The sequence below is a fragment of the Chiloscyllium plagiosum genome, unplaced genomic scaffold (assembly GCF_037043375.1).
Source record: "Chiloscyllium plagiosum isolate Xiang-an unplaced genomic scaffold, Cpla_swu_hap1 HiC_scaffold_38, whole genome shotgun sequence".
Classification (NCBI taxonomy): Eukaryota; Metazoa; Chordata; class Chondrichthyes; order Orectolobiformes; family Hemiscylliidae; genus Chiloscyllium; species Chiloscyllium plagiosum.
Window position 1 is genome coordinate 38,696,262 of NW_028270176.1, and position 72,089 is coordinate 38,768,350.

The 72,089-nt window shown below is 46.0% G+C and overlaps 2 long non-coding RNA genes and 1 pseudogene across 2 annotated transcripts; 1 reads left to right on the forward strand and 2 right to left on the reverse strand.

The window, feature by feature from the left end:
* Nucleotides 1-8,687: 8,687 nt before the first annotated feature.
* On the reverse strand, nucleotides 8,688-15,889 carry LOC148139437 (uncharacterized). Its single transcript, XR_015753610.1, has 3 exons — nucleotides 15,793-15,889; nucleotides 13,098-13,188; nucleotides 8,688-9,830 (listed from the first exon to the last, which is right to left on the reverse strand). It is a non-coding gene; the product is annotated as an uncharacterized LOC148139437 (long non-coding RNA).
* Nucleotides 15,890-19,602: 3,713 nt separating this feature from the next.
* LOC122545808 (cyclic AMP-responsive element-binding protein 1 pseudogene) lies at nucleotides 19,603-20,254 on the forward strand (annotated as a pseudogene).
* Nucleotides 20,255-41,289: 21,035 nt separating this feature from the next.
* On the reverse strand, nucleotides 41,290-47,051 carry LOC148139438 (uncharacterized). The gene is made up of 4 exons (XR_015753669.1): nucleotides 46,628-47,051; nucleotides 45,902-46,008; nucleotides 43,110-43,192; nucleotides 41,290-41,387 (listed from the first exon to the last, which is right to left on the reverse strand). It is a non-coding gene; the product is annotated as an uncharacterized LOC148139438 (long non-coding RNA).
* Between the last annotated feature and the right edge of the window lie 25,038 nt (nucleotides 47,052-72,089).

Below are 72,089 nucleotides of genomic sequence, written 5' to 3' on the forward strand. Positions count from 1 at the left end.
CTCTCTGGGATTCCCTCTCGCACACACTCTCTGGGATTCTCTATCTCTCAAACACACTCTGGGACTCTCTGGGAGTCCCTATCACTCACACATACTCGGGGACTCACTGGGACTCTCTCACACACATTCGGGGACACTCTGGGATTCCCTATCTCTCAAACAAATCGGGGATTTCCTATCTCTCACACGCACTCGGGGACACCCTGGGATTCCCTATCTCTCACACACACTCGGGGACACCCTGGGATTCGCTATCTCTCACACACTCTCGGACGCATTCTAGGATTCCCTATCTTTCACACACACTCGGGGACTTTCTGGGATTCCCCATCTCTGACACACACTCGGGGACTCACTGGGATTCCCTATCTCTCACACACACTCGGGGATTCCCTATCTCTCACACACACTCGGGGATTACCGATCTCTCACATACACTCGGGAATTCCTTATCTCTCACACGCACTCGGGGACTCTCTGGGATTCCCTATCTCTCACACACTCGGGACTCTCTGGGATTCCCTATCTCTCACACACACTCGGGGACACCCTGGGATTCCCTATCACACACACACTCGGGGATTCCTTATCTCTCACACACTCTCGGGGACTTTCTGGGATTCTATCGCACACACTGGGGGACTCTCTGGGGTTCCCTATCTCTCACACACACTCGGGGACACCCTGGGATTCCCTACCTCTCACACACTCTTGGGGACTTTCTGGGATTCTATCACACAAACTCGTCTACTCTCTGGGATTCTATCACACACACTCGGAGGCTCTCTGGGATTCCCTATCACTCACACACACTCCGGGACTCTCTGGGATTACGTATCTCTCACACACAGTCGGGGACACCCTGGGATTCACTATCTCTCACACACACTCGGGAACTCTCTGGGATTCTCTATCTCTCATACACAGCCTTCGACTCTCTGGGATTCTATCTCACACACACTCTGGGATTCCCCATCTCTCATACACACTCGGGACTCTCTGGGATTCCCTATCTCTCACACACACTCGGGGACACCCTGGGATTCCCTATCACACACACACTCGGGGATTCCCTATCTCTCACACACTCTCGGGGACTTTCTGGGATTCTATCGCACACACTGGGGGACTCTCTGGGGTTCCCTATCTCTCACACACACTCGGGGACACCCTGGGATTCCCTACCTCTCACACACTCTTGGGGACTTTCTGGGATTCTATCACACAAACTCGTCTACTCTCTGGGATTCTATCACACACACTCGGAGGCTCTCTGGGATTCCCTATCACTCACACACACTCCGGGACTCTCTGGGATTACGTATCTCTCACACACAGTCGGGGACACCCTGGGATTCACTATCTCTCACACACACTCGGGAACTCTCTGGGATTCTCTATCTCTCATACACAGCCTTCGACTCTCTGGGATTCTATCTCACACACACTCTGGGATTCCCCATCTCTCATACACACTCGGGGACTCTCTGGGATTCCCTATCTCTCACAGACACTCGGGGACTCTATGGGATTCTCTTTCTCTCACACACACTAGTGGACTCTCTGGGATTCCTTATCTCTCACACAGACTCGGCGACTGTCTTCGCTTCCCTATCTCTCACACACACTCTGGGATTCCCTATCTCTCACACATGCTCAGGGACTCTCTGGGAGTCCCCATCTCTCACACACATTCAGTGATTCCCTTTCTCTCACAAACACTCTGGGATTCCCTATCTCTCACACACACTCGGGGACTCTCTGGGATTCCCTATCACTCACACACACTCGGGGACTCACTGGGACTCTCTCACACACATTCGGGGACACTCTGGGATTCTCTCTCTCTCAAACACACTCGGGGACACACTGGGATTCCCTATCTCTCACACACTCTCTGGGATTCCCTCTCTGTCAAACACACTCTGGGTTTCCCTATCTCTCAAACACACTCGGGGACTCTCTGGGATTCCCGATCTATCTCACACACTCGGGGATTCCCGATCTCTCACACACACTCCGGGACAGTCTGGGATTCCCTATCCCTCACACACGCACTGGGATTCCCTATCTCTCACACACACTCGGGGACTCTCTGGGATTCCCTACATCTCTCACACTCTCGGGGACTCTCTGGGATTACGTATCTCTCACACACACTCGGAGACTCTCTGGGATTCCCTATCTCTCGCACACACTCGGGGACTCTCTGGGATTCCATACCACACACTCGGGGACTCTCTGGGACTCCCTATCTCTCACACACACTCGGGGACTCTCTGGGATTCCCTTTCTCTCACACACACTCGGGGACTCTCTGGGATTCCCTACATCTCTCACACTCTCGGGGACTCTCAAGGGATTACGTATCTCTCACACACACTCGGAGACTCTCTGGGATTCCCTATCTCTCGCACACACTCGGGGACTCTCTGGGATTCCATACCACACACTCGGGGACTCTCTGGGACTCCCTATCTCTCACACACACTCGGGGACTCTCTGGGATTCCCTTTCTCTCACACACACTCGGGGACTCTCTGGGATTCTCTCTCTCTCACAAACACTCGGGGATTCCCTATCTCTCACACACACTCGGGGACACCCTGGGATTCCCAATCTCTCACACACACTCGGGGATTCCCTATCTCTCACACACACTCGAGGATTCCCTATCTCTCACACACACTCGGGGATTACCGATCTCTCACACGCACTCGGGGACTCTCTGGGATTCCCTATCTCTCACATACACTCTGGGGGACGGGGTTGGGGCAATGGCGTTGCACGGTGTTGGGGGGATGGGAATGTGGGTACGGCATGGGACCGGTTTGGGGGGGAATGGCATTCCACGGGGTGGGGGGGACGGCGTTGCACGGGGTCAGGGGAGTTGGGTTTGGGGAACGGGGTTGGGGGGAATGGCGTTGCTCGGGGTTGGGGACAGGGTTGGGGAGCAACGTTGCACGGGGTTGGCGGGACGGGGTTGGGGGGAACAGGGTTGCACGGGGTGGGGGGGGACAGGTTTGGGGGAACTGCGTTGCACGGGGTTGGGGGGGAACAGTGTTGCACGGGGTTGGGGGAACGGCATTGCATGGGATTGGGGCAACGCCATTGCACCGGGTTGGAGGGAACGGTGTTGCACGTGGTGGGGGGATGGGGTTGGGGGAATGGCGTTGCACGGTGTTTGGGGATGGGGAACGGCATTGCACGGGGTTGGGGGACGGGGTTGGGGGGATTGGCATAGCACTGGGTGGGGGAATAGCGTTGCACGTAGTGGGGGGAACGGTGTTGCAAGGGGTTGGGGACAGGGTTGGGGGACAGAGTTGGGGGAGCAGCATTGCAAGGTGTTGGCGGGACGGGGTTGGGGGGAACGGGGTTGCACGGGGTGGGGGGACAGGTTTGGGGGAACGGCGTTGCACTGGGTTGGAGGGAAACGGTGTTGCACGGGGTTGGGGGACGGGGTTGGGGGGAACGTAATTGCACGGAGTGGGGGGAACAGCGATGCACGGGGTTGGGGAACGGCATTGGGGGGTACGGCGTTGGGGGCAACGCCATTGCACGGGGTTGAGGGGGAACGGTGTTGCACAGGGTTGGGGGGACGGGGTTGGGGGCAACGGCGTTGCACGGGGTTGGGGAAAAACAGCGTTGCACAATGTTGTGGGAATGGGGATGGGGGAACGGCGTGGGATGGTTTTGGGGGGGCATGAAGTTGCACGGGGTTGGGGGAAAGGCGTTGCACGGGGTTGGGGGAAACAGCGTTGCACAATGTTGTGGGAATGGGGATGGGGGAACGGCGTGGGATGGGTTTAGGGGGACATGAAGTTGCACGGGGTTGGGGGAAAGGCGTTGCACGGAGTTGGGGGATGGGGTTGGGGGGAATGGCATTGCACGGGGTGGGGGGAAAAGCGTCGCAGAGGGTGGGGGGAACGGCATTGCACGGGGTGTGGGCTAACTGCGTTGCACGGGGAGGGGGATGGGATTGGGGGCGAACGGCGTTGGGGGAGAACAGTATTGCGCATGGTGCGGGAGAACGGCGTTGGGGACAGGGTTGGGGAGCAGCGTTGCACGGGGTTGGGGGGACAGGGTTTGGGGATCGGCGTTGCAGGAAAACAGCGTTGCACGGAGTTGGGGGAACGGGGTTGTGGGGGGAATGGCATTGCACAGGGTTGGGGGGACAGCGTTGCACAGGGTTGGGGGAACGGCGTTGCACGGGGTTGCGGGGACGGTGTTGCACAGGGTTGGGGGATGTGGTTGGAGGGAATAGCGATGCATGGGGTTGGGGGTCGGAGTTGGGGGGAACGGCATTGTGGGGGAACGGTGTTGCATGGGGTTGGGGGGAAGGGGTTGGGTGGAACGGCATTGGGCGGTACGGCATTGCACAAGGTTGGGGGAACGGTGTTGGGGGAACGCCGTTGCACAGGATTGGGGAACAGGGTTGGGGGTAACGGCGTTGCACGGGATTGGGGGGACGGGGTTGGGAGAGGAACGGCGTTGCACGGGATTGGGGGAACGGCATTGTGGGGGTACGACGTTGCACGGGGTTAGGGGGAACGGCGTTGGGGGAACGGTGTTGGGTGGAACGGCATTGGGGGTATGGCGCTGCACAAGGTTGGGGGGACGGGGTTGGGGGAACGGCGTTGCACGGGGTTGGGGGGAACGGCATTGGGGTGTACGGCGTTGCACGGGGTTGGGGGTGAACGGTGTTGCACGGGGTTGAGGGGAAACGGCATTGCACGGGGTTCGGGGAATGACTTTGGGGGGAACAGTATTACACGGGGTGGCGGGGAACGGTGTTGCACGTGGTGGGGGGAACAGCGTTGCATGGGGTTGGGGGGAACGGCGTCGCACTGGGTTGTGGGGGCGGTGTTGTACGGGGTTGGGAGACAGGGTTGGGGGAAAGGCGTTGCACGGGGTTGGAGGGAAACGGCATTGCACAGGGTTGGGGGAACGGCATTGCACGGGGTTGTGGGGACGGTGTTGCACAGGGTTGGGGGAACGGCATTGCACGGGGTTGTGGGGACGGTGTTGCACAGGGTTGGGGGGATGTGCTTGGAGGGAATGGCGATGCATGGGGTTCGGGGGTCGGGGTTGGGAGGAACGGCATTGTGGGGGTACGACGTTGCACGGGGCTAGGGGGAACGGCGTTGGCGGAACGGTATTGCACGGGGTTGGGGGAAGGGGTTGGGTGGAACGGCATTGGGGGGTACAAGGTTGGGGGGACGGGGTTGGCGGGAACGGCATTGCACAGGGTTGGGTGTGTAACGGTGTTGCACGGGGTTGGGGGCAATGGCGTTGCACGGGTTGGGGGACGGGGTTGAGGGGGAATAGGGTTGCACAGTGTTGGGGGGACGGGGTTGGGGGAACGGTGTTGCTCAGTGTTGGGGGACGGGGTTGGGGAACGGGGTTGCACAGTGTTGGGGGGACGGGGTTGGGTGGGGATGGGGTTGGGGCAACGTGTTTGGGCGTGGACAGCGTTGCACAGGGTTGGGGACGGCGTTGCACGGGGTTGGGGGAACGGGGTTGGGGGGTCATTGCATGGGGTTGGATGGGGACGGGGTTGGGGGGAACGGGGTTGTGGGGAATGGGGTTGCTCAGTGTTGGGGGGATGGGGTTGGGGAAACGGCGTTGCACGGGGTTTGGGGAACGGCGTTGCATGGGGTTGGGGGGACGGGTTTGGGCGGGGATGGCGTTGCACGGTGTTGGGCCTGTACGGGGATGGGGGAACGGGGTTGGGGGAACGGGGTTGTGGGGGAACGGCGTTGCACGGGGTTGGGGAGAACTGAGTTGCACAAGGTTGGGGGGGCGGGGTTGGGCGGGGATGGGGTTGCACGGGGTTGGGTGCGAACGTCGTTGCACGGGGTTGGGGGTACGGCGTTGGGAGGGCGGCGTTGGGGGGGGACGGTGTCAGACGTGGTTGATGGGAGCAGCGTTGGATGCGGTTGGGGGTGGGTGGGGGGACAGGAGCCCCCTGTAAATTGAGGTACATCCCACCCAACCCCTCGGAGTCCCCTGTACACACTGACACATTCCCCCTCCTCACCCCCACACCTCGGAGCCCCCTGGAAACACTGACACATTCCCCCCGCCCAGCCCTCTCGGAGCCCCCTGGAAACACTGACACAATCCCCACGCCCACCCCTCTCGGAGCCCCCTGGAAACACTGACACATTCCCCCCACCCAACCCCCTCGGAGCCCCCTGGAAACACTGACACAATCCCCACGCCCACCCCTCTCAGAGCCCCCTGGAAACACTGACACATTCCTCTGGTGTATTAATCCGTTCCTGAAAGTTTGTATAAACATCCCCACAATCACGTTAAATCAGCTTCTCTCAAGCTCCCACTCACAATGAAAGCAATAGCTCCCTCTACAAATGGGTGAAATGAACAATCCAAATGATACCCTTCCATTTCCTGCACTAAAGCAGTGACTACTCTTCAAGCTGACAATCTGGGCCTCCAATGAATCTCTCTGTTCTAGGAATTCACTGAGCAAATATTAAAGAAATATCCATTATGAACCTGACAGACCACTTTTCAGGGATTCCCAGAATGTGTATATTGGGTATCTTCAGAATTGTCCCAACTGCTGGAAGTGTTTCTCCATCGAGATCCTCTGATTCAGAGTCCGGAAGCCGGGATGTGTGGAAGGGCAGGACTGTGAGAGCTACTGTACACCACATCTGACTGTGTCAGTCACAAAAATAAAGCTCTCGGTTTCAATCCTGTCATGGTCAGTGAGAATCAGTAATGGACGTCTGATTCCCTGTCTGGGAGAAAAACTTGCTATTTTGCAGGATCAACATTTTAAATTGAATATTCCCACGTATCAGAACTGCCTCCAGAGTCAGCGATGAACAATGGACCCTAATTTACACCCAGACATCAATGAGACCAGAAAGAGTCCTTGCTGTTTCAATAGTGCAATCACAGTGCCACAGCCAAGCAAATGAGGGGATTGTTTCTCCCAAAAAAAACTTTAGCAACACAGACAGAACGATACCATTTAGCCCCAGGAGCCTGACTGCAGCTTAATAACATTCTTTGTTCTGATTAAAAGTTTGTAGGCAGCACAGATGGCACAGTGGTTAGAACTGCTGCCTCACAGCGCCAGAGACCCGGGTTCATTTCCCGCCTTAGGCGACTGGCTGGGTGGAGTTCGCACATTCTCCCTGTGTCTGCATGGGTTTCCTCTGGGTGCTTGGGTTTCTTTCCACAGACACAAAGATGTGCAGGTTAGCTGAATTGGCCATGCTGAATTGGCCGTAGTGTAAAGTGTAGGAGAATGGGTCTGGGTGGGTTGCGCTTCGACGGGTCGGTGTGGACTTGTTGGGCCGAAGGGCCTGTTTCCACACTGTAAATAACCTAATCTAATCAAATGCAAAACATTAACTCTGCTTCTCTCTCTCTACATTAGCTGCCGGTCTGTTTCAAATTTCCAGCAGCCACAGCATGTGTGTTCATTTTAGTAACATCATCGTTAACTTTTCAGAACTCACCCAGTTTCTGCAACATCTTTTGATCCACTTAGTATCACAAACATTGCAAATTATTCTCTGGAATGTAGTCAGTGATTCCGTTCTTGAGGTGGAAATGATCACAGATTCCCAGGTGTTTGAGTGAAGTCATTTCTCCTTATCTCAGTCACTCAGGCTGCTCTCCAGTCCTGAGACTGTGACCTATCAGCAGAGACAACTGCCAACATCAATCCTGCCAATCTCTTTGGACATAATATCCAATTCAATGAAAACACCTCTTATCACATGCAGTACAGGATATCTGAATCTCACCCACTTATTCAACAATCTCCAGAACCAGGAATAAGTTTGTGCCCCTCTGTTACAAACACTCTGATGGCAACGTGTGCTTCCTTCAGTGAGGAAAACAAATTTGCACCCATCTGGGTCTATCTGTCTGACTGAGGTTCCAATAAGTGAATAGATGGAAATCACATTGGAAAACCAAATCCCTTTCCAGGTGTTTAAATAACTTCATGCAGAATTTACAAAGGAAATCTGCATTATTGGGAGCATAATCTTATTAGTGACAGTCTGTTGCACACAGCAACATGATCCTCTCACAAACACAAGCTATTGTTTTATGTTGAAATTGAAATATTAAACCCAAAAGGTTATGTAAACAATCTACTGCTTGTCACTTTAATAAACGAACTTTCTGATAAGGTAATGCTCAAAGTGTTATAAAGTTGAAGGTGTGTACTCTATCTTTAAGAGGGAGCGAACACTCTTCTGAACTGTGTACTGTATATGACTAGCCAGCAAGCCAAAGTGTACTGGGAAAAGAAACAAATGTAACATTTGGCTGTGAAATATAGACCTATGTTGGTTGCTGTTTTGACAAAATTCAAATTTAACCTATCAGTTTAAATTATACCCCAAGATTCTAAAACCCAATTGAGTTTGAATTTATTGTTTTGCCAGCATCAAGCCAATGAGATGATCTGATGGGGGTGTATAAAATGTGGACATTTTAAAAATTGGTCAGAGAGTAACTGCTGTCTGGGAGAGTCAACATCTTGCTCACCAATAAATTAGGAAAGTCTCTCAATCAAAGGGTACCTTTTCATATGAAACATACTCGGAGTAAAAGAAGACAACGACGACCCAGGGAGATCCTCAGCCAGAAGCAGAAAGGCACAAAATTCACGAGTCACTGTGTGGGTTAGAAATTAAATTGATGTAATTTTAATAAGTGTCTTATTGAAATAACGTATAGTTATAGAGCTGGAGGCAGATAATATGCAGTGAAGAGAAAGGGAGAGCTTAGATTTATGAATAGTTGTTTAATATTCACTTTGAGTTAAAAATAGATTCATGCTATTTTCTTTAAATAGTGGAATGTGTGAGTTTTCTGTCACTCAGACTTTAACAGATTATGTGGGGAGGTGAACTTTTCTGGGTGTTTGGTTTAACTAACAGAGGGGGTCACCGTCATGTTGTAACAAAAGAAACACGACAAAGAACAGTACAGCACAGGAGCGGGCCCTTCAGTCCAGAATGTTGTACTGAATGTGACACCAAATTAAACTCATCCTTTCTTCCTATCTTTGTTCCATATCCTTGCATATTCACATGCTCACCCAAAAACCCCTTAAATAACCCTCTCATTTCTGCCTCCTCCACCATCCCTGGCAACATATTCCATATTCCGACCACTCTCTGTGGAAAACATATTACCCCTCACATCTCCTTTGAGCTCTCCCCCTCTCACCTTAAATGCACATTCTCTAGTAAAGATATTTCAACTCTGGGTAAAACATTTTGACCAGCAACCTTGTGCATCTCATGGTGCTGTGCTGACCGTCCCTAATTAGGTCATTCTTTACCAAATGCACATAAATCCTATCCGTAAGAATTCTGTCCAAAGCTTCCCAACCACTGAGGTGAGACTCACCAGGCTATAACTTCCTGGATTGTCCCTATTTCCCTTCTTGAAGAGAGGAACACCATAAGCTACTCACCAGTCCTCTGCGACCTTTCCAGTGGCAAGTGAGGACTCAAAAATCATGTCCAAGACCCCAAAAGTCTCCTGTCTTGCCTTTCTCAATAACCTGGGGTAGCTACCGTCGGATCCTCGGGATTAATCCACTTTAATGCTGTTCAAGAAATCTAATGCTTCTTTCTCGACCTCAAAAATACCCGAGCACATTAGCATACTCCACACAAATCTCATTATCCCCAATATCCTTTTCCTGGATGAATGCCGATGCAAAGTAATTATTTAGGATCTCGTCCACTTCCACTGACTTCAAGCACAAGTTCCTTCCTTTAGTCTTGACTGGCCCGACTTCTTTCCAAGTTATGTGGAAGCTATGGAAAGAGTGCAGAGTAGATTTACTAGGATATTGCCTGGTATGAAAGGAAGGTCTTACAAGGAAAGGCTGAGGGAATGGAGGCTGTTTTAGTTGGAAAGAAGAAGGTCGAGAGGTGACTTAATTGCCTGCAACAGTAGTAGAATTGCCGACGCAAAGGGCATTTAAATGGGCATTGGACATACATATGGGTAATATTGGAAGGGTGTAGGTTAGATAGGCATCGGATTATTTTCAAAGGTCGGTGCAACATTGAGGGCCAAAAGGCCTGTACTGCGCTGTAACGATCCATGTTCACATCCTCTTGTGGGTAATTATCTCCAGAACGATTTGGGATGCTCTTTAACCCTACTTGCGAAGGGCATGCCCTCCTTGCTCTGCTCATTCCCTGTTCAGGTTCCTTCCAGCTTTTGTTTTTTTGCGTTCCTCACATGCCATGCCCAATTCTAGCTTCCCAAACCTTGCATAGGCTTGTTTTTTCCCCTTTTTGACTAAATTCCCAGCCTCCCTTGTTATCCAGGGGGCCCTTACATGACCAGCCTTATCCGTCCTCCTTACTGGAACATGCTGGTCGTGAACTCCAATCAGCAAGCCTTTAACTATCTCCCACGTGCCCAATGTGGCATTGTCTGATGACAGCTCCTCCCAATTAACACTCCCTAGCTCCTGCCTAATACTGACATCATTTGCAATCCCACAATTTAGAAACATCCCATTTATTCGTCGCTGCCTTAAAAAAAACTTAAGTTGTGATCACTGTTTCCAAAATGGTCTCCCACTGAAAGGTCAGTCACCTGGCCAGGCTCATTCATCAATATAAGGTCCACTATGGCCCCTACCCCTCCTTTACACTACTATTTCAAGAAACCCTCTTGGATACACTTAATAAACTCTGCACCGTCTCAGCCTCTTGCTCTAAAGTAGTGCCAGCAAATGGTGGGGAAGTTAAAGACACTTTGAGAACTCTGTTGTTATTGCCTCTGCCGAGATATTCTGCCAAGATATTTGTACCTCGAGGTATCGTAGGCAGATTGAGGGTCCTATAGTATAATCCCATTAACTGCATCCTTCTTATCCACATTGCCTCAGTGGGCGAGCCCCTCCAATATGTCCTGAGTGCAGACATAACATTCACCCGATTGGTAATGCAACTCCTCCACCTCTTTTACCCTCCTCTCCATCTCATCTGAAACAATGAAACCATGGAATATTGAGCAGCCAGTCCTATCCTTCTCCGACCCAAATCTCTGGAATGGCCACAATATCGGATCTGTGCTTAACTACCTTAGCTATGTTGCGCCTTGTGTTGAAATTAACACAATCAGCCCATTCGTACAATGGTGTTCATTTCTCTGTATTTCCTTTCTGATTGACTCGTATACATCTTCCGACCTTCCTTACCCCCCACGTGCTGCCCTGCTGCTGTGATTCCCAGGACCTTACCATTCTAAGTTAAACCCTTCCCTTGTAGCAGGAGCAAGCCTCCCAGTGAGGATATCAGTTCCCCTCTAGTTTAGGTCCCAATTATTCAAGATCCTGAAACTCTCCCCCTATACCAGCTCTTCAGCCATGCATTCATCTCTGCTATCTTTCAATTCCTTGTCTCACAAGCACATGGGACTGGTGGTAACGCAATGATTACTAGCCTTAAGATCCTACTTTTCAGTCGTTCCCTACTTCCTGTGCTTACTCCTCAGGATCTCATCCCTCTTTCTACTCGTGTCGTTGGTAGCAATGTGCACCATGACCTCTGGCCTCCCATTCTCCCAATTCAGAATTTCAAGCAAATGCTCAGAGATGTCCTTGACCCAGGCACCAGGGACACAACAGTCTCAGACGCAGCCACAGTAACACCTGTCTATGCCCCCAACTAGTGCTTCTCCTCCCATTTTCGCTCCCTTGGATTTTGCCCGACCTTGGTCTACAGCAGAGTCAGTTATAGAGTCATAGAGTCCTACAGAACAGAGAGAGGCCCTAAGGGCCAGACTGATCCCTGGCAACCATAATGTCCATCCATGGCAACCCCATTACCCTGCCCATTCCTCATATCCTTCTAATCCTTTCCTATCCATGTATTTGTCCAAATGCTTTTTAAATGTTGTTAATGTACCTGCCTCAGCCACTTCCACTGACAGCTCATTCCGTATGAGAATCAGCATCTGTGTAAAAAAGTTGCTGCTAACGTTCCCTTTTATTCTTTCCCCTCTAACGTTAAACTGATGCCATGTAGTCTTCAATTCTTCAACCCTGAGAAAAAGACTGAATGCATTCACCCTATCCGTGCCTCTCATGATCATATACATTTCTATAAGATCTCCCTTATGTCTCCTGTGCTCTGAGGAAAATGTCCCAGCTTGTCCAACCTCTTCCGATAACTCAGGCCATTGAGTATTATAGACCTGGCTACCGCTGTGCTACTCCCCTGAGAAGCTATTCCCAACAATACACCAGCTCTCTCTCCCGCATCCAACCCCATCTTTGTCCCCTGTACGATCCTCAGTATCCTGCTCTTGCTCGAACCCAACCACACGGACACCCACCTACCTGATGGAACCTGGATGCTTGAACAGGACAAGATCATGGGTGTTTTTAAACGCAATGAATGGAATTCTGAAATTATATTTGGACTGAATGTAATGTAGAGCAGCGTGAAATGGAGGTGGATGACTTACGTGACTTGCTGTAAGGATACTGACAGTAGAATCTGAGGTGATTGTGAGTATATGGAGGTAGAATGTGGGAGACACGCTGGGACTGTATTGGAGTAGTCATGGTGAGAAGGAACAAATGCTGGATGGAGGGTTTCAGCAGCTGATGGCCTGACACTGAGGTGAACCATCGGAAACTGTGCAACTGGCCACCATCTATTCGGACAGAGAAACTGATCCATCGGCCTGAAACTGACTGACCATGTGGCTGTCAATGACTCCAACACAAGTGAATGGAAACATTGCTCAGAGCCTGTTTCTGTAACATTCAACACAACCAGGAAATGGAAAGTCAATAATTAGTTGAAAACAAGGCCACTGCTCTGTTAGAGTCAAAGTCATTCAATGTTCAGTCACTGAATATTCTAATCTGCAGAAAGGAATCTCCCAGAATCACAGCAGAAGGAGAAAACAAACTTGGCAGAGACAGAATGAAGCCACCGCCTGCATCACAACAGCTCAGAACAAAGAGGCTGAATTCTCAACCAACTGATAAGCAATGCAGATACTTTCAGAGTTACAGATACAGTTCGGAATTATTCAGGAAACAGACTTACCAGATACACTGGTCGGTGGTGTGTGCCAGAAATCCATGAAATAGCTTTGTGATGTGCCGTTTTTACGTTGAGAAATGATTCTTTGTTTTCGCTAAGAAGAGCAGATGCATAGTTCACTGATCATTAGATTTACAGACAAAGGAAACCTGATCAAGGACTCACAGGTCAATTACACTGTTAGTGACAGTCCATCGCACACAACAACAGCCTGTTACACAGAGAACAGAACAGATTCTAGTTTAACAGAGACACTCTCACAATGAACATCTGCTGCTTTAACAAAAATGTTACCTGTTTGAAGAAAAGGAACATATCACCAATACAGCGAGACTTTTAAACTGCCCAATGTAACTGCGGTGTTTTTACCCAATTCAGTGATCACTGTTTCTATGTATTTTGAAGCTATTTTGAGCAGGGTATGTATCGCGGGTCGGTGTGGACTTGCTGGACTAAGGGCCTGTTTCCACACTGGAGGGATACTATTCAATACAATTATCAACCTGTCCCACAGCAGGATGGGTAAGGCCCGAGGGCAGTCTGTACTGGGAAGGGATTGTGTCCCACAGCAGGATGGGTAAGGCCAGAGGGGAGTCTGTACCGGGCAGAGGTTGTGTCCCACAGCAGGATGGATAAGGCCCGAGGGGATCTGTACTGGGGAGGGGTTGTGTCCCACAGCAGGATGGGTAAGGCCCGAGGGGAGTCTGTACTGGGGAGGGGTTGTGTCCAACAGCAGGATGGGTAAGGCCCGAGGGGACTCTGTAACGGACAGGGGTTGTGTCCCACAGCAGGATGGGTAAGGCCCGAGGGGAGTCTGTAACCGGCAGGGGTTGTGCCCCACAGCAGGATGGGTAAGGCCAGTCAAGAGTCTATGCCGGGGAGGGGTTGTGTCCCACGGCAGGAAGGGTGAGGCCCGAGGGTACTCTGTACCAGGGAGGGTATGCGACCCAAAGCAGAACAGGTAAGGCTCAAGGGTAGATTGTACCGGGAAGGGGTTGAGTCCCACAGCCAGACGGTTAAGGCCCGAGGGGAGTCTGTACCTCAGAGGGGATGTGTCTCACAGCAGGATGGGTAAGGCTCGAGGGGAGTCTGTACCGGGCAGGGGTTGTGTCCCACAGCAAGACGGTTAAGGCCACAGAGTAATCTGTACTGGGGAGGGTATGCGTCCCAAAGTAGGATGGGTAAGCGTCAAGGGTAGACTGTACCAGGGAGGAGTTCGGTCCCACAGCAAGATGCGAAAGGCCTGAGGACAGTCTGTACTGGGGATGGAATGTGTTGCACAGCAGAATGGGTAAGGCCAGAGGGAAAACTGTGCCCAAGTGGGGTTGTGTCCAACAGCAGGGTGGGCAAGGCTCAAGATTAAACTTTACCAGGGAGGAGTTCAGTCCCACAGCAGGATGGGTAAAGCCTAAGGGGAGTCTGTATCAGGGAGGTGTTGTGTCCCAAAGCAGAATGGGTAAGGCCCGAAGGGAGTCTGTACCGGGGAGGAGTTCAGTCCCACAGCAGAATGGGTAATTAGATTAGATTACATTACAGTGTGGAAACAGGCCCTTCGGCCCAACAAGTCCACACCGCCCCGCCGAAGCGCAACCCACCCATACCCCTACATTTACCCCTTACCTAACACTATGGGCAATTTAGCATGGCAAATTCACCTGACCTGCACATCTTTGGACTGTGGGAGGAAACCGGAGCACCCGCAGGAAACCCACGCAGAAACGGGGAGAACGTGCAAACTCCACACAGTCAGTCGCCTGAGGCGGGAATTGAACCCGGGTCTCTGTCGCTGTGAGGCAGCTGTGCTAACCACTGTGCTACCGTGCCACCCACAAATGTCAGAGGGAAGTCTGTACCGGGGAGGGTTTGTGTCCCACAGCAGAATGGGTAAGGCCTGAGGAGTGACCGAGAGCAAAGATTTACTTCGGGAGCTGAGGAGCAACATTTTCCACAGAGGACGGTTCATATGCAGAATGGACTGCTAGTGGCACATGGGAGAAACAAGAACAATTACAACATGGAAAAGACATTTGGGCAGGAACATGAAGGGGAGAAGGTTTGAAGGGCCATGGGCCGAACGCAGGGAAATGCAACACATTAAGTTCAGGAAACCTGGTCAGCATTGATGACTTCGGCCAGAGAGTCATGCAGCACAGAAACAGATCCTAAGTCTTGGGTTATTGGGGAAGTGGACTCTCGTGACAAGGCATGTTGTCGAGACTGAAGTAAGTTACAGAGATATGGATGGTCGTCTGGACTGGAGCAGGTTCAAACGTATGAAGTGATTGGTGAGAGGGGAGGAAAGTGTCTTCAATCATTAGAATGATTGAAGACACTGATCCACATGACCAGCCATAGATACAGTGTGGGAGAGGGAACATAGAATGGAACATTCCCAGACAGCATTCCCACCCTCTCGTGGAAGGCCTGCTTTCCCCTCTTTTGTACTGATGCTCACTAAGACAGCACAGGCTTGGATTGATAACTGTGACACTCCCGATGTTGTCTTAGTACAACAAAACTTGCAGTAAAGGCGGTGACCGAACCTGGGGTGTGTCTGTATTGTGCTCCCCTTCCAGCACTATAGCTATGTCACGTCCTGTTAGCTGATGTTTGGAGCCCTCTCATTGCTCTCTGCTCTGTGCACTGTGAGTGATCTTACCTCACTGCAGGATTTATTGAAGGCTCCAGATCTCCCTACCTTGTGTCTCTCCGGCTGACAAACCATCTTCAATGAGGGATGGATGAGACACCCAGCAGCTGGGAAGTCTATTAGGTCAGGACCTTCCTGAGTACCTACAGACAGATAAACAGAGTTGGTAATTAGAATGATGCAGAGAGGGCTACACATGTCAAATGGCACTGAGCCCGACAGAAATCTGGAACATCTCAGTCTCCATCGTCTATCTGGAGTGGAGAATTCTGTTTGCTCAGGATCTGGAGTAGCTGCAAGAGCGAGGGACACTGACAGAGGCAACAATTAGATCCACACAGTGAGGGATACCACATGGAGAGTTACTAAGTAATATCACCAGAGTGCAAGATCAAACAATTGTGCAGGAAGAAAGGGTTTTGATTCTTGTTGCACTGGGATGCGCAACCTGTGAGCAGGTGAAGTGATGGCCTAGTGGCATTATTGTGAAACAATTTATGCAGAAACTCAGCAAGTGAATCTAAGGTGGGTCTTTCCTCCGATTGTCCCAGACCTCGGTAGTCCCGCCCTCCTGCGCATTGACCTTCTCAAGATGGCGGCTCTGAGGCCCGAGCTCCCTCTTCCCTCAAATAAATGGCGGCCGTGACCCTGAGCCGCTTTTCCAACAGAGACCACCATCACCTTATCCGGGCCTGGAGGGTCTTTTTCGGGTTTTTTCACCTGTTTCGGCGTCTTGTGAATTCTCTCCGCTCCTTTCTCCCAATGAGTCTCCCAAACGCCGCTCTCTGAAGCCGATCGTAGCCGCACCCGGAGAAAGCTGCTCCATGTCTCACTGTGTCCTGGTTAATGTGACACTGCGCATGCCCTTCATAGAAACCAAAATGCGCGTGCGTCGGATGTTATCAGTGAGTTTATAGAGAATATTCATATCTGCACAGAATCACGGGAGAAATATTGGACATTAACAATTGCTCTGTCGAGTTACAGGCATTGTGATGGTTCATATACAAATAGATTTCTCTGTCCAACTTAAGCATACCGGCCAGGTAAGTAAATTACCAATCGTTCTGGGAGTTTGAAAATAAGTTTGTTACTCGAGTTGTGTAAATCGATTGGAAATGTGTACATTGTCAGATTTACATCTTAACTATGTTGTCAGATTTACATCTTAACGATTTCTTTAAAACCTCACATTGTTTTATGAGAGGGAATAATGCTCCACGATGTCGTGAGAATGATCAATCCTGCAAAACAGTTTACTTTCTGACCAATCCTGAAGCGTTCACTCCCGAGAATGCATTGGTCCCGCTCCTCACTCACTCTGGTTGGAGGACCGGATGCTGCTCTGTCCTCCAGTTCCGCCGCTTCCTCCCAATTGCAGTGTTGATTGAGGCGCAACTCAGCAGACAAGCAACAGAAACATTAAGGGAGAAGGGATATTGGAGTCGATGCCTTGTGATACGGTGAAAATATCCCCAATCTTGGACCGAGAGGCCTGGGTTCAATTCACAGACGGTGCAGGTGCGTGTAAAAACAACTTTGAACAGGTTCATGAGGGAAAACAAGGGAAGTCAGGAACCGAGTAAAAACAATAGAAAACGCATACAATGTGGTGGGGCTCTCAATACTCAGATGATTTTAGTCTTTACCAAGTGTTTCAGGGTCCCAATACAGTCTGTTCCACTTTTCCTTGTGCACAGCCATATACCACGATTGTAGGATAAAATGTTGCGGTGAGATATAAAGATGCTTTTCTGGAACTCCCTCAGTTTTGGAGGTGAAAATAGGTGAGAAGGAGTAGGGTTTTGTATGGAGCTACCTGTTCCCCTCCTGTTGCAGCATCTTATTATTGCCCTGACTCTACCTTGTACATGTTTGGTAGAGATCAGTGACATTTCATAAGCCCACAATACAGGATCCGTAACTCTGTTTAAGACAGCAGAAATCTCTTTTAGCACTGTAGTCATGACATGCATGGATCTGTTGCAATGCTTCAAAGTCCATGAGGCAGCCATACTCTTTATGATAGACAAACTGAGTTTGGAACCTCCTCTGTCCTTAAGACTTTATGCACTGCTTGCTCTCTTCCATTTCCCCTTTGCACGTTCCCTTTTCAACCCACCCCTCCTGCATCACTCCACAGTTGGAGCTGTCAAGAGCAGAAGTCTGTGGAATAGCCTCCCTAACCTTCTTTATCCTCCTTTTAAGATGTATTTTAAAATCATTCTCTTTTATCAACGTTTTGATCATCCATGAAGCACCTTAGGAGATTTGCCATTGTGAAAGTTCCATACAATGCAAGTAGTTGTTGTTATTTCCATACAGGAATGATGCAGTCAAAATTCTAACAAGAAAGTCACTGATAGGCGTAGTGTATAGGCCACCAAATAGGCATAGGTAATAAACAAATTCATAACTAATGCCTGTACAAATGGTACAGCTATTATCGTGGATGATTTTAAACTAATGTAGATTGGTCAAATCAGGTCAAACCTGACCTGCTGCGCTTTTCCAGCAACATATTTTCAGCTCAAACCAACTCAGTCAAGGTAGCCTTGAGGAGTTCATTAAGTGTATTCATGATAGTTTTCTTTAACAGTATGAAATGGAACTGACAAGGGAGCAAGCTATCCAAGACCTGGCCCTGAACAATGAGGCGGGAATAATCAATGACTTCAGAATTAGGGATCCCCTGGGAAGAAGCGATCACCGTATGGTTGAATTAGAATACATATGGAGAGTGTGAGATAAAATCTAATAACTGGGTCCTGTGCTTGAACACTGGGAACTACAATAGAATGAGAGAGAATCTAGATAAAGTAGACTGGAAACAAAAATTTTATGCTGGGAAGTTGATGAGCAGTGGAAGATTTTCAAAGACATTTTACAAAAGTCTATTCCAGTGAAAAGGAAGAACTGTATGAAAAGGCATACTCGGCAATGGGTATCTGAGGAAAGTGATCAAATTAATAAGACATAGGAGTGGAAGTAAGGCTATTTGGCCCATCGTGTCCACTCCGCCATTTAATCATGGATGATGGGCATTTCAACTTCACTTACCCGCATTCTCCCCGTCGTCCTTAATTCCTTGTGACATCAAGAATTTATCAATCTCTGCCTTGAAGACATTTGGCGTCCCAACCTCCACTGCACTCCGTGGCAATGAATTCCACTCTCTGGCTGAAGAAATGTTTCTGCATTTCTGTTCTGAATTGATCCATTCTAATTCAAAGGCTGTGCCCACCGGTCCTAGTCTCCTTGCCTAACGGAAACAATTTCCTAGAGTCCACCCTTTCCAAGCCATGTATTCTCTTGTAAGTTTCTATTAGATCTCCTCTTAACCTTCTAAACGCCAATGAATATAATCCCAGGATCCTCAGCCATTCCTCGTATGTTAGACCTACTATTCCAGGGATCATCCAGTGCCAGCCTGTCCTTCCTGAGGTGTGGGGACCAAAACTGGACACAGTATTCCAAATGGGCCTAATCAGAGCATTTTAAAGTCTCAGCATCACATCGCTGTTTTTATATTCCAACCTTCTTGAGATAAATGACAACATTGCATTCGCTTTCTTAATCACGGTTTCAACCTGCATGTTTACCTTTAGAGAATCCTCGACTAGCACTCCCAGATCCCTTTGTATTTTGGCTTTATTAATTTTCTCACCGTTTAGAAAGTAGTCCATGCTTGTATTCATTTTTCCAAAGTGCAAGACCTCGCGTTTGCACACATTGAAATCCATCAGCCATTTCCTGGACCCCTCTCCCAAACTGTCTAGATCCTTCTGCAGCCTTCCCACTTCCTCAGTACTACCTGCCTGTCCACCTAACTTCGTATCATCAGCAAACTTCGTTAGAATGCCCCCAGTCCCTTCATCAAGATCATTAATATATAATGTGACTATGCAGGTAACCATGCCTGGGATCCAATCAACAACAAGTCCAGCAGTAACTTTAGTGCAATTGCTGAATGGGCAGACTGTTTAACTCCAAGGAGTTATCCAAGCAGCTCAGTCCTCAGTCATACAGTCCCCTCAATTTCAGACTGTTCAGATTTCTAATATACTTGAAAATGAGGACTCCTAGGAATCTGTGGATAGCATGACTGACTCTCAGAAATGTAGAGAAATTCTACCGAGACGGCCTTCATACAGGAAAATCCTGAATGAACTTTCTTCTGATCCCCCCAGTGTGCCAAGAAATCGATGAGGAGAAATCAGAAGAAGAGTCTGTCTCAACCATTACTACAATGACAATGCAGACACCCATCTATCAGACGAGCAGCGGACAATACATTGCTATTACACAGGGGGGAGCAATTCAGCTGGCCAACAATGGTACAGATGGAATGCAAGGACTCCAGACACTAACAATGACCAACGCAGCTATAGCCAAGGTTGGAGCAGCCATTATACAGTATGCACAGAGCCCTGATGGACAGCAAATCTTTGTGCCGGGCAGAAGTTTGATAGAAATTGTCCCATTGTATAGACACAGCATGGGTTCATGAAGGGCAGGTCATGCTTGACCAATCTTTTGAAATTCTATGAAGACATTTCAAGCAAGGTGAACAACGAGGAGCCAGTGGATGTGGTGTAGCTGGATTTCAAAAAAAAAAACATCATCAAGGTGCTGTGCAAGAGGCTGTTGCATAATATAAGGGGTGCATGGTGTAAGGGGTAGAAGATTGGTTGACTAATAGAAAGCAAAGTGTGGGGATAAATAAGTATTATTCTGGCTGGCAATCATTGACAAGTAGTGTGCCTCGGGGATCGGTGTTGGGACTGCAATTATTTACAATTGATACAGATGATTTGGAGTTGGAACCAAATGTAGGGTGTCAAAGTTTGCATGTGACACTAAGATAATTAGCGGAACAAAGTGAGTGGAGGACTGTGAAACTTTCCAGTGGAACATAGATACATTGAGTGAGTGGGTAATGGTCTGTCAAATGAAATAGAATGTTTGTAAATATAAAGTTTATACTCTTTGGTTGTAGTAACATTTAAAAAAAATACTTGAATGTTATAAAGTTGCATCATTTGCTCTTCAGAGGGACCTGAGCATCCTTCTGCATGAAGGTTGGTCACCAGGTACAACAATCAATTCAGAAAACAAATGGAATTTTGTCCTTCATTCCTGAAGGGATTGTGTTTAAAAGCAGAGGTTATTTTCCAGCTGTATTTGGGTGCTGGTGAGGCCACACCTGGAGTACTCCATGTAGTTTTTATCTCCTTCGTTGAGAAAGGATGTACTGGCACGAAAGGGGGGTGCCGAGGATGTTAACTAGGTTGACTTCGGAGTTGAGGGGGTTGGCTTAAGAGAGACTGATTAGATTGGGATTATAATCATTGGAATTCAGAAGGATGGAAACATATAAAATAATGAATGGAATGGATAAAATAGAAGTAGAGAGATGTTTCCGTTAGCAGGTGAAGCTAGGACAAGAGGGCATCACCACAATACTAGAGGCAGCAAATTTAAGACTGAATTGAGAAGGAACGTCTTGACCTCTATGGAATTCATTGCCCAGGGAAGTAGTTGATGCCTGTTCAGAAAACGTTTTTAAAGCTAGGTTAGATTTTTTAAAAAAGTAATTAATTAATAGACATGGTGAGAACGTGGGTAAATGGTTCTGTGTCCACGGAATGATCAGCCATGATCTTATTGAATGGCAGAGCAGGCTAGAAGGGCAGGACGGCCTTCTACTGTTCCTAGTTCTTCTTCTGTTATACATCCTCCCTCATTCGTGACTTGGAGGTGTTGATGTTGGATTGGGATGGATAAAATTAAAATTCACACAACACTAGGCTATTGGTCAACAGGATTATTTGGAAGCACTAGGTTTGCTGCTTCTTCATCAGGTGGTTTTGAGATGCTGTTGTCATTTTTAACTCTTATAACTCATGAACAGCAACAAAAGCCACGAAGCAATCCGCATGCTCCAGCCAACAATGGGCTCCAGGTGATTGATGTCAGCGGCCGACCAATGGAAAGGCAGGGACAGAGCTGGAGGACCTGGCGGGGCAGTTGGTCCTCCGACCAATCAGAGTGATGTAGGGGCGGGACTAGACTATACCACGTGATCATCCTCGCGGTCGTTTCGGGATGTGTGGACGGAGAGCTGTTGGTAAAGATAGAAATAAGCAGCAGGAAGCATGAGGGAAATGGTGTTGGTCTGGGTTGAGAAGGTTTATAGACATTTAGTGCACATTGGAAAATACAAATTTGAAACTTTTTTGCAGTAAACGGGAAAATGCCTCATCCAGCGATTGACTCGAGTAAGCGCCGCCATCTTTATTCGGGACAACAATTCACTGGACACGTGCAGCCGCCAGCTTTGTAGGGGGCAAAGTTCAGCGGGACGCATGTGCAGCCCTCTCTGGGAGAGAGTCATAGGGCAGGATTTACACAGAGCATATTCACACCAAGAGAAAAGGATTTTTTTTTCTGGATTTGTTTTGTCATTCATTTAAATGATTTGGATGTGAATAGAGGCAGTACAGTTAGTAAGTTTGCAGGTGACACCAAAATTGGAGGTATTGTGGACAGTGACAAAGGTTGTCTCAGAGTACAGTGGGATATTGATCGGATGGAACAATGGGCTGGGGAGTGGCAGATAGGGTTTAACTTAGATAAATGTGAGGTGCTGCATTTTAGAAAAGCAAATCAGAGCAGGACTCACACACTGAATTGTAAGATCTTGGAAAATCTTGCTGAACAAAGAGATCTTGGAATGTAGGTTCATATTTCCTTGAAAATAGAGTCGCAGTTAGATATGACAGTGAAGAAGGCATTTGGTATGCTTCCCTTTATTGGTCAGAACATTGAATAAAGGAGCTGAACAGGACATTGGTTGGGTCACTTTTGGAATATTGTGTGCAGTTCTGGTCTCCCTCCTATCAGAAGGAGGCACTGAAACTTGAAAGTTTTGAGAATTGATTTTCAAGGATGTGACCAGAGTTGGAGGATTTGAGTTGCAGGGAGAGGCATAATAGGCTGGGGTCATTTTCCCTGGAGTGTCATAGGCTGAGGTGTGATGTTATAGAGGTTTATAAAATTGTGAGGGACATGGATAGCGTAAATAGACAAGGGTTGGTGGAGCCCAGAACTAGAAGATATAGGTTTAGAGTTGGGGGGGGGGGAATTCAAAAGGAGCCTAAAGGACAACTAAAATTGTAATATTTCAAAGGCATTTGAATAGGAAGGGTTCAGAGTGATGTTGGCCAAGTGCTGGCAAATGGGAATAGATTAGGTTAGAATATCTGGTTGGCATAGATGGGTTGGACCGAAGAGTCTGTTTCTGTGCTAGACATCTCTGATTGTGGGATCATAAAAGTGAATATTGCTCTGATTCATCTCTGGGCTCCTTGATGTCCACTTGTTTGTTGTCTAGCTTTCTCAGTCTATCGTGTATATTTTTGCTATGTGTAGTATTTTACTATTACCTTCACAGACCTTTTTGTAAATGAATTTTCCACTGCTGCCTGGCTCCTGACCATATGCTCCATTATCAGGTTATTTTTTCCACAATATCTTTGACAGTCAAGAGTTCTTTTTTCCAATAAGTGAGTGGATTTTCCTTCCATTTCTGACAGTCAAATTCTGCACTATTTTCATTCCCTATAATTCATACGGAACTCTCTGAAACATGATGTGTACTTCTCCTTCCACAGACACCAGTGATCAAGGCCAAAGCTCTGTTGCCTGTTGAGAAGGTGATGTTTGATTTCCTTGTACTGCTGCAGTTGTATGGTGAAGGTGCTCCCACAACGTGGTTGGGTAGGAGACATTACAGATTATTCACTCAGAGATAGTGAAGAGTAGAAGATATCTGTACAAATCAACAAATCAACACGTTTTTAATTTCACAAAAATATTGAGAACTTTTGACGTAAGGCCACAGATGGAGAATATTATGTCCAGTGACCAAACCTTTGCGAAATAAGCAATTTTTCAGGAATGACTTAAAGGAAGAAAGCAGATCTTAGAGGGTGGGAATTCCAGACCGCGTTGCCTTGGAATGTGTAGAAACAGTCACACAGCTGAACTCAAAAATAAACATATCATTGGGAGTCTAAACTGAAATGAGTTATTGTGATGTGAAAGGGTGTATGGTGCATGAAGATTGGAATGATTACAGCCAGGAATTAAGTCAGGTGTGTGAAAGTAAATTGCTGTTGCTTATAAATGGGAGCCTTTTGATGGATCAGCAAGCTCTGGTACAAGTGAGCACTTGGGCGGTACAGTTTTCAATAATTCTGGATATTATAGGGAGGGTGATTGTGGGATGTTGGCCAGGAGTGGGTTTAGATAATGAAATCTAGAGTTAACAAAATGAATGAATGAATGAGAGTTTCAGTAAATGAGCTGAGACTGTGGTGAGGTCAGGTGATATCACTGAAGTCGAAATAATGGTCTTGGAGTGGGATTGGGCTGTCACCCTCACCTCACCTCTGGAATTCAGCTGTTTGTCAGTTTGTGAATCAAGTCTGTAACAAGATCAGGAGCTGAGTGGCCCTGGCAGAACCCAAACTGGGTGTCACAGAAGATTATTGCTGAGCAGCTGCGTGACAGCACTGTTGATGACACCTTCCATCACTTCACTGCTGAGCGAGTGTCGACTGATGGAGGGAAATTGGCTGGTTTGGCTCTGTCCTGAGTTTTTGTGTTGAACATCCCTGGGAAATGTTCCACAATGTCAGTAGGTGCCAGTGCTGGAGCAGTACTTGTCTTGGTGGGCAGCAATTTCTGGAGCACAGCCATCAGTATTATTGCCACAATGTTGGTAGGGCTGACAGCCTTTACACTACTTCTCCATTTCTTGATCTGATTTGAAATATGTTTTGAACCAATTTGATTCACATCTGTGATGTCAGGGACCAATGTAGAGGGCTCATCCAGGTGGCACTGCTGGGATGATTGCTGCAAATGCTGTTGTCTTGTCTGATGCATGGATGTGTGAGACCCCTCCATCAGTAAGGGTGGGGATATCTGTGATGCTTCCTGCAGTGAGTTGGTCCATCACCATTCCTGACTAGGTGTGGCAGAACTCAGATCTGATCCATTGGTTGTTGGATCACATAGTTCTATTTGGTGTTGCTTGCACTGTTTGGCATGCAGGTTGGGTAGCTTCACCAGGTTGGCACCACATTTTTAAGTGTGCTTGGTATTGCTCCTGGCATGCCCTGTGGAACTCTCCATTGAACTAGGGTTGATCCCCTGGCTTGATGTTAATGGTTGAGTGGGGGTTATACCAGGCCATGAGATTTCAGATTGGGCTGGAGTACAGTTCTGCTGCTGTTGTTGGCCCACAGTGAGGCGGAGGTTGCAGGGTCAAGAGGGCGGATTGTGTTGTATTTTCCAGTGCATTGGTAGATGTAATGTGGACCATCAAGTTTCATTCCTTTGTTGAGACTGTGCAGTGATTAATACAATGAGTGATTTGGTGGGAGTGTTGAGTGTTGTCAGGAATGCAACTTTTAAAATAAGGTTTTGTGATTTACACATGAAAGAAATGAAACTATCATGGTATTCAAACAGATGAAAATCTCAACAGACAATCAAGGTATTTTTCAATGGAAAATTTCAGTTACATCACACTATAAATTTTTGCTATACATTCTGTGCCTTAGAACTGTGCCCTCCACAATCACCTGATGAAGGAGCGGCACTTCGATAGCTAGTGTACTTCCAATTACACCTGGTGGACTATAACCTGGTGTTGTGTGATTCTTAGAACATTACAGCACTACTAACAGGGCTGCATGTAAACAGGCTCAGTCCAGTTAATCAATACATTCGGAAGGATTTCCTCCAAGTTTGATGACACAATATTAATTAAAACCGTCAACTTCAACCTGCAATGTTGCTGTTAACAAAAACTTCAGGCTGACACAAAGCTCCCCACCCCACTGCAATGTAGTAACTGGGCCCGGCCCAGGAACTGGAACTGGGACATTTGTGGACTGTGATCTCAGGAAGCGAGCAAACACAATTCTGACAGATTAGTCCTCAAAGGTGAGTAGCAAGTTTGAGACAAGGCAGGTGGTATGCCTTCTTGCAAGTAGCTTAATTGCATTTCTTATTTACAGTAGTGTTTTGCAAAGTATAAAGAACTGTGTTTTTTTTCATGGTTGGGGAGTTTTATCCTCGTTAATCACAATTGCTGCCTCTCGCTCCTCAAGTCAAATCATAAGATGTATAATAAAACAATAAACTGCAATATGTGGTTTCAGTAGTACTTGGCTTGTGTTGGTGTACAGTAAGCAATTTAAAAAGTTACTTATGCATTGTTGGTGACTACCCGAATGGTATTTAAATCTGCCAGGTTGCCTGAATGCATCTATTGTAAATATTTGGAATATTCCAGAACTGCCCAGTGCTTGGCAAATTCAGGGGAGACAAAAAAAATCACATTTGAGTAATTTGAAATTAAGAATCCAAGAGGACTTAACCACTGAAGTATTCAATTCAAATAGTTAAGATTAGATTACTTACAGTGTGGAAACAGGCCCTTCGGCCCAACAAGTCCACACCGACCCACCAAAGTGCACCCACCCAGACCCATTCCCCTACATATACCCCTGCACCTAACACTACGGGCAATTTAGCATGGCCAATTCACCTAACCTGCACATCTTTGGACTGTGGGAGGAAACCGGAGCACCCGGAGGAAACCCACGCAGACACGGGGAGAATGTGCAAACTCCACACAGTCAGTCGCCTGAGGCGGGAATTGATCCCAGGTCTCTGGCGCTGTGAGGCAGCAGTGCTAACCACTGTGCCACCGTGCCGCCCGCTAAATGGAGTGCTCACATTTAAAATACCTGTTATCCATAGGAATGGATGGACTGACAGAATTGGGACCAAATTCCTAGCTGGGGCATGTGAAATGTGCTTTGATAAAGTCACCTGCATTTACCAACAATAATTTGCTAAGCTCGGAAATTTAAAAAACAATACGAGCTTCATTGCTGCTCCAGTCGGGTCCCAAGCTCTGTGAAAAAAATAACAATGTTCAGGTTTATTGCATACACACTGAAACACATGTTTCTTCTACAGATCCTGCAAGTTTCCCCAATGAGCACAGTCCATCCAAATGAAGTTGCTAACTTTGGCCAACTCATTTCTTTCCGAGCCTCTATAACCTGAAGAGTGACCAGAAGCAATTACTCCACATATGTGGGAACATTACTGACGAGGATTTTTTCCTTCAGCATTGACTTCCATATATTCAGTGCCCAGAAAAGATAAAAAGCTTGTTACCTTTTATAGAGCAATGATTCAATGGAAGTAAAACGCTAACCTTTTCTTGCTTAATAATCAAGCTGCCTAAATTGTAAAAATGAACACTTCTTAATAGTTCACTAGATCATAACGAAATATTTTGTGCAAAACAAATCACATGATACATAGTTATTCAGATAACAAAACAAGTTTGTTCATTGAAGAACCCAGAGGAAAAGGTCATGAAACAATGTGAGTTTGATATACCTCAATCATCATTTCAAGTGCATTCTCTTCATAAATTCTCCTTTTCTCCTTGAAGTATTTAACGTCTTGAATAATTGAGAGAATGAAGTCACAGTTGTACAACACACAATCAGACCCTTCAGTCCAACTTGTCCATGCTGATCAGATATCCAAAATTAATCTAGTCCTATTTGCCAGCATTTGTTCCATATCCATCTTAAACCCTTTCTACTGATTATCAGTTTATTTTTCTTTATCAGCACTTGAAATACTGACATTTTTTTCTCCCAACATTGGTGAAAGAAATCATTTATTCAAGTTAGTTTTGTAATCTTTCACAAAGAAACAAGTGAGAACAACAGATAGCTGAGTGCAAAACAAAATACTGCAGCTGCGCGATATCTGGGAACACGCTAAAGGTGAGGCACTGATACTGCACAAGTTTGTCAGCACGGTTTCAATTACTGACAATAATTTAGTAATGTCTTTGCCTTCACATAGTTAAGGTAAATGTGAGATATCTGAATTTCATGAATTGGTTCCTATTGCACTTTGATCAACAAAAATATTCTTGGTTTAATCTACTCAAAGAAGAAAGTGACGACCAAAGAAGCTGGACATCAGAATCGAAAAGTGTCATGCTGGAAAAGCACAGCAAGTCAGACAGCATCCGAGAAGCAGGAGAGTTAATGTTTCGGGCATAAGCCCTTCATCAGGAAACACAGGCTTCAGAAAAATAACTGGCATAGACTTATGCCAATACATACGTAGAAGGGTCAGAACATGTTACTATCAGATTAGAGACTAATTTCAGATTTGGTACCATTCAGTGCAACATTTCAGTATGATATTTATATATGTACCTAAAAGAGAAGTTGTCTAAAATTACAAGCTCTAGAATGATTATAGGATTAAACCTGAAATAAAGCTGGTGAACAAGAATGGCAAAGTAAAGTCCCGTCAGTATCGCCTTGGGCAGTGTCAAGTAAGAATTTGAGAGCAGAGTTGCCACTTTGGTGTAATCTTCAGTCTGGCCAAATTGCAGCAAAAAGCTGTTCAATTTTATCTGCAAATTATTGAATGCAAAATCCTCCTTGCACAATAATGAGGCAGCATTTTGGGATGTCATTTTTAAAATATATTATTTTCAAAGTTACTCACAATTGAGAGTGATCATTCGGTGCTGTCTGCATAACACAGTATGAAAAGGAATTAACAGAAAAAAAACATTATAACCCAAATTTAGAGTCACAAATTCATTGATTATTGCATGGGTCCAGCATTTATAAGTAATCTATTTTTAAAAATAAATACAGATACACTTACTAACTATATTGGAGTACAATCAAGTTTCTTACTAAACAGTGACAGGATTGGACAGAGTCCGCATGGATTTCAGAGAGGGGACTCATACTTAGCAAATCTACTGAAAGAACCTACAGAGTCGAATATTAAAGTAAGAAATTGCAGGACATTTAGAAAAGTTTATCATTAAACATAGACTGGGGTTTGTGAAAGAGAAACTATATTTGACAAATTTGCGACAGTTCATTGAGGAGATAACAAGCAGGGCTGATAAAGGGTAATCCAATGATGTTCTGTGTTTGGATTTTAAAAATGCAAATGATAAGGTGCTACATAAAAGTTAATTGCACAATTTAGGAGCTCATGGTATTGGGGTAATGTATTAGCATGGATTGGGGATTCGTTAAGCACACTGGCTGTTGCTGAGTCCTCACTTGCAGTGCTGTATACAATGATAGCTCCCATATTCAATAAAGGATAAACCACATCGGAGACCATTCAAAAAAGATTCACTTAGCTGCTTCGAGGACGAAAGGGTTGACCTATCAAGAATAGATAAGCAGGGGTGATCTTACGGAAACAAGATTCTGAGGAGCTTGAAAGGGTAGATGTTGACTAGATCTAGCACTAGTGAAGTCTCAAATCAGGGGACATTACATAAGGGAACATTCATTTTAGAAAAAGTAAAGATTTTTTTCTCTCAGTGAATGGCTAGAATTTTCTCGCCCAAACAATTGTGAAAGTTAAATGTGGGAGGGGAATGGTTGGGTTACTGTTCAGAGGGTTGTTCTGGGTTGTTGGGCTGAAGGGCCTGTTTCCACACATTAGGGAATCTATGATTCTATCTCAAATTATTCTAAAAGAGGGCAGATAGATTTTTGAAATATTGAGCAGTTGAGGGCTATGCGGATCAAGCATAAAAGAGGTGTTGAGGTCTAGGTTGGCCAAGCCATGATCTGATAGAATGAGGGAACAAGCTGAAGGCGATGAATGCATTACTCCTTGAGGCTCTATTTCATGTTTTTTGTTGTTTCCAAAGAAGAGCGTGATAGAATGTGCTAAAGATCTCAGATGTTGTGAAAAAGTGGTGTTTATGTACTGGTTCAGATGGTATTGATTCATCAATCACACCTATACAGTCATGAGTAGGAAGGCAATTCCCTCCATGAATAAAGGAAATCTACTGCAGAGCTCACACAAAGGGGATCCTTCCCCTCAGTAAACTCTCCCATCACATGACCCAACATATCAGCGAAAGCAGGACGCACTGCGCATGTTCTCGCCAACAAAGGGACTCCGGGTGATTGATGTCAGCACCGGACCAATGAAAGGACGGTGGGCGGAGCTGGATGACCTAGCGGGATGTTGGTCCTCCAGGAGAAAGTGAGGTCTGCAGATGCTGGAGATCAAAGTTGAAACTTTATTGCTGGAACAGCACAGCAGGTCAGGCAGCATCCAGGGAACAGGAGATTCGACGTTTCGGGCACAGGCCCTTCTTCAGGAATGAGCAGAGAGTGTTCAGCAGGAGAAGATAAAAGGTAGGGAGAAGGGACTTGGAGGAGGGGCGTTGGAAATGTGATATGTGGAAAGAGGTCAAGGTGAGGGTGATAGGTCGGAGTAGGATGGAGGCGGATAGGTCAAGAAGAAGACTGCAGGTCAGGAAGGCGGTGCCGGGCTGGAGGGATTCGGCTGAGACAAGGTGGGGCGAGGGGGGTGAATAAACTGGTGAAGTCCAAGTTCATCCCCTGTGGTTGGAGGGTTCCCAGTCGGAAGATAAGACGCTCTTCCTCCGACCGTCGCTTTGTTGTGGTTTGGCGGTGGATGAGTCCAATGACCTGCATATCCTCGGTGGAGTGGGAGGGGGGTTGAAATGCTGTGCTACAGGGTGGTTGGGTTGGTTCGTCCGGGTGGCCCAGAGGTGCTCTCTGAATCGCTCCGCAAGTAGGCGGCCTGTCTCCCAAATATAGAGGAGGCCACACCGGCTGCAGCGGATGCAGCCAAATATAGAGGAGGCCACACCGGCTGCAGCGGATGCAGCCAATATAGAGGAGGCCACACCAGCTGCAGCGGAATCAAATTCAATAATTTTAGATGCTGAACTCTCCCACGTCCTAGCGTCCTAGCCCCCCTACCCCACACACCAGGCCTTGTTATTACATAGCCTGCTATTACACACTGTGATTAGCCACTAACAGTCCCCATAAACAGCTATTCACCCTCCCCCAGCCAGATCGATATACACTCCTTTGTCCAATTTCTCCTCTCTCTCTCTTTGGGCTCTATTTCCAATCATTTACTCTTTAACCTATACCTTCTGCATATAAACCAACATTTTTTCCTCAGTCACATCAGTTCTGAGGAAGGTTCATAGGATCAGAAATGTTAACTCTGACTTGTCTTCACAGATGCTGCCAGACCTGCTGAGCTTTTCCAGCACTTTCTGGTTGTTGTTTATCATTTCCATCATCCACAATTTTTTCTGGTTTTTATTTAGCGGGAGCTTGTAATTCATGTCAAGCAGCCTACACCGTGTGTTTATAAACCGCCCCAGTACCCACAAACTCCATTTTTCTCCCAGTCTATGCAACTCCCATCACACTCACTGAGTCCCCCCTCACAGTGACACTGCGCCTGCACAGCTCATGGTCACGTGTTGGCCTGCTGGCCACACCCCTCATTCACTTCTATTGGCTGGAGGATCACGCCAACTCTCCTATTGGTCTGCAGCTGCTGTCAATCACCTGGGCCCCATTGTGTCATGTTGGTGGGATCCTCCCATAAGTGTTGGAGGCTGAAGGGTGACCTCATTGAGTTTTATAAAACCATGAGGCGCATGAATGGGATAAATAGACAGGTCCAGAACGAGAGGGCATAGGTTTAAGTTGACAGGGAAAATATTTAAAAGGGACCTAAGGGGCAACTTCTGTCAATCAGAGGTTGCTACATGCATGGAATTTTCGGTCAGGACAAGTGGTGGAGCCTGGTACAATTACACCATCTGAAACGCATCTGAATGGGTATATGAATAGGAAGGGGAGAGAGGGATATATACCAAGTGCTGGCAAATAGGACTTGATTAGGTTAAGAATCTGGTCAGCATGGACGAGTTTGACCGAAGGGTCTGTTTCTGTGCAGTACATCTCCATGGCTCGATGGCTCTGCCCTGGGATGAGCTTCATCATTCACAGTGAATGGGGCATTATCACAGAGCATAGGCGCTGGGGGCTATTCAGCCCATTTGGGCTGTACTCTCTCCCTCTGCAGATGCTGCAAATCTGTCCCAACTCCCCTCCCATCTGTCCATAGCCCTCCAAATCTTTCCTTAAAAAGTTGAATTCCCAATTTGTTTTGACAGTAACTGTTGAATCTGCATTCAGCTGTTGTTCAAACTGTTCCAGATGCTCAGAACTGACTCAGTAAAATAATCTTCTCATTTTTACCTTGCATTATTTGCCAGTTACAGAATGTAGTTACTAAAAATTGTGACAAACTTTCTACTTTCCCCCTCTGTCAACTAAATATCCTGGAGACAAATCTGCTCCTGGTTGAAATCACGACAGGGGGAGGTTGAATAGGCTGGGGCTGTTTTCCCTGGAGTGTCGGAGGCTGAGGGGTGACCTCACAGAGGTACATAAAATCATGAGCGGCATGGATAAGATAAATAAGATAAATAGACAAAGTCTCCTCCCTGGAGTGGGGGCTTCCAGAACTAGAGGGCATAGGTTTAGGGTGGGAGGGGAAAGATATAAAAGAGTCCTGACGGGCAACGTTTACACACAGAGGGTGGTACGTGTATGGAATGAGTGGCCAGAGGAAGCGGTGGAGGCTAGTACAATTGCAACATTTAAAAGGCATCTAGATACTTATATGAATTGGAAAGATTTGGAGGGATATGGGCCGGGTGCTGGAAGGTGGGATAGATTGGGCTGGAATATCTGGTTGGCATGGATGGGTTGGACCGAAGGGTCTGTTTCTGTGCTGTATATCTCTGTGATGAATGACCTTTCAGCCATTTTTTTTAATCCAAACAGCTAGTTCTCCCCGTATTTTATGATGTTGAACTTGCTAACCAGTCTGTTGTTATGTGGAACATCGTGTCTTCCTGAAGTTCAAGTTAATGATGTCCATGCACAAAGCCATGCTGATTCTCCCCAATTATTTGCCTTTCCAATTACATGCAAATCCTGTCCATGAGAATCCCTTCCAACAACTTGCCTGCCACTAACCTCAGGCTCACCGGTCTATAATTTGCTGGCTTTACCTTACCACCTTTCTCAAATAATGGCACACATCTTCCAGCACCTCACCTGTGGTTATTGATGACACAAATATCTCAGGGAGGGGCCCAACAATCACTTCCCTAGCTTCCCACAAATTTCTGGGATACATCTGATCAGGTCCCAGGGATTTATCCACCTTTATCCATTTTAAGACATTCAGAGTATCCTCCTCTGTAACATGGACACTTGCCAAGTTATCACTATTTATTTGTGCAAATTCTCTAGCTTCCATATTGTTTTTCAGTAAAAACCAATGTGTAATATTCATATAGAATCTTTCCAACCTCCTGCTGTTCCATAGTCAGTCTTGTTGATCTTTGAGGGTCCTATTCTCTGCCTGGTTACTCTTTGTCCTTAGTGTATTTCTAGAATCTCTTTGGATTCTCCTTAAACCTATTTCCCAAAGCTATCACTTGTCCCCTTTTTGCCCTCCTGGTTTCCCTCAAGTATTCTCCTACTGTCTCTATACTCCTCCAGGGATCCACTCAAACCCAGCTGTCTGTACCTGCCATATCCCTCCTTCATTTTCTTGACCAGAGCCTCAATCTCTCTCGACAGGCAGCATTCTCTACGCCTCCCAGCCTTGCCCTTAACAGGAACATACTGTCTGCGTACTCTCATTGTCTCATTTTTACAGGCCTATGGAGGCAATGGCAGATGTGGACAGAGAATCAATCATTCTCAGTAAAGAGGAAGTGTTGGGAAAGGTAACAGCCTAAAGGTAAAAGGGGTGCCTGGCCGTGATGGAATGCATCCCAGGGGCTAAAAGAGATGGCCGGGAAAATAGCAAATGTGCTCATAATAATTCGCTAAAATTTGATGGATTCTGGGACGTATCTGACAGATTGGAAAGCTGCAAATGTGATGCCACTATTTATATAATAAAAAAACCCATTAGTTTAACTTCTGTAGTGGGGAAAATGCTTGAACCTCTCAAGGAAGTAGTAGCGAGTTATCTGGGTAGAAACTATCCCATTGAGCAGACAGAGCATGGATTCATGAAAGGCAGCTCATGTTTAACGCATTTACTTGAACTATTTGAGGACATCACAAATGTGATGGACAAGGGGAACCCGGTGGATGTGGTGTATCTGGATTTCCAGAAAGTAATCGACAAGTTGCCACATGAAAGGCTGCTGTATAAGATAAAGGCTGCACGGCGTTATGGGTAATGTATTAGCATGGATATAGGATGGGTTAACCAATAAAAGGTAAAGAATGGGGATAAATAGGCGTTTGGATTAGTGTTGGCACTACAACTGTTTACAATTTACACAAATGTTTTGGAGTTGAGGACCAAGTGTACGGTGTCAAAGTTCAGATTTGATACAAAGATGAGGTAGAGCAATGTGTGCAGAGGCCACGGTAAGTCTGCACAGGGATACAGATAGGTTGAGTGAGTGGGTAAGGATCTGGCAGATGGAGGACAATGTTGGGAAATGTGGGGTCATCCATTTTGGTCGAACTAACAGCAAACTGGATGATGAAATGGTGAAAACTTGCAGCATGCTGCTGTGCAGAGGGAGCTGGGTGTCTTTGTGCATGAATCACAGGAAGTTGGTTTGCAGGTGCAGCAGGTAATTAAGGCAGTGAACGGAATATTGTGCTTCCTTGCTAGAGGGATGGTTATGCTGCAGCTGTACAGGGTGCTGGGGAGGCCACACCTGGAGTACTGTGTACAGGTTTGATCTCCTTACTTCAGCAAAGATGTACTGGCACTGGAGGGGGTGCAGAGGAGGGTCACTAGTTTGGGCTGGAGTTGAGAGGGTTGGTGTATGTGGAGAGATTGAGAAAACTGGTTCTATACTCATTGCAATTTAGAAGAATGGGAGGTTGGATGGGGAAAAAAACAAAATTATGATGGGAGTAAGTAAGATAGAAGCAGGGAGTTTATTTTCACCAGGGATGGGTGAAACTAGAGAACATAGCGTCAAAATAAGGTGGAGCAGATTTAGGACTGAGTTCAGGAGTAACTTCTTCAGCTAAAGGGTTGTGAATCTGTGGAATTCGCTGCTGAGTGAAGCAGCTGAGCTATCAATTTTATTTCCCTTTAAAGCAAAAGGTAGATTTGTGAACAGGAAAGGAATTAAGGGTTATGGTGAGAGAGCCAGGAATGTGGAGCTGAGGCCATGAAAACATCAGCCCTGATCTTTTTGAATGGCAGAGCAGGTTTGAGGGGTCAGATGAAAGTTTTTGCCTTGTGCCATCAAAATTGACCTTTGAAAAGTTAAGTTTCTAAAATGGACAATCTGGTCTATTATTTTCTGTAACTATTTTAAAACCAGTAGAATTATCAGAGAATCCCAGAATCCCAACAGTGTGGAATGAGACCATTCGGACCATCACATCGATACTGACGCTCAGAGCCTCCTAACCTCCCCCTGTAATGTTGCATTTTCCAGGGCCACCCAACCTACACATCCCCGAACACTACGGGAAATTCAGCCTGGATAATCCAATCTACCCTGCACATCTTTGCACTGTGGGAGCAAACCAGAGAACCCGGATGAAATCCACGCAGAAAACCCCAATAAGGTGATCATCCCTTTCTTATTTCCCAGTTCCACCCAAATAACTTCACTGGACGTACTCCCATGAATATCCTCCCTAAGCACAAACATAATGCTATCCCTAATCAAAAACGCTACTCCCCCTCCTCTCTTGGCCCTGTTTCTATTCTTCCTATAGCATCTATATTCTGAAACATTAAGCTGCCAGTCCTATCCATCCCTGAGCCACATTTCTGTAATACCCATAATATCCCAGTGCCATGTTCAAAACCATACCCTAAGCCCATCTGCCTTCCCTGTCAGGCCTCTTGCATTGAAATAAATGCAGTGTAACTACTCAGTCTGACCTCATCCTCTGCTTTGCCCTTGCCTGCCTTGACTATTTGACCTCAGAACTGTACCAGCCTCAGACATACCTCTTTTCTCACTATCTATTTGCAATCACACCCACTCCCTCACTGGTTTAATGCCTCCTGAGTGGCATTAACAAATCTCCCTGCCCAGATATTAGACACCTTCCAAATCAGGTACAATCCATCCTTCTTATGCAGGTCAACTCTACTCCAGAGGAGATCACAATGATCCAAAAATGTGAATCATTTTCCCCTGCACCAGCTCCTTAGCAACTCATCCAGCACCTCCTCCTCTGTAATATGGACATTTTTCAAGATGTCACCATTTATTTCCCCACATTCTATATCGCCCATGTACTTCTTCACAGTAAACACTGATGCAAAGTACTTGTTTCCCTATCTCGCCCATCGCCTGAAGCCCCACACAAAGACTGCCTTGCTGATCTCTATTTTCTCCTAGTTAGCCTTTTGTTCTTAATGTATTTATAAAAGCCCTTTGGATTATCCTTAACCCTATTCGCCAAAGCTATCTCACGTCCCCTTTTTGCCTCCTGATTTCCCTCTTAATTATACTCCTACTGCCTTTATACTTGAAGGACTTTTGGATTGGAATAAATGCAAAATATTACATCCTGACAAAACAAACGAGGGTAGGACTTACACTCAATAAAAGTAGGGCCTTGAGTAGTGATATGGGAACGAAAACACCGAGGGCTTCACGTCTTGGAAGTTTGTGTCACATGTAGACAGGGTGGTTAAGAAGGTGCTTAGCACACTTACCTTCATTGTTCAGACCTTTGAGTACAGGAGTTGGGACGTTATGTTGAGAATGTACAAGACGTTGGGGAGGCCTCTTCTGGAATACTCTGTCCAGTTCTGGTTGTGCTTTTATAGGAAGGATATTATTAAATTGGAGCAGGTTCAGAAGAGATTTACCTGCATGTTGCCATGAATGGAGGGATTGTGTTCTAAGGAGAGGCTGGATAGGCTGGGAATTTTTTTCACTGGCGTGCACAAGGTTGAGGGGTGACCTTATTAGAGGTTTATAAAATCAAAAAAAAGAGTGTAGATAAGGTGAATAGCCGGGGGAGAGGGGGATTCAAAACTCGGGTGCATCCATTTTGAGAAGAAATGAGAAAGGTTTGAGAAAAGACATGAGGGTTTTCAAAAAATATATACGTGTGGAATGAATTTTCAGAGGAAGTGGTAGCTGTGAATACAATTACAATATTTAAAATACATTCAGATAAGTACATAAATAGGAAATATTTGGATGGATGTGGACCAAGCGGAGGCAGGTACAATTCGTTCAGTTTGGAATTATAGTTGGCATAGACTGGTTGGACCTCAGGGCCTGTTTCCTTGCTGTATAACATTATGACTCTAACCCTTACTAACTCTAAATTCCTCCATCCTCAACTCTCCCGATCACTGTCACCTCATCCAGCCTCACAACTCTTCCTTATTTATATAACTCCTCACCAGCCACAGAACGCTCCCTATCTCATGTCCTCCAGTTTCTCAAATCTCTGCGACATGTGCCTTTCTTTAGTTCCAGCCTTGAGGATGCCCTCATTCACTCCGATTGGTTGGAAGACAAACTGGTACGACCTGGTCCTCCAGTACGGCCCTCTGCCCCCTATTGGCCTGCGCTGACATCAATCACACGAGACCCATTGTGAGGTGAGTAGTGGGATCCTCCCTCTATCTGCCATGGGATGAGGTTCATCATTCAGTGAATGGTGCAGTATCACAGAGCACAGGGGCTGGGGGCTATTCAGCCCGTTGGGACTGTACTCTCTCCCTCTGGAGATGCTGCACATCTGTCCCAATTCCCTTCCCATTTGCCCATAGCCCCCCAAATCTTCCCCAAAAAAGTAAAATTCCAAATCTGTTTATGAATAACTGCTGAGTCTGTGTCCAGCTGCCAATCAGACTGTTCCAGATGCTCAGACCTTACTGAATAAAATAATGTTCACATGTTCACATATTATTTGCCAATTACCTGAAAATAGTTACAAAAATTGTGACATTGTTCAAAATTCCCTTCTCTCTGCAAATTAAATATCCTAGACACAAATTTGCAGCTGGTCAAAATCACTGCTTAACCTTCTCAGCTCCAAATACAATTATCTGTGCTTCTGCTAGCTCTCTACAAAAGAGGAACACATCTTATTTTCATTTATTCGTGTCATAGAGATGTACAGCACAGAAACAGACCTTTGGTCCAATTTGTCCATGCCAACTAGGAATCCTAAACTAATGGAATCCTATTCCCAGCTATTGATCCCTATCCCTCGAAACCCTTCCTATTCATTACCCAATCAGATGCCTTTCAAATGTTGTAATTGTATCAGCCTCCACTACTTCATCTGGCAGCTCATCCAATACACACACCACACACAGCTTGAAAATTTTGCTCCTCAGATCCCTTTTAAATCTTTGCTCTCTTGACTTAAGCCCATGTGATCTTGTTTTGGAACCACCTAACCTGGGGGGGAAAGACCCTGGCTGTTCACCTTATCCATGCCCCTCATGATTTTACAAATCTACATGAAGTCACCTCTCAGTCTTTGACTCTCCAGGGAAATTACCCCCAGCCTCTCTTTGTAGCCCAAATCCTCCAACCCTGGCAAAGTCTTTGTCAATCTTGTCTGAACTCTTTCAAGATTCAGAACATCCTTCCCAGAACAGGGGATTTTGAACTTAAAACAGAATTCCTGAAATGGCTTAATCAATGTCCTGTCCAGCCACAATATGATGCCCCAGCTTCTGTATTCAATGCATCGACCAATAAATATAAGCATACCAAACACCACCTTCACTAGTCTGCCTATCTGCGACTCTACTTTCAACGAACAATGAATCTGAACTCCATGGTATCTTTGTTCAGCAACACTCCGAAGGACTTTACCATTAAGTGTATAAATCCTGCCCTGATTTGCCTTTCCAAAATGCAGCACCTCGCATTTGTCTACATTGAACTCCGTCTGCCATTCTTTGCTCCAATGGCCCATCTGATCAAGATCCTGTTGTATTCTGAACTAACCTTCTTCGCTGTCCACTACACCTCCAATTTTGGTGTCTTCTGTAAAACCACTGACTATATCTCATATATTCACATCCACATCATTTATTTGAGAACCGAATATCCATTCCTGCAGCACACTGCTGCTCACACGCCTCCAGTCCGCAAAGCAACCCTCCATCACCACCCTCTGCCTCCTACCTTCAAGCCAGTTTTGTATCCAAATGGCTAGTTCTCCCAACATTCCATGTTATCTAACCTTGCTAACCAGTCTGCTTTGTGGAACATCGTTCAGTGTCCATATAGACAGCGTCCACAGTCTGTCTTCATCAATCATCTTTGTCACATCTTCAAAAAAACTCAATCAAGTTAGAAAGAGAGAATTACTCACACAAAATCATGTTGACTATCCTTAATCTTTCCTGGTCTTTCCAAATACATGTAAATCCTATCCCTCATAATCCCTTCCAACAACTTGCCTACCACTGACTTCAGACTGCCTGTTCTCTTGTTCCCTGGCCTTTCCTTACCACCTTTTTAAAATAACAACACCTGTCTTCCAGCACGTCACCTGTCACAAACGATGATATAAATACCTCAGGGAGGGGCACTGCTTTCCTAGCTTTCCACAAATTTCTGGGATACACCTGATCAGGACCCAGGGATTTATCCACCTTGATGCCATTTAAGACATCCAGTACCACCTCCTCTGTAACATGGACACTTTTCAAGTTATCACTGTTGTTAACTATCAAGTTCTCCAAACTCTCCAGAAAAGAGTAGCATAGTATCTCTCCCACCTCCTGTTGTTCCACAGATGGCCTTCTTGGTCTTTAAGAAGTTGTATTCTTTGTCTGTTTTTTTCTTTTATCCTTGATATATTTGTAGAATCGCTTTGGATTCTACTTAAACCATTTCCTAGAGATATTTCATGTTCCCTTTTTGCTCATCTGATTTCCCTTGAGTATATTTCTGTAAAAACATGAACCTGTCTTCCCAATTCCTCCGCCTCTACCATATCTGCTTCCAGGAGAAGCAATTCCAATCCAGGACATCCCAGAAAGGATTCCTATTTCAAGGATTGCATTTCCCTCCCACGTGATCAAAAATTCCCTCCAATGCATATCCTCCACTTCCCGTACCTCCACCTTCCCCCCCCCCCCCCCCCCCACCCCTCCAACCACAATAAGAATATAATCCACCGGTCCTCACCTGCCACCCCACGAATCTCCAGATACAGCGCATTAACCTCTGCAATTTCCGCTACCTACAGTCAGACCCCACCACCAGGCATATATTTCCCTCCCCAGCCCTTTCTATGTTCCACAGAGACCATGGGATATTTGGTGCTGCTGTGCTGCCCCACTGATACCTCAGTCACTCACCCTGCCCAATGGTCTAGTGATACTATCGCTAGATGGATAATCCAGACACCCAGATAACGTTCTGGGGTTCAGAGTTTGGATCCCGTCACAGCAGACAGTGGAATGTGAATTCAATAAAAATGTGGAAGTAAGAATCTATTAAAGACCATGAGTCCATTGTTGATTGTTGCGAAAAACAAACAAACATGAGATTCACTAATATCCTTCAGGGAAGGAATCTGCCATCCTTACCTGGTCTGGCCTGCATGTGACTCCAGACCCACAGCAACGTGGTTGAATCTTAACTGCCCTTGAGGCCCAGCCAGTGACACGCTCATCCTGTGAATGAATTTTAAAAAGTCTTGTATACAATCATACTATTCTTACAGATAAGTGATCTGTTCGTAAATTTGCTTCTCAATTCCCGGCTGACTATTTATTTCTCAGTTTCACCTGCACAACTTGCCTGGATGTACTTCCAGGAATATCCTCCTGAAGCCCAGCCATAATGTTATCCCTCATCAAAACCACCTCACCCCCCTGCTCTGTTGCCCCCTTTCTATCCTTGCTATAGCATCTATACCTTGGAACATTAAGCTGCTGGTCCTAATCATTCCTAAGTCATACCTCTGTAATTGCTGTAATATCCCAGTGCCATGTTCAAAACCATACCCTGAGCTCCTCTGCCCGAACTATCGGGCCTCCTGCATTGAAATAAATGCAGTGTAACTGCTCAGTCCGACCTCATTCTGTGCCTTGCCCTTGCCTGCCTTGACTGTTTGACGCCTGAACTGTCCCAGCCTCAGACTTGGCTCTTTCCTCACTCTTTTGAGTTTACCTCCATTCCTTCACTGGTTTAATGCCTCCTGAATAGCAGTAGCAACTCTTCCCTTTCAGTGCAGGTACAATCCATCCTTCTGATGGAGGTCAATTCTACCCCACAAGAGATTCGAATGATCCAAAAATGTGAACTCTTCTATTCCTATGTCATTGATACCAATAAACAACAGCCTCCCCTCAAAATGGTTATTCTCCCCTTTAAGAATATTCTGCTCCCTCTCTGAGGCATCCTTGTACAAAAATTACACATTCGAATAATAAACCTTACACTCATCACATCATTATAAAATGATTACATAACACATGATGGTTTGGGGAGACCTTTTGAGAGAATGTGATGATTCAAAGGAGAATTTTTAAGCAGCAAAAGGGATTGATCTGGAACGCAATACTCACAATGCGAATATCCAGGTAATGATGTACTGAGTAATTCAGAGTTTGGCAGAACATTTACTGAGATTACCATCTGAATGTCCACCTGTAATATCCTGTAATACAAGTTTATAAAATCTGTCACTCTCAGTTCAAGTTAGAAACCCACACCATCCCCTCCTCCTGGCGCAGGATTACTGTACATAGTTACAACATGTCATCAGGAAGGGGAATGGAATGTTTTGTTTAGAGGGTTTTCAGTATGAGAGTTTGGAGTATATACCTGAGAGTAATGTGAGGAATTGGTGGTGAGACCACCATATCTGGAGTAAAGTGAGCAGATTTAGTCCCTTTAGAGAAGGAAATGTGTCACTTTATTGGAGGCATTTCAGGGAAGATTCACTAGTAGAAAGTGCGGACTCAGATGCTGGAGATCAGAGCTGAAAAATGTGTTGCTGGAAACGCGCAGTCGGTCAGGCAGCATCCAAGCAGAAGGAGAATCAACGTTTTGGGCATAAGCTGAAGAAGGGCGTATGCCCGAAACATTGGTTCTCCTGCTCCTTGGATGCTGCCTGACCTGCTGTGCTTTTCCAGCAACACATTTTTCAGCAGGGAAGATTCACTGGGATGATCCCTGGTTTGGAGGGATTATCTTTTAAATAAAGGCTGAACAGGTTGGGACTCTACTCACTGGATTTTGGAGAAAGAGAGGTGATCTCATTGAGACAGATGTGATTCTTAAGGGGTTTGACAGGATAAATACTGAGTGGATGTTTCTGAATGTAAATACTGAAAAGGGAGTCTGGAACCAGATTCTGGGTCAGTCGCGGAATCAAGGGTTCTGCTTCAGATTCATCAAGTTTAAGGCAACACAGAGGCGGGTAAGGGGTTTCAGTAGCAATGGAGCTGGGGTGAGGTGGAGACAAACAATGTTTAAGAGATTGGAATTCCCGGTGTTTGGGATTGTGCAGATGTATGATCAGAAGGTCACCTTGGGGTCAAATATAACAGCAATATTGTGAAGAACGTATTTCTGCCTCAGACAGTTACCAGGGAGAGGGAGAGGCTCAGCAGTAAGAGAACGGAATTTGGAATAACAACTGAAGGCAATGGGTTTAACCGTTACAATGTTTCATTGGAGGAAACTGCAGCTAATCGAGTAGTGGGAATGTGAGAAGCAGTTTGGTAACTGAGTAAGAGTGGAACAATGGAGAGGGATGGTGGGGAGGGAGAGTTGGACAGTGTCAGTGTACATGTGAAACCTAACATGGTGCTTTTTCAGAATGTCAACTCCTGGCAGTATGTAGGTGAGATACAGGAGAGAGCAAGGATAGATACTGGAGAGACACCAAATGCAAGGAATTCAGAAAGGAAAGAGAGAGTGGAAATGGAGCAGGATTTTCCAAAAACCATGAGGTCAAAAGGAAGTTTTTCAAAGAAGGGGAGAGAAGGGCATAACCAGAAAAGACCAACAAACAGAACAAGGAACACTATCTGTGAATCGGTGAGGAGGAGGAGGAGACAGAGTGTTGGAAAGTCTGTGGTTTAGCAAGCTTTGGGTAAATTGTAAAGATGAGCTCTGATAAGGCTTAACAAGAGACTGGAGAAAGGTGTAGGTTTAGGACAAAAACCAGGAACACCACGTGAGGCAGTTTGGCTCAGTGGGCTAGTGGGAGGGAGGGAAGCAGCAGATCGGATTATCTCAGTCATGGTGACAGAGAAACTCCATGTGCTCCTCACTCATGTTATTGGAGGGGAGGATAGAGGAGACAGGATGATGGACAATGTTTACAAGAAACAAATCCAGGGTTAGTGATATTTAAAATGAGTGAACAAACCTGATGTATTTAGCTTTTATCCAGAATATTAAAACAAATGACTGAAGTCCTGGTTCGAATCCCGTCTTGGCAGATGGTAGAATCTGAATTCACGAAAAAATAACTGGAATTAGGAATCTCCTGATTTCCATGAAACCATTGTCAATGGTAAAAAAAAATCCTGCCAACCTGACAGCAGCCCAGCCAGCTACTCACTGTACTAATCACTGCAAAGTCTCAACACAGGAATGAAACTGGATGGACCATGTGGCATCTAACAAGGCACCAGAAATTACAACCACAGAATCAGCCCTCTCGATGGTGCAACGTCCTCCTCACTAACAACTAGTTTTTGATGCCAAAATGTGGAGAGCTGTACCTCAGACTAGTCAAGAAGCAGCCTGACAGTCATATTCACAGAATCATCCCTTACAGACAATGACCAGACACCACCATCACCATCCGAGATATCGAGAGTGTGGTGCTGGAAAAGCACAACAGTCAGGCAGCATCAGAGGAGCAGGAGAATCGACGTTTTGCGCCTCAGCCCTTCATCAGTCTGATCTGGTGTGCTTTTCCAGCACCACACTCTCGACTCTGACCTCCAGCATTTGCAGTCTTCAATTTCTCCTAAAATCTCTGGATATGTCCTGTCCCACTGGCAGCACAGACCAGACAGAGGTGGTGGCACAGTGGTGTACAGACAGGGAGGATTCTCCCTGGGAGTCTCATGGCTCCTGCTGATTACCACGTTCGGTCCTCCCTTGGCTGATTAATCACTTCTCCTTCATGTTGAACAACATTTGGAGGAAGCACTGAGGCAACAAAATGGTGTCAAACGTACTCTGGGTACAGGATTTCAATGTCCACAATCGAGACTAGTTCTGCAACAGAATTACTGACTGAACTGGCCAGGTCCTAAAGGACATAGCTGCTCACCTGAGTCTGCAGCGGGTGGTGAGGGAACCAACAAGAGGGAAAAACATACTTGATCTCATTGTTATGAATTGACCAGCTGCAGATACGTCTGGCCATGACAGTATCGGTAAGAACGACCATCACACGTTCCTTTTGGAGACAATGCCTTGCCTTAAAGTTGAGAAAACCTCCACAGTGTTGAGTGGCACTATCACCGTTCTAAATGGGACAGACTTCAAAGAGATGTAGGATATCAAACAGGGTATCTATGAGGTACTGTGGGACATCAACAGCAGCAGAACTGTACTCCAGCACAATCTGTAATCTCATGGGTTTGTACATCCTGCACTCACCCATCACAATGGACAGTAAAGGAGGGCATGCCATGAGCAGCACCAGGCAGTCCTAAAAACGAAGTGCTAATCTGGTGAAGCTATCAAACAGAATTACCTGCATATCAAACAGCATCAGCAGCAAGCAACAGAGCTAAGTGATCCAACATCCAATGGAACAGATCGGTGCTCTGCAGTTCTGCAACACCCAGTTGTGAACGGTGATGGACAATTAAACAACTCACTGGTGGAAGCATCACAGAAATCCCCTCCCTTACTAATGGAGGGGCCTCGCACATCCATGCACCAGATAAGATGACAGCATTTGCAGCAATCTTCAGCCAGAAGTGCAAAGTGGGATGATCCATCTCAGCCTTCTCCAGTGGTTTCCAACATCACAGATGTGAGTTTTAATCCAGTTCGATTCAGTTTGAATAACATCAAGAAATGGTTAAGCAGTGCAAAGGTTACGGGCCCTGCCAATATTCTGGCAATAATACTGATGGTTTGTGCTCCAGAACTTGCCACCCACCAAGTCACGTACCGTTCCAGCACTGGCATCTACCGACAATGTGGAACATTGCCCAGGGATGTTCAACACAAAAACACAGGGCAATCCAACCCAGGCATTTTCCCTCCAACAGTCTACACTCGATCAGCTGTAAAGTGATGGAAGATGTCATCACCAGGGCTACCAAGCAGCAGCTACTCTGCAACAGTTAGCTGAGCGACACTCACTTTAGGCTCTAGCAGGGCCACTCAGCTCCCGATTGTGTTACCGCCCTGATTCACAACCTGACAACCAGCTGAATCCCAGAGGTGAGGCGAGGGTGATAGCTCAGTCCCACTCCAAGATCACTATTTCTAGCTGATTCTACCCTTGTCTCAGCTCATATACTTTTATCCACATTGTGTTATCTCTAGACTTCATTATCTAAATTCACTCCCTGGCCAGCTTCCCACATTCAACCTCCCTGTAACCTCAAGAACATCTAAATATTTGCTTGTTGATTCATCAAAAGTCTCCTATTCATAAGCAACAACATAGAGTCATAGAGATGTACAGCATGGAAACAGACCCTTCGGTCCAATCCGTCCATGCCAACCAGATATCCCAACCCAGTCTAGTCCCACCTGCCAGCATGTGCCCAATATCCCTCAATTTAAATTTCTCACACTTGATTTAATTCCTGGCTGTGATAATCCCTAGCTCCCTGTACCACACACACTTTGAGACCTCGACAACCCATTTTCTTTGAGACTCCCAACCATTTGTTAATTCATTACTTCATCTGTGTGGCTGTTTCTACAGTTGCTGAAGCAGCATTGTCTGAAATTCGCAACCAAAATCTCACAGGTCTGCTTTCCACCTTTAAGACATCCCTCAAAACCTGCTTTTGGTCACCTGACCTAATATCTCCATCTCTGGCCTTATGTCTAAAGTTCTCAATAGTATTTTTGTGAAATTATAAGCATGATAATAAAAATACAAACTGTTGTTGATTTGACATTATTTTCAAATCATCACTGTTGCTGTAATGAATACTCTGTAATGTCTCTTACCCAACCACATTGTAGGAGCACCTTCACCACACAAACTGCAGCTGTACAAGAAAGTCAAACATCACCCTCTCCACAGGCAACAGGGCTTTGGCATTAATCACTGGTATCTGTGGAAGGAGAAACACAGTTGATGTTTCAGGGAGTGTAAAATGGATTACAGGGAATGAAAATGGTGCAGAATTTGATAGTCAGAAATGGAAGGAAAATACACTTGCTTGTTGGAAAAAAGAATTCTTGACTGTCAAAAATATTCAAGAAAAAAGTAATCTGATAATAGAGCAGCACATGATCAGGTGCTGGGCCGCAATGAAAAACTCATTTGCAAAGTGTCTATAAAAGTAATAATACAGTAGTAAACAGGCCAAAAATACACCCATGGTTCGAGACTGAGGAAGCTAGATATTGACAAAGTGGTCATGAGGGAGCCCAGAGGTGAATCAGAGCAGTATTGGCTGCTGTGATCCCAATGACTCTATACCAGAGAAAGGCTGCACATGCGCCTGGCTGCACCTTGCCCCCTACAAAGATGGCGATTCCGCACATGTCCAGTGAATCATTGTCCCGAATAAAGATGGCAGCCGCGCTGAGGCCATTCCCCATTTACTGCAAATACGGGACTGGGACGTTCAAATTTGTGTTTTCCGACGTGCACAATTTGTTTGTAAAACCTCTCCGCTCATAGCAACACAATTTTTCTCCCGTTTCCCTGTTTATTTCTTTCCTTACCGTATCCTTTCTCTCCATAACTTCCCGAACATTCATCACAGCAGCTCTGCGCCGCGCGCGAGGGTGATCACATGGTTTAGTTTAGCTCCGCCCTTCATTCACTTTGATTGGTTGGAGGACCAACAGTTGAAACTTTATTGCTGGAACAGCACAGCAGGTCAGGCAGCATCCAGGGAACAGGAGATTCGACGTTTCGGGCACAGGCCCTTCTTCAGGAATGAGCAGAGAGTGTTCAGCAGGCGAAGATAAAAGGTAGGGAGGAGGGACTTGGAGGAGGGGCGTTGGAAATGTGATAGGTGGAAAGAGGTCAAGGTGAGGGTGATAGGTCGGAGTAGGATGGAGGCGGAGAGGTCAAGAAGAAGACTGCAGGTCAGGAACACTTATGGGAGGATCCCACCAACATGACACAATGGGGCCCAGGTGATTGACAGCAGCTGCAGGCCAATAGGAGAGTTGGCGTGATCCTCCAGCCAATAGAAGTGAATGAGGGGTGTGGCCAGCAGGCCAACACGTGACCATGAGCTGTGCAGGCGCAGTGTCACTGTGAGGGGGGACTCAGTGAGTGTGATGGGAGTTGCATAGACTGGGAGAAAAATGGAGTTTGTGGGTACTGGGGCGGTTTATAAACACACGGTGTAGGCTGCTTGACATGAATTACAAGCTCCCGCTAAATAAAAACCAGAAAAAATTGTGGATGATGGAAATGATAAACAACAACCAGAAAGTGCTGGAAAAGCTCAGCAGGTCTGGCAGCATCTGTGAAGACAAGTCAGAGTTAACATTTCTGATCCTATGAACCGTCCTCAGAACTGATGTGACTGAGGAAAAAATGTTGGTTTATATGCAGAAGGTATAGGTTAAAGAGTAAATGATTGGGAATAGAGCCCATAGAGAGAGAGAGAGGAGAAATTGGACAAAGGAATGTATATCGATCTGGCTGGGGGAGGGTGAATAGCTGTTTATGGGGACTGTTAGTGGCTAATCACAGTGTGTAATAGCAGGCTATGTAATAACAAGGCCTGGTGTGTGGGGTAGGGGGGCTAGGACGCTAGGACGTGGGAGAGTTCAGCATCTAAAATTATTGAATTTGATATTGAAGCCAAAGGGCTGAAGGGTCCCCGAGTGGGTGATGAGGTTTTGTTCTTCCAGCTTCGTTAACATGTGGCACTGGAAACGCACAGCAGGTCAGACAGCATCCAAGTAGCTGGAGAATCGACGTTTTAGGTATATGCCCTTCATCAGGAATGTGCGGTGTGGGAAAGAGTGCTGAGAGATAAATAGGAGGGGTGTGTAGGGTTGGGGGGGGAAGGGAGCTAGGAAGGCAATAGGTAGACGCAGATGGGAGGTAATGGTGAGACGGTGGAGTGGATAATGGGGAAGGAGGATGGACAGATGGGTCAGTTCAAGAGGTCAGTGCTGAGTTGGAAGGTTGGAGCTAGGATAAGGTGGGGTGAGGGGAGATGAGGAAATATTGATGCTGTGTGGTTGAAGGGTCCCAAGGTGGACGATGCGGTGTTATTCCTCCAGGCTTCGGATGGCTCGATTTGGCGATGGAGGCAGCCCAGAATCTGCATGTCCTTGGCGGAGTGGGAGGGGCCATTGAAGTTGTCGGCAGTGGGGTTGGTTGGTACATGTGTCCCAGAAATGTTCCCTGAAATATTCCGCAAATTGGCGTCCTGTCTCCCCACTGAACATCGAGAGCAAAGGACTCAATAGGTGAGATGTTTGAATGTAAGAACTATCTCTGCTGAATGTGGAAGGATCCTTTGGTGTCTTGGATGAAGGTGTGGGCACAGATTTTCCACCTTTTGCAATGGCGAGCGAAGGTGCTGGGAGTAGAGGATGGGTTGGTGGGGACCGTGGATCTAACAAGGAAGTCACAGAGGGAATGGTCTCTGAGGAATGCTGAAAGGACTTGGGAGGGAAATATATCTCTGATGGGGTCTGATTGTAGGTGGTGGAAATGGTGGAGGATGATGTGTTGTACCTGGGTGGAATGTGAGGACTTGGGGGATTCTATCCTTGTTGCAGTTGAAGTAGTTGGGTTCAAGGGCGGAGGTATGGGAAGTAGAGAAGATACGGTGGAGGGTATTGTTGACCACATGGGAGGGGAAATTGCTGTAATTGAAATACGGAGCCATTTGGTATGTTCTGGAGTGTTCTGCCAGTTTGTATCAAGCTTCACTGGAACATTGCAGTAAGTATGAGACAGGGATGTTGGCCCAGGAACAGGCTCGTGTGTTGAAGTGGCAGGCAACTGGAAGCTCAGGATCTTTTTTGCGGCAGAACGTACATCAGCCACCATTTCCATCACATCCACTGAGATGCTGCCAGACACCGGTTCCTGTTCCCTCCATTAACAGCGATGCACTCTCCCAGCCAGATCGCTATCCAGTCTTTTTTCTTTCCAAATGTTCCTTCGGGCTCTGTCCCCACCTATTATTCACTCTTTAACCCCTATTTCCTTTGCCATTGCACTGGAAGCTAAATTGCCCATAGTTTTCAGAGACGTGTAGGTTAGGTACAAGATAAATATTTGTCTTTACTATTCATCCTGCACTGACTGTGAGTTTTGTTGTGTGAATTCATTTTATGGGATATTAATTGAGACTGGGATCTCAAAAACAGGTTTTTACAGTCAGCAGAGACATCAGGACCTGAATATAATTGGCATTTAACTGTGGAAACAGAAAGGTTTGTCTCTTCTGTCTGTGAGAAAATATCGTCAATACTTTTGTCAAGCAAAAATCAGAGAGATGGACAAATTTGTGGCTGGATCACACTTTGGGTGTGTGCTCTGTTCTGGGCCCTGCAGCTGAGGAAGGAGAGGGAGCACAGATTTATCCAAATTGCACCTCATCTCTTTGCAGGAACTGTCAGATTTAGTCCCCAATCACCCACTTCGTAATGTTAACCTGTAAACTCCTTATTTTCAGTTCTCTGCAAACTACCCATTAAAATTCCTATGGACTACATTTCCAGCATCTTTTCAGGTGGAATGTTCCAGATTCTGACAACTGAAAATGACAGGGCTGCACTGAGAGTGCTGCTTGGCTCAGTGAGTGTGTTTTGGAATTGGGTGAAAACAATGAGGTGAGACAGGGTGAAGGTGAAGCTGAAACTCAAGTTTAGTTCAGGCCATTCAGAAATTCACATTGCCCCAATGGGAATAGCCAATTTGTATGAGATACCTGCTGAATATTTATACTTTAAAACAGATTTTAAAGTATAATATGTCAGCTTAAGTAAAGGTCGGGGCTTTAGATTATAATGGACATGCTTGAAGTGAAGAAAGGTTGCTCGCTCATTTAAGTTCTCGCGATAGGAGAACTAGCTGAATCTAGAGAGACATTGTTACAGGAGACCTCAGATCTGCAGTGTTCTCCTCTTGTACAATGTGGGAAATAAGGGATGCTTCCAGTGTCCCTGGCGACAATATGTGCAGCAAGTGTGCCCATCTGCAGTTACTGGGAAACTGCTTTTCAGATCTGAAGCTGTGAGTGGACTCACTGTAGCTCATCTGCAATACTGAGGATGTTATGGACAGCACGTTCAGTGAGTTAGGCAAGGGAATGGATGACTATCAGATCAAGTAAAAGGCTCAGGAAGGAAATGCAGGAGTTCCCAGTGATCATCCCGTTATGAAACAGATACTGTATCCCGCTTCGGAGTCTGCAAAGAACAGAAGGAAAGAGAGTGACGGGGATTCAATAGTCAGGGGTACAGACAGGCACTTCTGTGGCCACAGACATGAATCCAGGATAGTATGTTACCTCCCTGGTGCCAGGATCCGCGATAGCATGGATAGGTTATTGGACATTGTGGAGCTGGAGGGTAAACAGCCAGTGGTGGTGGAATCCTCTCACTATGCAGACTGTGTATCATTTACATTCTCCACTGCTTCTCACTCATGTCTGCTTCAAAAAGAGGGAATCACTGAGAAACACGGAATAAAATGGGGTCAGAGTCTCTGGTATTAAACTGTTGAACACAATGCCCCCATCTTATCCATATTGGTCATCAAGCACACATGCCCGCTGCGATCATCTCATACCTTTTTGATATTAGAATAGATGATAGATGATTGGTTAATGTTTTGGGGAGGCAAATGAGCAGAGAGGTTTAGTAGGAAATTCTGGAGCTCAGGGTGCAGGAATCTGAGTTAAAAATGGGCTATCCTCAAGGCTGGAATTACAGAAAGGCACTTAGCAGAGAGATTTGTGGGGATCGATATTACAAAGATAGGGAGGATTGTGTAATTGGAGGATGTTACAGAGATGCTTATGATAGCAGAGATAAGGAAGAGTTGTGAAGCTTCATGAGGTGACAGTGATAGGGAGAGTTGTGAACACGAAGACACCGAGAGTTAAGAGTTTCAATGGTATATATCATGGAAATGGACCCTGTGGTCTAACCAATCCATGTCGACTATAATTCCACCTAAACTAATCACACCTGCCTCAGCTTGGCCTATATCCCTCCAAATAGTTCCTATTTATGTACTTATCCAAATATCTTTTAAGTATTTTAATTGTATTCACAGCTACCACTTCCTCTGGAAGTTCAACCCATAAGTGCAAAGATAGAAAAACTCGTCTTTTTAAAATCTTTGTCATCTCTTCTCAAACTGTATGCACAGGTGTCTTGAATCCCCCTCCCATGCAGCCATTCAACTTATCTACACACTCCATGATTTTATAAACCTCTAATAAGGTCATCCCTCAAATTCCTGCTCTCCAGTGACAGACATCACAGCCTATCCATCCTCTCCTTCTAAAACAATCCCTCCATTCATGGCAACATCCTGGGAAACATCTTCTGAACCTTCTCCAATTTAATAACATCCTTCCTCTAACGGGGGGACCAGAACTGAATACAGTGAAGAGGCCTCACCAACATCATGTATAACCTCATGACATTGTCCCAACTCCTATACCTAAAGGTCTGAGCAATGAAGGTAAGCGTGCTAAACACCCACTTAACCACCCTGTCTACATGTGACACAAACTGCAAAGACCTGAACCCCTCGGTCTCTTTGTTCCACATCACTACTCAAGGCCTTACTTTTAATTAGTGTAATTAATTAATGAGGCTAAAGGAGATGTTTGTTTTATTAAAATATAATATCTTACATTTATTCAAATTAAATTCCATCTGCCACATTTCAGCCCATTCACCCAATTGATCAGGATCCCTCTGCATTCGTGGATAACCTTTTGTTACTGTCTACCTTAACAGTTTTTGATGTCACCCACAAACAACCATGCTTTGTGTATTCTAATTCAAACCATCTACACACATGACAAACAAAAATGGACCCAGCACTGATTCCTAGAGAACACTGCTGGTCACGGGCCTCCAGTGTGAAAAACAACCCTCCACTATTACTGTCTCCTATTGTTAAGCTAATTTTGTATCCAGTTGGCAAGCTCTTGCTGAATCCCATGGGATCGAACTTTACAACTTTGTCTCCCCTGCACAATCTTTTAAAAGGCTTTACTAAAGTCCAAATAAACAATGTCTGCCACTCTGCCCTCATCGATCTTCTTGGTGACTACCTTAAAAATCTCCATCAAGTCTGTGAGACACCCTATTAAGTAACCATGTTGAGTGTTCCTAATCATTCCTTAACTCTCCAAATACATGCAAATCCTATCCTTCTGAATCCCTCCAACGGCTTACCCACCACTGAGGTCTACAGTTCCTAGGCTGCTCCTTATACCCCTTCTATAACAAAGGTACAAGATTAGCCACTCTCCAGTCATCAGGCAGCTCACCTGTCGTTATCGATTATACAACTATTTCTCCATGGTGCCCACAATTTCCTCTCACCCAAACTGTTCCCGTCCTATCACTTCAGTCACTTGCCCTGTCTGATCAGACAAGAAAAGGTCAGGTGTTGCTTGCTTCCTGATAGGAACATTTAAATATTGATAAAGAACATTTCTTGAACTCATTTAACACATTCTTTACCAACCAAACCTTTCACACTATCGTAATCACAATTGACTACTATAACCTTATTGTTGTGACTGTATATCGGAGATCTCTCTGTATATTTGTTCCTTATATTCTCCCTGATTATTGCAGCGTCTATAGTGCCATCCGACCAAGGTGATTTTTTTAGTAAAGTTTGAAAACACAATTTTGTTTTTAAAAAAGCTTTCCTCTGTGATTTAAATATAAATCTCTTTTTGTTTATTCACTCAGATGTGGATGTGTACCCTGAGGGCAGTTGAGAGTTAACCACATTGCTGTGGGTCTGGAGTCACGTGTTGGCCAGACCGGGTGAGGATGACAGTTTCCTTCCCTAAAGGGCATTAGTGAACCAGATGGGTTTTTTCCTAACAGTCGATAATAGTTTCATGGTCATCATTAGCCTTTTCATTCGAGATTTTATTGATATCTGATGCCACCATCAGCCATGATGCTACCATCTAACCCTACTCCCCGGAACATTGCTCATATTACTCGTCTAGCAAGAATATCATCTGGCCATTGCCTCCGTTTTTAGCAATGTATTATTTTTAAAAAAGCTCCATCATTCTCCGTGTACAATTTGAGGTAAAATTACACACATGCAATTTCTGAAGCTGGAGAGGGATTACAGAGACAGGGAGGGATGTGGGTCTAGTGGGGGATTGTTGTCCAAACATTACTGGTGTACATGGACTGCAACGTTTCAGGGAGGCCGTTCACCACCACTTTCTCCAAGACATATAAAGGTGGCCAATAAATACTGGTCTGGGCAGCAAAGGCAACCTCCAGTGAATAAAACCGAGCAGTGACCTCTCCCAGCTGACTGGTTGTGAAGGTATAAACCGCTCGGAAATGCAGCTTGGAGAAAAGAAAAACAAACAGTGACATTTCACAGCTGCCCTCAGAGAGACCTCGCTCTCTGAGCTGCTCACAGCCAGGATCAGCTCAGTGGGTTTCAGTCTCTTGAAACATCAATTTTAGACGGTTTTATTATATTAATAGTGAGAAAGGTGAGGGTTTCTTTTTTATGTCTTTCGGACTGTTGTTTAAATGTTTAAAATATAAAGCGTAAGCATTAAGTTATTCTCGGGCAGTATTTTTCGAGCAGTAAGACTGTGCCTTTGTCTTGGTCTGTAGATTGTTAAGGCGGAAAGATGGCCTGTTGTAGATTGGTGTGCTGTTCCTGTCAGATGTTGGAGATTAGTGAGAGTTTCAATGATCCTGATGATTGTGTCTGCAGGAAGTGTGTTTGCAAATCCTATCAGATCACATGGATTGGTGAAGGAGTGATTAAAGGCAGTGAGGAATTGACAGGAGCCGGGGGGTGTGATAGGTGGCAGTCTCAGGATTGCAGGATACTGCAGATACAGTCAGGTAGGTGGGTTACCGCTAGGAAAGCTAGGAGGGGTAGGCAAGTACTGCAGGAATATCCAGTGGTTATCCCCAGCTCAAACAAGTGTACTGTTTTGGAAAATGTAGGGGGTAATAGACTTTCAGGGGAATATAGCACTGACTGCCAAGTTACTGCGACTGAGACTGGCTCTAACATAATGTAATGAGTGAACCAGATGGGATTTCCCAACAATTGACAATGGATTCATTGTCGTCACAAAATTATTTTTTCCAGATATGTATTGAATTCCCGTTCCAAAATCCGCTGTGATGGGATTCAAACCCAGGTCCCCAGAACGTTATCTGGGTCTCTGGATTAATTGTCTAGCGATAATTTCACTCCGTCATCGCTGCCTCTTAGGAAATGAGGCAGGGTGAGTGACCGAGGTATCAGTGGGGCAGCACATCAGCACCAAAGATCCCACAGTATTGTGGCTCAGTGGTTAGCGCTGCTTCCTCAGCACCAGGGACCTGGGTTTGATTCCAGCCTCAGGCGACTGCCTGTGTTCAACTTGGCACATTCTCCCCAGTGTTTGTGAGGGTTTCCTTCGGGTGTTCCAGTTTGCTCCCACAGTCCAAAGATATGTAGGTTAGTTGGATGAACCATGTTAAATTTCCCATAGTGTCCAAATGCAGTAGATGAGGTTTTGGGATGTGCGGAGAAATCTCTGCCTGATGTGAAAAGATCCTTTTCGTGGCTTTGCCAGACGTCAGAAGGAGGTGTGGCCGCATGTTTTACATCTCCCGTGGCGGCAAGGGAGGGTCAAGGGTGTGGAGCATGGGTTGGTGGGAGGGGGTGGGCCTAACAAGGGTGTTGCCGAGGGAATGGTCTCCGTGGAACGCAGATAGGGGTGGAGAGGGAAATATATCTGTGGTGGTGGGATCCGACTTTAGGTAGCAGAAATAACAGAGGTTAATGCACTGTATCTGGAGATTAGTGGAGTGGAAGGTGAAGACTGCAGGGTGAAAATCTTATTGTGCTTGAAGTGGTGGGATAAAGGTGGAGGTGCGGGAAGTGGAGGGTATGCATTGGAGGGCATTGTTGATCAGGTGAGAGAGAAATTGTGGTCCTTGAAGTAGGAGGCCTTTCTGGGATGTCCTGGGGTGGAATTGCTCCTTCTGGGAGCAGATATTGCAGAGACAGAGGAATTGGGAGTACAGGATCACGCTTTTATACTTGAAGGAGAGCAAAAAGAAGACATGAAATAGCTTCAGGCACTTGTTTAAGTAGAATCCAAAGAGATTAAACAAATATATCACAGACACGGGCGGCACGGTGGCACAGTGGTTAGCACTGCTGCCTCACAGCGCCAGAGACCCGGGTTCAATTCCCACCTCAGGCGACTGACTGTGTGGAGTTTGCACGTTCTCCCCGTGTCTGCGTGGGTTTCCTCCGGGTGCTCCGGTTTCCTCCCACAGTCCAAAGATGTGCAGGGTCAGGTGAATTGGCCATACTAAATTGCCCGTAGTGTTAGGTAAGGGGTAAATGTATGGGTGGGTTTCGCTTCGGCGGGTCGGTGTGGACTTGTTGGGCCGAAGGGCCTGTTTCCACACTGTAATCTAATCTAAATCTAATCTAATCTATTCTAAATAAACAGAGATAACTTGAAAAGTGTCCATGTTGCAGAGGAGATGGTACTGGATGTCTTAAATCGCATCAAGGTTGATAAAGCCCTGGAACCTGATCAGGTTTATTCCAGAACTTTCTGGAAATCTAGAAGTGATTATTGGGCCTCTCCTGAGGTATTTGTATCGTTGATAGCGACAGGTGAGGTGCCATTATTTTAAAAAGGTGGTAAGGAGAGGCCATGGAACAAGAGAACAGTGAGCCTGAAGTCAGTGGCAGGCAAGTTGTTGGAAGGATTTCTGAGGGACAGGATATCCATCTATTTGGAAACATAAGGAATGATTAGGGAGTGTCGATGTGGCTTTGTACGTGCACAATCATGTCTCACTAACTTGACAATGTTTTGAAGTGACAAAGAAAATTGATTAAGTCAGGCGGTGAACGTTGTTTATATGGACATTCAACAAGGTTCCACAAAGCAGACTGGTTAGCAGGGTTAGATAACATGGAATGCAGGGAGAGCAAGCCATTTGGATACAAAACTGGCTTGAAGGTAGGATACAGAGGGTGGTGATGGAGGGTTGCTTTGCGGACTGGAGGCCTGTGCGCAGCAGTGTGTTACAAGGATCGATATTGGGTCCTTAAATAATTGACTAGGATGTGAATGTGTAAGGTATGGTCAGTAGGTTTACAGAAGACACCAAAATTGGAGGTGTAGTGGACAGTGAAGAAGGTTAGTTCAGAATGCAACAGGATCTTGATCAGATGGGCCAATGACGCAAGGAATGGCAGATGGAGTTCAATTTAGACAAATGTGAGCTGTTGGATTTCGGAAAGGCAAATCTGGTCAGGACCTGTACACTTAATGGTAAAGCCCTGGGGAGTGTTGCTGAACAAAGAGACGTTGGAGTCCAGGTTCATAGTTCCTTGAAAGTCGAGTCACAGGTAGGCGGGGTAGTGAATGCAGTGTTTGGTACACTCCCTGTTATTGGTCAATGCATTGAATGCAGCTGTTGTGACGTCATATTGTGGTTGTGCAGGACATTGATTCTGGGATTCTGTTTTCAGTTCCAATCTCCCTGTTCTCGGAATGATGTTCAAAGGTTTCAGAAAAGGTTTGCAAGGACTTTGCCAGGGTTGGACGGGTTGAGCTATTGGGAATTGCTGAATAGGCTGGGACTATTTTCCCTGGAGAGTTAGAGACTGAGAGGTGACCTTATAAATGTTTATAAAATCATGATGGACCTGGATAAGGTGAGCAGTCAGGGACTTTTTCCCGGGTTCTGTGGGTTCAGAACTAGAGGACACAGGCTTAAGATGAGAGGGAAAAGATTTAAATGGGATCATTTTTCTCAATGAACAGAGTTATCAGAATCTGGAACATTCCACCTGAAAAGGTGCTAGGATTTGAGTCCATAAGGAGTTTAGAGGTTAACATTATGAATTGGGTGATTGGGACTAAATCTGACAGTTCCTACAAAGAAATGAAGTGCAATTTGGATCAATCTATGCTCCCTCTCAGGCCAAAAAAGACCCTGAGCTCCCGGTTGCCTGCCACTTTAACACGCGAGCGTGTTCCCTGGCCAACATCTGTCTCATGCTTAGGTGCAGTGTTCCAGTGAAGCTTGATGCAAGCTGGCAGAACACTCCAGAACATACCAAATGGACCATATTTCAAGGACTGCAATTTCCCCTCTCATGTGGTCAACCCCAATGCCCTCCAGTGTATCTCCTCCACTTCCGACACCACTGCCCTTGAACCCCACCCCTCCAACCCTTAACTCAAACACATTGTTATCACATTGCCTGCCATTACACACTACCCACGATTAACCACTAATTGTCTCCGTTGACAGCTATTCCCCACCTACATCACTCCACGATTGGAGCTGCCAAGGACACAAACCTCTAGAATATCCTCCCGAACCCCCTCTGTCCTCCATTAAGATTGTTGGGCCTCTCCTGAGATATTTGTATCATTGATAGCGACAGGTGAGGTGCCATTATTTTTAAAAAGGTGGTAAGGAGAGGCCATGGAACAAGAGAACAGTGAGCCTGAAGTCAGTGGCAGGCAGGTTGTTGGAAGGGATTCTCAAGGACAAGACATACGTGTATTTGGAAATGATTAGGGAGAGTTAAAGTGGCTTTGTTTGTGCAAAATCGTGTCTCACTAACTTGAGTATGGCAGCCTGTGAACGTTGTCTCCATGGGAATTGAACAAGGTTCCACAAAGCAGACTGGTTAGCAAGGTTAGATAACATGGAATGCTGGGAGAACGAGCCATTTAGATACAAAACTGGCTTGAAGGTAGGAGACAGAGAGTTGTGATGTAGGGTTGCTTTGTGGACTGGAGGCCTGTGAGCAGCAGTGTGCTGCAGCAATGGATATTGGGGCCTTCATTAAATGACTTGGATGTGAATATATGAGATATGGTCAGAAGGCACTAAAATTGGTGGTGTAGTGGGCAGTGTAGAAAGTTAGTTCAGAATACAACAGGATCTTGTTCAGATGGGCCATTGGAACGAAAAATGGCAGACTGAATTCAATTTAGATAAATGTGAGCTATTGTATTTTGGAAAGGCAAATCAGGGCGGGACTTCTACACTTAATGGTAAAGTCCTTCGCAGCCTTGCTGAACAAAGAGACCATGGCGTTCAGATTCATTGTTCGTTGAAAGTAGAGTCGCAGATAGGCAGACTAGTGAAGGTGGTGTTTGGTATGCTTATATTTATTGGTCGATGCATTGAATACAGAAGCTGGGACATCATATTGTGGCTGGACAGGACATTGATTAAGCCATTTCAGGAATTCTGTTTTAAGTTCAAAATCCCCTGTTCTGGGAAGGATGTTCTGAATCTTGAAAGAGTTCAGACAAGATTGACAAAGACTTTGCCAGGGTTGAAGGATTTGGGCTACAGGGAGAGACTGGGGCTATTTTCCCTGAAGAGTCAAAGACAGAGGTGACTTTATGGAGATTTATAAATCATGAGGGGCATGGATACGGTGAACAGCCAGGGTCTTTCTCTCCCCCCCCCCCCCCCCCCCCCCCGCCCAGGTGAGGTGGGTCCAAAACAAGAGCACATGGGCTTAAGTTGAGAGGGCAAAGATTTAAAAGGGATCTAAGGGGCAACGTTTTCAAGCAGAGTGTGGTGTGTGTGTGGAATGAGCTGCCAGATGAAGTAGTGGAGACTGATACCATTACAACATTTGAAAGGCATCCATGAATGGGATGAGTTTTGAGGGATAGGGCCCAATAGCTGGCAAATGGGACTCCAGTAGTTTAGGATTCCGAGTCGGCATGAACGAATTGGACCGAAGGTCTGTTTCTGTGCTGTCCATCTCTATGACACTAATAAATTAAGATGCGTTCCTCTTTTGTGGAGAGCTAGCAGAAGCACAAATAATTGTCCTTGGAGCTGAGACGGTTAAGCAGTGATTTGGACCAGGTGCAGATTTGTTTCCAAACAATTAATTTGCAGAGAGAGAGGAATTGTTAGCACGATCACAATTTTTCGTAACTACTTTCAGGTAACTGGCAAATAATGCAGAGTGAAAATGGGAACATTATTTCACTCAGTAAGTTCTGCACACCTGGAATAGGCTGAACGGCAGCTGGACACAGATTCAGCAGGTGTTCTCAAACAGATTTATAATTTTACTTTTTAAGGAAGGACTTAGTGGGCTTTGGGCAAGTGAGAGGGGAGTTGGGACAGATTTGCAGCATCTCCAGAGGGAGAGAGTACAGTCCCAATGGGCTGAATAGCCCCCAGCCCCTGTGCTCTGTGATACTGCCCCATTCACTGTGAATGATGAACCTCATCACAGGGCAGAGAGAGAGAGGATCCCACCACTTACCTCACAATGGGGCCCGGCTGATTGATCTCAAACAAGTACACTGTTTCGGAAAACGTCGGAGGTCACACTCTCAGGGGCATATCGCACTGACAAGCAAGGTACTGGTACAGAGACTGGCTCCAGTGTAATGTGAGGTATATGAGGTTCCTGGTGATCGATGGTGATAGGGGATTCTCTGGTATAGGACACAGATTGCCGTTTCTGCAGCTGACAGTGAGACATCAGAATGGGTGGTACCTCCCTGGTGCCAGGGACAAGGATATCTCGGAGAGGGAGCAGAGTATTCTCAAAAGGGAGTATGATCAGTGGGAGCTCATTGTACATTAGTACCAATGACATCGGAAGAGGAAAGGATGAGGTCCTGACGAGAGAATATAGCAAATTATCCTGGAGGATAAAAAGTAGGTCTTCGTGGGTAGTAATATCTGGATTACTCTTTGTGCCGCATGCTAGTGAGAGTAGGAACAGCAGGATAGAGCAGATGAATGTGTGGCTAAGGATCTGGTGCAGGGAGAAGGATTGCTATGTTTGGATCATTGGAATCTCTGCTGGGGTAGAATTGACGTGCATAAGAAGGATGGATTGTACCTGAATTGGAAGGTGTCTAATATCCAGGCAGGGAGATTTGCTAGTGCTACTCAGGAGGCATTAAACCAGTGAGGGAGTGGGGGGAAAACCTAAAGAGATAGTGAGAGAAGAGGTATGTCTGAGGCTGGTACAGTTGAGAAGTTAGACAGGCAAGGGCAAGGCACAGAACGAGGTGTGACAGAGCAGTTTCACTGCATTTATTTCAGTGCAAGAGGCCCGACAGGGAAGGCAGATGAGCTGAGGATTTGGTTTTGAACATGGGACTGGGATATCATGGATATTACAGAAACGTGGCTCAGTGATGGATGGGTATAGATGCAATGGGAAGGATAGAAAGGGGGACGAGAGGAGGCACAATGGCATTTTGGATTAGGGATACCTTTTATGGTTGTGCTCAGGGAGGATATTATTGGGCGTATTTCCAGTGAAGTTATTTGGATGGAACTGGGAAATAAGAAAGGGATGATCACCTTGATGTGGTTGTCTGCTTGGGTTTCGTCTGGTTGCTCTGGTTTCCTCCCACAGTCCAAAGATGTGTCGGATGAGTGGGTTATCCAGGCTGAATTGCCCATAGTGTTCAGGGATGTGCTGGCCAGGTGGATTGCTCATTGGAATTGCAACGTTATAGGGGTAGGGTAGAAGGCTCTGATATTCAGTGTGGATGTGATGGGCTGAATGGCCCGCTTCCACGCTGTCTGGATTCTCTGATAATTCTACTAGCTTTAAAATAGTTACAGAAAATAATAGACCAGATCTAATAGGTAGCCTTCTAAATTGGACAATTTCGATGGCACAAGGTAAGAACTTGCAAAATTTGTTTACGGGAGGTTATTTCCAGGAAAAGGGATGGCTGGAAAGGGGGAACATAAGAACATAAGGAAGAGGAGCAGGAGTAAGCAATCTGGCCCCTCAAGCCTGCTCTGCCATTCAGTAAGACCAGGGCTGATCTTTTCATGGCCTCAGCTCCACTTTCCTGCTCTTACTTGTAACCCTTAATTGCTTTCCTGTTCAGAAATCTACCTTTTGCCTTAAAGACATTCAAGATGAAAGCCTCAGCTGCTTTACTCAGCAGCAAATTCCACAGATTCACAACCCTTTAGCTGCAGAAGTTCCTCCTGAACTCAGTCCTAAATCTCTCCACATACACTAACCCACTCAACTCCAGGCCCAAACTAGTGACCCTCACCTGCACTCCCTCCAGTGCCAGTACATCCTTGCAGAAGTAAGGAGACCAAACCTGTACACAGTACTCCAGGTGTGGCCTCACCAGCACCCGATGCATTTTTTTAGAATAAGTGGCATCACGTTTGCAGCTTGCCAATCTGTCGGAACTGTCCCAGAGTCGAACAAATTTTAGTGAATAATCACAAGAGCATTTGCTATTTTCCCCCGCCATCTCTGGGATGCATTCTATCAGGGCCAGGAGACCCATCTACCTTTGGGCTCTTAGCTTTTTCAACAGTACCTCTTTACTGAGAATGATTGATTGTTTTGATGTCCACATCTGCCAGTGCCTCCATAGGCCTGCGATAATGTGAGTACAGACACAGTATTTTCCTGTTAAGGCCAAGGCTGGTAGGTGTAGAGAATGCTGCATGACTAGGGAAATTGAGACTCTGGTCAAGAAAATGAAGGAGGGATATGGCAGGTATGGAGAGCTGTGTTTGTGTGACTCCCTAGAGGAGTATACTCTCGGGAAACCAGGAGAGCAAAAAGAGGACATAGCTTGGGAAATTGGTTTCAGGAGAATTCAAAGAGATTCGACAAATATACTATGGACAAAAGAGTAACCAGGCAGAGAATAGCAACCCTCAAAAATCAGTAAGGCTGTCTATGGAACCGCAGGTGGTGGGAGAGATTCTGTAAGTATTTCACATCAGTTTTTACTGAAAAATGATATGGAAGCTAGAGAGTTTGGAGAAATAAATAGTGATAACTTGGCAATTGTTCATATTTCAGTGGAGGAGGTACTGGATGTCTTAAAAAGCAGAAAGGTGGATAAATCCCAGGAATCTGAGCAGGTGTATCCCAGAACTTTGTGGGAAGCCAGGGAAGTGATTGCAGGGCGCCTCGCTGAGATATTTGTATCATCGATTGCCACAGACAAGGTGCTGGAAGATGGGTGCCATTATTTGAGAAAGTTAAAAATCACACACCAGGTTATAGTCAAACAGGTTTATTTGGAAGTGTGCTTCCAATTAAACCAGTTGGACTATAACCTGGTGTTGTGTTATTTCTAACTTTGTACACCCCAGTCCAACACCGGCATCTCCAAATCATTATTTGAGAAAGGTAGTAAGGAAAAGCCAGGGAACTATAGACCGGTGAGCCTGAAGTCAGTGGCAGGCAAGTTGTTGGAAGGGATTCTCAGGGACAGAATTTACATGTCATTGGAAAGGCAAGAAAAGATTAGGGAGAGTCAGCATGGCTTTGTGCATGGAAGTCATTAACTTGGACTTGAGAAAGACACAAGGTTCCACATAACAGACTGGTTAGCAAGTTCAACACCATAGAATACAGGCGGAACTAGCTATTTGGATACAAAATTGGCTGGAAGATCAAAGAGTCATAGATGTACAACACAGAAGCAGAGACCCTTCGGTCCAACCAGTACACGCTGACCAGATATCCCAACGCAATGTAGTCCCACCTGCCTGCACCCGGCCCATATCCTTCCTATTCATATACCTATCAAGATGCCTTATAAATGTTGCATTCGTCCAACCTCCACCACTTCCTCTGGCAGTTCATTCCATACACGTACCACCCTCTGTGAAAACGTTGCCCCACAAGTCTCTTTAAAGTCTTTCCCCTCTCACCCTAAACCTATGCCCTCTAGTGCTGGGATCCACCACCCCAGGGAAGAGACTTTGTCTATTTATCCTATCCATGCCCCTCATGATTTTATATACCTCTATAAGCTCACCTCTCAGCTTCCGACGCTCCAGGGAAAATAGCCCCAGTCTATTCAAAATCTATTCAACCCCCAGCTGAGCTCAAATCCTCCAATCCTGGTAACTTTCTTGTAAATCTTTTCTGAACCCTTTCAAGTTTCACAACATCCTTCCAATAGGAAGGAGACCAGATTTGTACGCAATATTCCAATAGTGACCTCACCAATGCCCTGTACAGCCACAACATAACCTCCCAACTCCTGTACTTAATGTTCTAACCATATGCCGCCTTCACTATCCTATCTACCTGCGGCTCCACTTTCAAGGAGCTATGAACCTGCACTCCAAGGTCTCTTTGTTCAGGAACACTCCTCAGGACCTTACCATTAAGTGCATAAGTCCTGCTAAGATTTGATTTCCCCAAATGCCACTCCTCAGCCCATTCACTCATCTGATCAAGATCCCGTTGTACTCTGAGGTAATTGTTTTCACTGTCCACTACATCTCCAACTTTGGTGTCATCTCACTAACTATGCCTGCTATGTTCACATCCAAGTCATTCATATAAATGACGAAAAGTAGTGGATCCAGCACCGACCCTTGTGGCACTCCACTGGTCACAGGCCTCCAGTCTGAAAATCAACCCTCCACCACCACCCTCTGTCTTCTGCCTTTGAGCGAGTTCTGGATCCCAATTGGCTAGTTCTCCCTGTATTCCATGAGCTCTAACCTTGCTGAGCAGTCAGTGTCTTGGTGGAGGGTGCTTTTAGGACTGGAAGCCTGTGGTGAGCAAAATGCTGTCAGGCTGGGTGCTGGGTCCACTGCTTTTTGTCATTTATATCAATGATTTCCATGTGAATATAGGAGCTATGGTTAGTAGGTTTACAGAAGACACCAAAATTGGAGGTGCAGTGGACAGTAAAGTTACCTCAGAGTACAATGAGACTCCGATCAAATGGGCTGAGGAGTGGCAGATGAAGTTTAATTTTGATAAATGTGAGGTTCTGCATTTTGGAAAAGCAAATCAGGGCCGGACTTCTACACTTAATGGGAAGGTCCTGGGCAGTGTTGCTGAACTAAGAGATCTTGGAGTGCAGGTTCATAGTTCCTTGAAAGTGGAATCATAGATAGGCAGTGTAGTGAAGAAGGTGTTTAGTATTCTTGCCTTTATCGGTCAGTGTATTGAGTACAGGAGTTGTGACGTCATTTTGCGGCTGTACAGGACATTGATTCAGTCACTTCTGGAATTCTGCTTCAAGTCCTGGTCTCCCCACTATCGGAATGATATTGTGAAACTTGAAAGGATTCAGAAAAGATGTGCAAAGATGTTTCCAGGGTTGAGCGATTGAGCTATAGGGAGAGGCTGAATAGGCTGAGGCTGTTTTCACTGTAGAATCGGATGCTGAGGGGTGACCATAGAGGTTGATAAAATCGTGAGGGGCATGGATAAGGTAAACAGCTAGGGTCTTATTCCTGTTTAGGTGAGTCCAAAACTAGAAAGCACAGACGTGAGGGAAAAGAATGAAAAGGGATATTAGGGGCAAAGTTTCAAGCTGAACGTGATACGTATATGGAATAAGCTGCCAGAGAAAGTGTGGAGGCTGGTATAGTTACAACATTTAAAAGGCATCTCATTGGATATGTGATTGGGAAAGGTTTAGAAGGTTATGGGCCAAGTGCTGGCATATGGGACGAGATTAATTTAGGATATCTGGTCGGCCTTGGACAATTTGGACTGAAGGGTTTGTTTCTGTGTTGTACATCTCTACGACACTAATAAATTAAAATTAAGATAGGTTTCTCTTTTATGGAGAGTTAGCAGAAGGTCAGACAATTCTCCTTGGAGCTGGGAAGGTTAAGCAGTGATTTTGACCAGTAGTTGATTTGTTTCCAGGATATTTCATTTATAGAGAGACAGAGTGAGAAATTTTTAACGTCACAATTTTTAGTAACTACTTTCAGATAACTGGCAAATAATGCAGGTTAAAAATGTGAAGATTATTTTACTCACTAAGTTCTGAGCATCTGGAACAGTTTGAAAGACAGCTGAATGCAGATTCAGTAGCTATTGTCAAAACAAATTTGAAATTTAACTTTTTAAGGAAGGATTTGGAAGGCTATGTCCAAATGGGAGATGAGTTGGAACTGACTGGTACCATCTCCAGAGGGAGAGAGTACAGCCCCAATGGGCTGAATAGCTCCCAGCCCCTGTGCTCTGTGATACTGCCTCATTCACTGTGAATGATGAAGCTCATCACAGGGCAGAGCCGTAGAGGTGTACAGCATGAAAATACACCCTTTGGTTAAACTGGTCCATGCTGACCAGATATCCCAACCTAATCTAAGTCCCATTTGCCAACACTTGGCACATCACCCTTCCTATTCATATACCCATCCAGATACCAAATGGTATAATTGTACCAACATCCTCCACTTCCCGACAGAAGATTCCATACACGCACCAACCTCGGTGGGAAAAAAAATTGCCCCTCTGATCCATTTTAAATTCTTCCCCTCTCATGTTAAACCTATGCCCTCTCATTCTGGACTCCCCCACCCCAGGGAAACGACCTTGTCTATTTATCCTACCCATGCCCCTCCTGATTTTATAAACCTCTATGAGGTCACCGCTCAGCTTCTGATGCACCTGGGAGGATCCCACCACTCAGGTCACAATGGGGCCTGGCTGATTGACACAGCTTCAGACCAATAGGAGAGTTGGCATGATCCTCCAGCCAATGGGAATAAATGAGGGGTGGGTCCAGCAGGCCAACACATGACCATCAGCTTTCCAGGCGCAGTGTCACTGTGAGGGGGGACTCAGTGAGTGTGAAGGGAGTGGGAGAGACAGCAGAGACTGGGAGAGAGATGGAGTTAGTGTGGACTGGGAGGGTTGATAAACACTGTTTCAGTCTGCTAGACCTGAATTAGATACTCCGGGTAAATTGAAAGAACTGTGGATGCTGTAAATCACACATAACAACTGAAAGTACTGGAAAAGCTCAGCAGATCTGGCAGCATCTGTGAAGTGAAATCGATTCGCATTTTGGATTCGGTGACCCATCCTCAGGAACTGATGCTACTGAGAAAAAATGTTGGTTTTTATGCAGAAGGTAGGGGTTAAGGAGTAAATGATAGGGGGGGAATAGAGTCCAAAGAGAGAGATAAGAGCAATTGGACAAAAAGAGTGGATAACAATCTGAGGGGGAGGGTGAATAGCTGTTTATGGAGACTGTTAGTGGCTATCCATAGGTAGTGTGTAATGCCAGGCTATGTAATAACAAGGCAAAGGGGCAAAGACACTAGGACGTGGGAGAGTTCAGGACCTAAAATTATTGAATTTGATGTTGAAGCCAGAGGATTGTAGGGTCCCCGACTGGGAGATGAGGTGTTGTTCTTCCAGCTTGTGGCGCTGGAAAAGCACAGCAGGTCAGGCTGGAAAAGCGCAGCAGGAGAATTGACATATTGGGCATGTAAGCACTTCATCAGAAATGTGGGAGTTGGGGGAAGAGGGCTGAGAGATAAATAGGGAGGGGTGTTTGGGGTTGGGGGAAGGGAGTTAGGAAGAGACTAGGTAGATGTAGATGGGGTAGTGGTGAGAGGGTGGAATGGATAATTGGGAAGGAAGATGGACAGGTGGGACAGTTCAGGAGGCCAGTGCCGAGTTGGAGGGTTTAATCTGTGATAAGGTGGGGGAGAGGAGATGAGGAAATCTTGATGCCGTGTGGTTGAAAGGTTCCAAGGTAGAAGATGAGGTGTTCTTCCTCCAGGCATCGGGTAGCTTGGATTTGGGGGTGGAGGACACCCAGGACTTGCATGTCCTTGGCAGCGTGGCGGCAGAGGGGATGTAGCTGAAGTGGTTGGCCACAAGGCGGTGGGGTTGGTTGGTGCATGTGCCCCAGAAATATTGCCTGAAATATTCCACAAGTTGGCGTCCTGACTCCCCAGTGTAGAGGAGTCCACATTGAGAGCAAAGGACACAACAGTTGAGGTGTTTGGGTGGGCAGGGAATTCTCTGCTGGATATGGGAGGATCCTTTGGTGCTTTGGATGGAGGTGAGGGGGAGAGGTGTGGGCACAGGTTTTACACCACTTGCAGTGGCAAGCGAAGGTGCTGGGAGTGGAGGATGGGTTGGTGGGGAGCTTGGACCTAATGAGGAAGTCACAGAGGGAATGGTCTCTGTGGAATGCTGAAAGGTGAGCGGAGGGGAATATATCTCTGGTGGGGTCTGATTGTAGGTGGTGGAAATGGCAGAGGATGATGTGTTGTATTTGGGTGGAAGGTGAGGAGTGGGGGGATCCCATCCTTGTTGGGGTTGGAAGGGTGGGGTTCAAGGGCAGTGGTGTGAGAAGGGGAGGAGATACACTGGAGGGCATTGTTGACCACATGGGAGGGAAAATTGCAGTCCTTGAAATAGGAGACCATTTGGTATGTTCTGGAGTGTTCTGCCAGCTTGTATCAAGCTTCACTGGAACATTGCAGTAAGCATGAGACAGAGATGTTGGACAGGGAACAGTCTTGTGTGTTAAAGTGACAGGCAACTTGAAGCTCCGGGACCTTTTTGCAGCCACAATGTAACTCATCAGTCACCATTTCCACCACAGCCACTCAGATGCTACCAGGTTCCTGTCTCCTCCACTAACAGCTTTCCACCCTCCCACCAGATCGTTATTCACTCCTTTGTCTTTACAAATGTTCCTGTCTATCTTTGCACTCTGTCCCCACCTATTATTTAATCTTTAACCCTTATCTCCTGTAGTCCAAAGATGTGCAGGTTCAGTGAATTGGCCCAGCTAAATTTCCCGTAGTGTTCAGGGATGTGCATTAGTCTGGGGAAATGGAGAGTAAAAGGGAGGAGAATGGGTCTGGGTGAGATGAACTTCGGAGGGTGGGTGTGTAATTGTTGGGCCGAAGAGCCCGTTTCCATGCTATAGGGATTCTACTTTTCCCAGCTGTCTTTGGTTCTGCTGAAGGGTCACAGAACCCGTGATGACCCTTGGTGTTTGCAGGAGGCGGAAAGGGGAGAGTGGCAGCAGAAACCAGATGAGATGTATCAGTGTAGACTGGGACGGTTTAGTTACACTCTGTGTAGGTCGTTAATCTGAATTAGAAAATCTTGGTCCCACATTTGCAGCAAAGGGGAAAACAGCTGTGGGCCTCAGGCAGTGAGAGGTCCTGGGTTATGGCCGCCATCTTTATTTGGGGCAAGGTACAGCAAGGCGCATGCAGATGTCCTCTTTTGGGGGGGGGGCGGGGTGATTTCAAGAGGAGTGTTTACACATCAAACACATACCAAGAGAAGTGTTCGCCTTCACTATTCACCTTGCACTGATTGTGAGCTTTGTTTTGCGAGTTCATTTTCTAGGATATTAATTGAGAATAATTGAGACTGGGATCTCAAAAACAAGTTTCTACAGTCAGCGGAGTCATCAGGATCTGAATATCATTGGCATTTAACTGTGGAACGAGAAAGGTTTGTTCAGTCTGGGAAAATATCACCAATAGTTTTGTCAAGCAAAAAGCAGAAAGATGTTCAAGTTCATGGTCAAATCACCCTTTGGGTGTGTGTTCAATTCTTGGCCCTGCAGCTGTGGAAGGAGGTATTGGCCTGAGAGAGAGCATAGATTTATCCAAATGCCAGATTTAGTCCCAGTCACCCACTTCATGATGTTAACCTGTAAACTCCCGACTTCCAATTCCCTGCAAGCTTCTCATTGAATTTCCTTGTGGACTCAAATTCCAGCACCATTTCAGGTGGAACATTCCAGATTCTGACAACTGTCTGTTCATCCAGAAACTGCTGAAGTCCATGTTGACTCTGGGGTTACAAAGGGCTGAATTGAAAGATGAGATGCTGTTCCTGAGCTCCCATTGAGATGCACTGGAACAGTACAGGAGGCTGAGGGCAGTGTAGGTGTGAGCAGACATTGAAAATGACAAGGCTGTACTGAGAGTGCTGCTTGGCTCAATGAGTGTGTTTTGGAGTTAGGTGTAAACAGAGTGAGGTGAGACTGGGAGAAGGTGAAGCTGAAACTCAAGTTTAGTTCAGGCCATTCAGTAATTCACGTGGTCCCAATGGGAACAGCCAATTTCTCAGTGATACCTGCGGAGTATTTAAGTTTTTAAAGTATGACATATCTGCTGAAGTGAAGATTTTTTTTTATTATAATGTACATGTTTGAAGTGAAGGAAGGTTGCTCACTCATTTAAATTTTCTTAATGGGAGTAACGAGATGAATGTAGAGAGAGAGACCGTGGTGTGGTCCTCTTGTACAATGTGGGAAATAAGGGACGCTTCCTGTGTGCCTGACGGCTATGTGTACTGCAAGTGTACTGCAAGTCCATCTGCAGTTACTGGGAAACTGCTTTTCAGACCTGGAGCTGTGAGTGGACTCACTGTGGAGCATCTGAGAATGTTATGGACAACATGTTTAGTGAGTTAGTCACACTGCAGGTGAGGGCTACACAGGCAGAAAGGGAATGGGTGACCATCAGATCAAGGAAAAGGCTCAGGAAGGGGGTGCAGGGGTCCCCAGTGGTCATCCCCTTCTCATACAGATACTGTATCCCGCTTGGGATTCTGTAAGGGCGGGAATGGGTGGGGGAAATCAGCACCAGTCAGGGTCATACCACCACAGAGAGCTCCGCTGCAAAGAGCGGGAGGAAAGAGAGGAAACACGGCTATAGTGACGGGATTCAATGCTCAGGGTTAGGGCGGGCACTGCTGTGACCACAGACATGAATCCAGGATGGTATGTTACCTCCATAAAGCTAGGATCCGCAATATCATGGAGCGGCTGCAGGACTTTCTGGAGCTGGAAGTTAAACAGCCCATGGTGGTGGAACACACAGATACCAACAACATCGCTAAACAGAGGGATGAGGGCCTGAAAGCTAGATATAGGGAGAGCAGAGATGCATTAAAATGTAGCTCCTGAAATGTAATAATGTCAGACTTACTCCCAGTGCCATGTGCTAGTGAGAGCAGGAATAAGAGGGTAGATCAGCTGGATGTGTGGCTGGGGAAATGGTGTACCAGAGAAAGGTTTAGATTCTTCAGGCACTGGGACTGTTTCTGGGTGGGACCTATACCAGCCTGACCGGTTACCCCTGGGCAGAGCTGAGACAAATCTGATGGGGGCTTTTGCAGTTCCATTGGTGAGGTTTTAACTAGTCTGGCAGGGGGTTGGGAACTAAAGTGTCGGCTTAGATGGGTACGATTCAGGTCAGGGAATGGGAGGTAGAATATTAGTGATGTAGTCAGCAGCTCAGAAAGCCAAAGAAAAGGAGGATTAAACGAGGATTGAGTCCCTCTTCAGCCATCAGTCCTGACAGCTCAGAAATGTGAGTCAACAAAATATGGAGCTGTATACATGTCTATGACTCTATGTGCTTCAGCAAAATGGTGGAAATCTGCAATAAGCACATAAATTGCTGGACATCCTCAGCAAGTCTGTCAGCATCTGAAATGGTGACAGATGCAGGAAACATTGCAGCCTTGCAGAAGTGTTAATATGATCACACCAAGATGTTACACGGAGTGCCAGAACGTGGGACTAGAATAAATAGACGCTTGATGACCAGCATGGATACAATGGGGATGGAAAGTTGATGTTTCGGGTTAGGACTATTCATCCGGACTGACAAACTGTCCTGACCCAAAACATCAACTTTCCTGCCCCTCTGATGCTGCTTGACCTGTTGCATTTCCCCAGATCAACATTGTATAAACTCTGACTTCCAGCATCTGCAGCCCTTAACTATCTACACATCCCAGGACTCAGGCTGGTGACCCTCCTTTACTCTCTCTCAGTAACCAGGATAGCTTGGGAAAGGGGAACAAAGGTACACACAGTACTCCAGGTGTGGTCTCGCCAAGGCCCTTCCAGAAAGGGATCCCTGCTCCGGTACTCGAATCCTCTCACTAGGAAGGTCACACATCATTTACATTCTCCACTGCTTCCCACTCCTGCCTGCTTCTGAAAAGAGGGAATCTCAGAGAAACACGGAATAAAATGGGTTCAGAGTCTCTGGTATAAAACTGTTGAACACAATGCCCCCATCTTCTCCATACCGGTCATCAAGCGCACGTGCCTGGTGTCATCATCTAAACACTTCTTCAAGGCTGCAATGTTTCCTGCATCTGTCACCATTTCAGATGCTGCCAGACCTGCTGAGGAGCTCCAGCACTTTGTTTTCTCTGTTGTAGAGTACTGAAAGGGGGGATTTGCAGTTGAGAAATTCACATTGAACTTCATGTTACTGGATCCGTGCCGATCTGGATATCATTGGCCCTTTGATCTGGAAGGAAAGGTGTGCATTCTGCCCGTGAACGAATATTTCAAATGTCAGTGTGACTGGAAAACGTACTGAGACAGCGAAGTCCATGTTAGCGTGGGGACTGTGGAGACAGATTTCATTGGTTTTTGAAAGTCTAAAAAATCATGGCACATTTCCCAGGAACAGTTAAGCCACAGATTGGTCTTGTATGAGGGCAATTTACCATGAAACCAGAAAGACAAAAGGATTCCTGCATCATGGAAAAAGCTATGAAAATGGGATTGTTGTAACGGAGTGAATTATCGATCATGGATTGTAATCCATTGACGTTGTCACGTCGGTTCCAGTGCCATGGGGAAACACGGGAAATGTGATGGATGCAGTGTAGGTTTCAGTTATTCAACTGGAAAGGTGCAGAAGAAATTTACAAGGATGATGCCAGGTCTCAGGGGTCTGAGTTATAGGGAGAGGTTGGACAAGCAAGGACTTTTTTGTTTAGAGCAGAGGAAACCGAGGGGGAATATATTAAAGAAGTGTATAAGATCATGAGAGGCCTGGGTAAGGTGAATGCACTCAGTCTTTTTCCCAGGGAACTAAGGACCGGAGGGTATCAGTTTAAGGTTAGAGGAGAAAGAATAAAAGGGTAGCTGAGGGGCAACTGTTCTAAACAGAGTGTGGTATGTATATGGAATGAACTGCCAGTGGAAGTGGTTGAGGCAGGTCTGTTAACAACATGTAAAAGACATTTGGACAAATACATGGATAGGAAAGTTTCAGAAGCAGATGAGCCAAGTGCATGGAAATGGGGTTAGCGTGGATGGACATTCTGATCGGTATGGGCCAGTTTGGGCCGAAGGGCCTGTCTCTGCTGTAGGATTCTATGACTCTAAGTGCATTTGCTATTTCT